This window comes from Zingiber officinale, chromosome 6A, assembly GCF_018446385.1.
Source record: "Zingiber officinale cultivar Zhangliang chromosome 6A, Zo_v1.1, whole genome shotgun sequence".
Classification (NCBI taxonomy): domain Eukaryota; kingdom Viridiplantae; phylum Streptophyta; class Magnoliopsida; order Zingiberales; family Zingiberaceae; genus Zingiber; species Zingiber officinale.
In genome coordinates, this window is record NC_055997.1 from 137567821 (window position 1) to 137639909 (window position 72089).

At 38.0% G+C, this 72089-nt stretch overlaps 2 protein-coding genes across 4 annotated transcripts; one reads left to right on the forward strand and one right to left on the reverse strand.

Moving 5' to 3' along the window:
- The first annotated feature begins 12494 nt into the window (after window positions 1-12494).
- Window positions 12495-20172, forward strand: LOC121998294 (protein HOMOLOG OF MAMMALIAN LYST-INTERACTING PROTEIN 5-like). 3 transcript variants are annotated; one of them, XM_042553146.1, is made up of 8 exons: window positions 12495-13179; window positions 13446-13621; window positions 13725-13825; window positions 18341-18450; window positions 18574-18649; window positions 18741-18881; window positions 19033-19104; window positions 19203-20172. In XM_042553146.1, the coding sequence occupies exons 2-8, from the start codon at window positions 13519-13521 to the stop codon at window positions 19944-19946; spliced, it is 1347 nt and encodes a 448-aa protein (XP_042409080.1). In that variant the 5' UTR covers window positions 12495-13179; window positions 13446-13518; the 3' UTR covers window positions 19947-20172. The 3 variants fall into 3 exon arrangements, with proteins under 3 accessions (XP_042409080.1, XP_042409081.1, XP_042409079.1); XM_042553147.1 differs by having other exon boundaries at window positions 12495-13162; XM_042553145.1 differs by having other exon boundaries at window positions 12510-13175.
- Window positions 20173-34781: 14609 nt separating this feature from the next.
- On the reverse strand, window positions 34782-35512 carry LOC121994467 (brassinosteroid-responsive RING protein 1-like). Its single transcript, XM_042548487.1, has one exon. It carries the CDS (start codon window positions 35448-35450, stop codon window positions 34944-34946), a length of 507 nt encoding a protein of 168 aa, XP_042404421.1. The 5' UTR covers window positions 35451-35512; the 3' UTR covers window positions 34782-34943.
- Window positions 35513-72089: the final 36577 nt, after the last annotated feature.

Below are 72089 nucleotides of genomic sequence, written 5' to 3' on the forward strand. Positions count from 1 at the left end.
TCATCGATCCGACCTCTCAACTATACAGGAGTCATGGTGCAGAGAGGTGGGTGGGGTGACCATCCGTGCATACGTTGTTATCGTTATATCTGCTGATGCTGTTGTTGCTACTTTTGCTGCTGTTACTAGCTTATGCTGCTGTTGTTTGTTTTTGCTGCTGGTATTAGTTTATGTGGTTGTTGCTCACTTATGTTGCTATGCTTTCTTATGTCAAGATATGCCCTCGTTGTAGGTGTTTAATCCATGGTTTACTTATTGGAAGTTTGTATATACCTTGCATATTTCCTCTGTAGTTATGAGCAGTACTGTAGCAAATTAGTACTACTTCTGACCTTCTATTACTAGCCTAGGATATGGTTTTAGATATGAGCATTTATTATAGTTTTATTTTAGTATTTGCTACTTCCCTTATGAGGTTGTATTCCTTTTGACATTATCTATTTGTTTATATATGTTCATGCACTATCTTTCCTTACCCGCTGAGTTCCAATACTCACCACCCACAAAATGGTTTTTCTTTCGCCAGGTAGCAGTAGATGATTCATGGATGCTTGGAGAGATACCGGCTGCCAGTCCTGGGTCCTAAGCTATATGGGTTTTATTTCTGCTTTACTTGTATTTTTAGTATATGGCGGTTTTAGTATTGTATGAATTGGTCTGTGTTTGGTGTTTGATTCGTGGTGTTTTGCCTCCAAGATCTTGTGGTTGTGCAAGCCTAATTGGCTAGTAAACTTTAGTTGTTGATTTTTCATATTATTTTATGTTTTCCGCTATGCATGTTTCCAGTCGTGTGGGTTGTTATTAACTGCGTGGTTATTTTCATTTTGTCCAGCCGGGTAGGCTGAGTATATTAACTATGTGGTTATGCTTATATCCAGCCGTGTGGGCTGATGTTTATATTTATATGTTGTGATGTATGTATATAAGTTTCATATTATCATCGATACAGGGGAGATGCTGCCAGATTTTTATCTGTCAGAGACTCCTCTGGGGTGTGACATGTTCGCTTCCTACGTATTTGTTAGTGTACAAACAGAAATATAATAATACAAACACAAATATGAAAGCTAATGACAAGAAAAGAAATCAAACCAAGCTACATGATCATTTAACATAGTTCAGAGATTAGGGCTCGTACTCCACGGCTGTTCGTAAGGTGGACTATCCCTATTCGTCGGTGGATTAACCCCCGATAAACTTCGGCTATCTCAAGTCTCTCCTTGTTGGTGGAGAAACTATTGATGCGGGAAGCACCAGATGATCGAACCTATATTTTGATTATGTCAAAGGGTCCAAAGTTAAGTTGTCTTGTGATCTAACAAGGTTGATTGAGCTTGTAAAAAAAGTCCTAAGTATTCTTAGGCAAAAGTCCTAGTGGATTCTAGACAGGTGGAAAACCCTAGGGGGTGATAACCCTAGGTGATGAAAATTCCTAGCTGTGGTTAGGCAGGTGGAAACCCCTAGGGGGCGGTAACCCTAGGTCCTAGGGGGAGGTAACCCTAGGTGGAAAGTCTTGGCGGGTCTAGCGCTTCGGGCAAAATCCTAGAGTTGGGAACTCTACGTTGAAATCCTGGTGGTTGCGGATCAAGTGGAAGTCTGGACGGATCGTGGAGCGGGCGTCCAGCATGAAGACCAGAAGCCTCGGGCGCTAAGCAAAAGTCTAGTCGGTCTGGAGGACCGGTCTAGCAACAGGTAACTTCTCCTGAGAGAAGTAGGTGAGGACGCGTTCCCCGAAGAGGGAACAGTAGGCGTCGGTTCAACCAAGAGTTTCGACGAAACTCAAAGTCAAAATCGGGCAGTCAGAGGCTGTAATTTCAGTTTAGATATATTATTTTTGCTTGGACTAACTTTATTTTGCAGAAAATAAGGGACTGGAAAAAGCTGATCCCGACGCCCGAAATTGGTCCGGGCGCCCGGAGCCGGTCCAGGCGCCTGGAGTCGGTCCAGGCGTCCGGAACTCAAAAGTTATCATCAAGCTGATGTGGAGCTCTTGGAGTGGCCAAGCCACGTGGTCTAGGTGCCTGGAATAGCCTATAAAAGCAGTTTTGACCAAGATCTTGAGAACAATATATACAACAAACGACTTCCGCTACTTCGAGTTGCTCAGAAAATGCTTCTACGACGCTCGAAAGCTCCGACGACGATTCTACTGAAGATTTTCTTATACAAAATCATCGGTATTCTTTAAATTTCTAATTACTTATAAAACTCTATTTGTAATCTTTCCGATTGATTAGTGATTGCCCATCGAAAGCACTCTCACGTGCGGGCCTTGGAGTAGGAGTTGCCACAGGCTCTGAACCAAGTAAATTCTTGGTATTGGAGTTGTCTATCTTTGTTTTCCACTGCGTATTTACTCAAAATGAATGAATTAGCCACGAGCGCTATTCACTCCACCCCCCTAGCGCTTTACGATCCTATAATTGGTATCAGAACGAGGCCGCTCTGAATTGACGAAACCACCAATTGAGTAAGGGGGTTCATTTTTGAAAGGCCGCTTTACGCCTTTCGTTTTTTCCCTCCAAAACTATTTTTAAAAAATTCATTTTCATCTCCTCACCATTTATTAGTATTGACAAAATATCGCATTTAATAAAATTTGAAATAATATTTTTTATTAATATTTTATTATTTTTTTCGAAATGAGTGAATTGCTATTTTTATTTTTCTCCCGCACTACTAATCCAAGACCAAATTTTAGAACATTTGTTATTTTTTTTTGTGTGCGAGATTCCTCTTTAATGACCCACCAAAAAGGGTATAGCACTGCACGCCCTCCCCTCTTCTCCGGCGAAGACTTCGACTACTGGAAGAGCCGAATAGAGTACCACCTCAAGACGCAAGTCAAGATGTGGATAATCATCAAACTGGTCTCGAACTCCCACTCGACGGCGCTAGAAAGCCAGTATCATGCCAGAACTGGGACACAACCTTGATGAAGAAAATTGAGGTCGACGCCAAAGCAACATGTACTCTTCAATGCGGCCTAACTAAAGAAGAATTGAATCGGGTTGGCCTCTTTAAAAGCACGAAAGAACTATGGGAGAAGTTGATCGAGTTGCACGAGGGAACTTCGGACACGAAGGTAAGCACACATGATTTAATTTTAAATAAACTGTATAACATAAAAATATAGGAAGGTAAGTTGGCAAGCCAACTTCACGCGTGGATTCAGGACCTGTTGAACGACCTTTATGCAATCGGTCAGAAGGTGGAAAACCGCAATATAATTATGTATGCACTCAATGCATTTCCAAGGAACACTTTGTGGGCATCCATGGTAAATGCTTACAAAGTATCCAAGGACCTCTAAATAAAATTAGATGAATTATTTTCTGAATTTGAGCTTCATGAACAAACTAATACTACTCGGACCGAGAAAGGTATTGCTTTGATTGTAGGAACAAGCAGGATGCAGGAATCAAAAGCAAAGTACAGAATCACACCCGAGTTCGAAGATGAATCAGACTTAGAAGACGGTGACGAGAAAATTACAACCAAGCTCGTAACTGGTACAAAAAATGTGCAAAAAGAAGAAGGTGACTCAATTGAACACGAAGGCCAAGTCTGGAGTTACCTGCTATAGCCGCAACAGAAGGGACACTACAAGCCGGAGTGTCAGAACCATAAGCAAAGAAGAAGGAAGGCCTTGAAAACAACGTGGTCCAAGTCCTCTGAAGATTCCGATGAAGAACACGAGCAAGCAAGCTTCCCTGCTCTACTAGTACAAGCATACGTTGCTGAAACAGAGTCCGAATCAAAAATCGAAGTTGAATCAGAAATCGAGTCCGAAAGAAGATATGGATCCCTATCCGTTTCTGAAGGGCCAAACAATATTGTAAGTTCCCTAATTTCTGGTACTACAATTGATGATTTACAAAATTTAGTTTCATATTTGTTAAGAAAGTTGGCAAAATCCAACTTCCGAGTCAAGTCACTCCAAAAGGAGGTAACAATCCTTAAGGATGAGACTAACCTAAGTCCTTTGACTGAGCTAGTTCAAAATGAAAGTTCAACCTAAGTCCAACAACTTGAGGAAGAAAATTCCAATTTGAAAACTCAAGTTAAAAGACTTAAGGACACGTTGGAACGGTTCATTTTGGGTTCCAAGAATCTTGAACTGATTCTTGGAAAACAAAGAGCAGTTTACAACCGATCCGGACTTGGATTTAAGGCTAAACAAAAATACAGATTTTACTTATCACTTGTAAATAGAACAAATAGAAAATTAGTCCAAGTATGGGTCCCCAAGTCAAACTTGATTAATTAAGTTGGACTTGGTCAATATTGGGTCCCCAAGGATCAAATCTACTACCTTGATAGATCTTATCGAGGCTATGATCCAGGGGGAGCCAATAGAAAGACTATTTTTTATTGATAGATAGATTTGTTTGATACTTGCTTTACTTCTTTCACTATACATGCTTAGACTAGGGTAGATAAGGACCTAGGCTTGATTCACACCTGACTAGTTAGACCGAAGAATTTCAAAAAGAAAATTAAATATCCAATTTCTTGAAAGGCTTTGTCTAGAAGTGGTGAATGATCCCATATCCAAGAAGGTTTAGTGTCTTGCTACAGCTTGGAAGTCAATTATTGAAATAGATATTTAATTAACTGACTGTTGAACTTTAGTCTAACTGAAATGTTGATCAATCCTTAGATTAGAATTTAAATTGAAGTTTAAATTAACCATCTCACAAAACTATTAAGGTTCCTTGATTGAAAATCTAGAAAAGGACGAGATGAACCTAGGTTTAAAGTAGTTAACCAAACCTAAATTAATTAAATTAAAACTAATTCAATTAAAATTTATAATTAATTATAAAATCATAATTAATTTCAAAATCTAATTAATTATAAAATTTTAATTAATTCTAAAATCTAATTAATTACAAAATCATGATTAATTTTAAAATTTTAATTAATCTTCAAAAGTTTAAATCTAATTAAACTTATATTTTAAAATTAGAAATTCAAACTTATATTCTAAAAATTTAAAATTATTCCAAAATTTGAAATTCAAACTTATATTTTAAAATCTCAATTTCAATATTTTTGAGTATTGATAAAATTAAAATAAACTTAACTCCATCTCACACAAACTAATAAGCTGAATATGTTTGATAGCCAAGAAAAGATGAGATGGAAAATCAAGAAAATAAATAATAATTTTTATATTTATTTTACATGCTTAGACTCTAGGACCCTAAAACTTAAAAAAAAAATTGGCATTAATTAAGGGGGAGTAAAAGGAAGTTTAAGGCATTAAGTTTTTTTTTAAAAATATTATTTGTCAAGATTTCAAAGTTTTTTTTAAAAACAAAGGAGTTAAGTATTCTTTCTCAAAATTTCAAAGTTATTTTTTTTTTTAAAAAAAATTCAAAATATTTTTGAAAAAGGAAGTTTAGTAAACCTTATTTGAAAAAGCAAGTTCAAATACTTTTGAAAAAGTTTTAAGTTTGTGGAAAAGTACTTAACTGTGCTTTTTATCTAAAAACTTTTTTTTAAGGCTAAGTTTTCATCAAACTAAGTTTTTTTTTTAAGATAAGTATTTTTCAAGCTAAATACTTAACTAAGCTTTTATCAAAATCTTTTTTAAGCTAAGTACTTAACTAAGCTTTTTATCAATTTTTTTTTTAAAATTAAGTACTTAACTAAGTTTTGATAAAGCTAAGTATTTGATAAAATTTCTTTTTAAAAGAATTCATCTTCTTAGCTAAGTATTTTTACAAGGAATTCATTTTAAAGTTAAATATTTTATCAAAATCTTTTTCAAACCTAAGTGTTTATCAAAATCCTGTTAGAGCTAAGTTTTTCTCTAACTCTTTTTCAAAAGAAATTATTTTCAAAGCTTAAGTTCAGCTAAGTTTTTGTTGAAAAAGCTAAGTATTTTCAAAGCATTTCTAATTTATCTAGGTATTTTTTCAAAGCAATTATTTTCAAAAGCTAAGTTTAGCTAAATTTTTTTTTCAAAAGCTAAGTCATTTTCAACTCTTAAAAATTAGCTAAGTTTCTTTTTGCTATCTTTCAGGGGGAGCTTAAAGTTAAACAGAGTAAATTTTTTACTATCTTTATATATTAAACAAACTTTCTCTCTACTTATTTTATTTTTAATTTATGTTAAAGAGGGAGAGAGAAGTTAAAAGTTAAGAGTTAAACATAATTTTTATGAAAGGAGGAGTATTAGGAATTTTTTTTACAAATTATTATTTTTATGCTCATGCTAAAATTCCTTTAATTATCGTTATGTTTTACTTAACTTTGAATCATGTTGTCATAATCAAAAAGGGGGAGATTGTTGGTGTGGGATGCACCAGACGATCGAACCTATATTTTGATTATGTCAAAGGGTTCAAAATTAAGTTGTCTTGTGATTTAACAAGGTTGATTGAGCTTGCAAGAAAAGTCCTAAGTGTTCTTAGGCAAAAGTCCTAGTGGATTCTAGGCAGGTGGAAAATCATAGGGGATGGTAACCTTAGGTCCTAGGGGATAGTAACCCTAGGTGATGAAAAATCCTAGCTACGGTTAGGCAAGTGGAAAACCGTAGGGGGTGGTAACCCTAGGTCCTAGGGGGAGGTAACCCTAAGCGGAAAGTCTTTGTGGGTCGAGCGCTTTGGGCAAAATCCTAGAGTCGGGGACTCTAGGTTGAAATCCTGGAGGTCGCAGACCGGGTGGAAGTCTGGACGGGTTGTGGAGCGGACGTCCAGCATGAAGACTAGAAGCCTCGGGCACTGAGCAAAAGTCCAGTCGGTCTGGAGAACTGGTCTGGCAACAAGTAACTTCTCCTGAGAGGAGTAGGTGAGGACGCGTTCTCCGAAGAGGGAACAGTAGGCATTGTTGGTGCAACCTTAGGTCAAGGTTGACCTGGTTGACCTGACTCGAGTTTGTTTTGATGTTTGACGATGTTTGACGAGAAGAGAGTTGTATTCTTGATGTTTGACAAGAATAGGTGTTTGGGAGATTGTAGGTGCAACCTTAGGTCAAGGTTGACCTGGTTGACCTGATTCGGGAAAAGTCCAAGCAGGAAGCTTGGCACGCAAAAAGTCCAAGTACGGAGACTTGGCACGGGGAAAAGTCCAAGCAGGTAGCTTGGCACGCGGAAAGTCCAAGTATGAAGACTTGGCACGGGGAAAGTCCAAACAGGGAGTTTGGCACGGGGAAAAGTCCTGGTGAGTGAAGCCAGGCAGTCGGAGAAGTCCTGGTGAGTGAAGCCAGGCAGTCGGGAAATCCTGGTGAGTGAAGCCAGGTGAAAATCCTAGTGAGTGAAGCTAGGTGAAAGGGAAAACCCTGGTGAGTGAAGCCAGGTAAAAGTCCTAGTGAGTGAAGCTAGGCAGTTTGAAAGTCCTGGTGAGTTAAGCCGGGCAAGGGAAAATCCAGATGGATCAAGGGTGATCGAACATCTGGTGTTGGGAAGTCCAAGTAGATCAAGGGAGTGATCGGATACTTGGCACGAAGAGGAAAGTCCAAGTGGGTCAAAGGGATTGACCGGACACTTGGTGGGGAGTCTTAGCAGGTCAAGGGAGTGACCGGATGCTAAGCATGATGTACCAATAGGTCAAGGTTGATCGGATATTGGTTTGGAAGGTTTGGGACTTGGTTTGGGCAAAAACCAAGCTCTGGATCGGTCTGCAGACCGATCCAGTGATACGCTTGTGTATTTGATCGGTCTGCTGACCGATCAGATGACAAACAGAAGGCACGCATCGATTCTGTGAGCTTACTGATCGGTCTGGGGACCGATCAGCATGGAGCCTGATCGGTCTGCAGACCGATCAGGCGATATCCTGATCGGTCTGCCGACCGATCAGGTGACGATCTTGAAGAGTGCGAGGAACCGCACTCAATAAGCCCTGATCGGTCAGCGGACCGATCAGGCCATACCCTGATCGGTCAGCGGACCGATCAGGCCATACCCTGATCGGTCCCCACGACCGATCAGAGCACGATCAGTAGCTAGCGGAGTCCGGGAGAAAGCGCTGATCGATCTGTGGACCGATCAGGGCACTAGCCGTTGCGACGCAACGGCTATATTCCTTCGTGTTTTTCTTCGCAGGTATAAAAGAAGCTACAGGGCTTCGTTGCTGTTACTGCTTCCTCCTTAGAACTTCTGTTCTTGTGCTCTAGAGCTTCTGCTCTTACCTGCCATCAGAGCTTTGCTGAGCTCCTCGCAGCTGAAGCTTCGCGTGAGCTTCTCGACTGGATTCTCGTCAGCTGCTGCTGGTGTGAAGCTGCTGCTTCATCACTCCAGTCAACAAGAAAGGCAAGCAAGTGTTTCATATTGTCTTTTGCTTTCTTGTATCTGTTGTACTCCTATCTTGCTTGTGCAAGAAACATTGTGGCGAGGTTTCTCCACCCAGAAGGAGTATATTGTATTAGCCGGTTCTCTGGGGACTCATCCACCGACGGATTGGTAGGCTTCGTCCACCTTACGGACACGCTGAGGAGTAGGAGTTCATCTCCGAACCTCGTTACATCGGTTTGTTTGAGGTTTGTCTTCTTTTCCTTCGTTTCTATGTGTTATTTTCCGCTGCGCTAACCCTAGTGTGTAGAAACGCGAAGATTTGGGGTCGGCTATTCACACCCCCCTCTCTAGCCTCCGTACGAAGGATCCTAACAGGCATCGATGCGACCTAGAGTTTCAATGAAACTCAAAGTCAGAATTGGACAGTCAGAGGCTATTAAATTTCAGTTTAGATATATTGTTTTTGTTGCTGCAGCGGGGCCGACAAGAGGGAAGGGGTGAATTGCCTGCAGTAAGAAAATACTCTCCTCGATCTTTCAATTCTAAAATAGCAATAATAAAATAATAACAAATAAAATAAAAGAAACAGAAAATAAGAGACTCAATAATTTGACTTGGTTACAACTTAGATGGTTGTTAATCCAAGGTGGTTGAACAGCGCGCTAAGAATCTCCTTCTCTGAAGGTGTAGAAACCTTTTACACACTTAGAGAGCTCAAGAGTTTCTAGGAAATTGAATACTGAGTTGAATGAATAAATCCTAGCTCCAGGAGCCTTTATATAGCTCTTGGAAATCCTATCTCAGGTCTTGAAGGTGACTCCAAAGGGGTTGAGGGCGCTTCCAATGGGATAAGTGAATAAAACTTTATCCGCGCGCAAACAGGTGAATTCACCCAGTCGAGGGCGCCCTCAATGCTGTTGAGGGCGCCCTCAATGCTGTTGAGGGCACCCTCAAGCTAAGAGGGCAGAGGCGCCTCCAACGATTGTTGAGAGCTCCTCCAGCTGCTTTTCTAGAATTTCTTCATCTTCTCTTTAGCTTCTGAAGTTTCGATTACTTGGGTGATTGTGGCCAACCGAAATAGGGGTCACCCGAACCCAATTTCTGGCCTTCTCCTCGAGCAGACTTTCGCCCCAGCTTCTCGTCCCTCGAACGTCGCACATGTGTTTTTTCGTCCACCGGTGTACTCTTCCGCAGCTCTTTCGTCCTTCGGACGCATCGAGCCCGTTGGCTCCCTTCCCGTGTCGTTCTTCTCGCTAGCTGCGTCTTCCGTTCGACTTCCTACGCTCCTAAGCTCCTGCACACTTAGACATAGGGATCAAAATCAAAATAGGACATAACCTAACTTGGTTGATTACATCAAAACAACCACGGGGACCAATAGTTTTTGCCTGAACTAACTTTATTTTGCAGAAAAGAAGGGGCTAGAAAAAGCTGATCCGGGGGCTCGAAACTCAAAAGTTATCGCCAAGCTGACGTGGAGCTCGCAGAGTGGCCGAGCCACATGGTCCAGGCGCCTGGAGGGGTTCCGGGCGCCACGACCAGCTTATAAAAGCAGCTTCGACCAGACTTCCACTTCTTTGAGTTGCTCAGAAAACGCTTCTACGACGCTCGAAAGCTCCGACGATGATTCTACTAAAGATTTTCTTATATAAAGTTATCGGTAGTCTTTAAATTTCTAATTACTTGTAAAACTCTATTTGTAATCTTTCCGATTGATTAGTGATTGTCCATCGAAAGCACTTTCACGTACGGGCCTTGGAGTAGGAGTCGCTGCAAGCTCCGAACCAAATAAATTCTTGATGTTTGCATTGTCTATCTTTGTTTTCCGCTGCGTATTTGCTCAAAACGAATGAATTAGCCACGAGCGCTATTCACCCCCTCTAGCGTTTTACGATCCTACAGAAACCTCATCATAAAACTCACCAAGACCTCTTGGATTACACAAGCACTTGAGGACTAGTAAACTACTAATTAGATTTTAACCAAGTCCAATTTCGTCGCCTTGACCAGCCATCCCAGACCCTGTTGTTTTACCGTTACCAGTCGACTGGTGGTAACCCAACGACTTTCTCAACAACTCTCTACCAGTCGATTGGTCTATGGACCAGTCGACTGATCCCAGCTATTTCAGGCACAGAAGCTCTTTGTGCTCACCCCCAGTCGACTAATCCCAGTACCAATCGACTGGTACAACCTTAAACCTAGGGTTCCCTTTCCCGAGTATATTTCTCTCGCACTCGGACCCTCACAACTCACTTGACTCTTCTTCTTCATAGCTTTAACCTCTTGCTTTCAAACTTACTTCCTTTAGCTCTCATCCCTCTAATACATCCAAGCCCACGACTCATCCTAATGTCATCCTTTGTGTATGCCTCGAAGTGCGCTTCCCTTGGCTCTTGTTCTTGCCACCTTGTTCATGGTCCCTCAAATGCTCCATCTTTCACTGGACCTAAAGCTATCAAGCTGAGTCGTATATGTATCCTGCAAACCTGCATACTCACATACACATATCAAATACGAGGATAATCCTAACTTAACCCTTTACCCAAACACCAAAACACATGATCGCACAGACCATTGGAATTGCTCCAACACATTCATCCACCAAAGTTCAAGGGGGACTTTGCCATATGGAAGAATAAAATGAAGGTATTTTTAAAATTGATTTTGAAATTTTATTAACAATCAAATATGGTTTTGTAACATCCAAAGATTAGCATGGTGACGAAAAAGAAGAGCACTTGTGGAGCAAGAAGGAGCAAGCAGACTTCGTGGTAAACGCAAAAGCAGAGTTCCATCTGTTGAATGTACTGCCGCCACAAGAAGTCAACGGGGCCGGTGCTTATGAATCAACCAAAGAACTCTAGCAGAAGTTCCTGAACTTATACGAAGGAACCTTGATGGCCAAACTCGCAAGAAGATATCTTCTTCGGAACCAACTCAACAACCTCCGACTTGAAGAAGGAGAAACAGTTGCTCAGCTATACACCAGACTCAAAGAACTGATCACCAGAATCACCAACCTCGGAGAGATGGTAACCAATCAAGATTCTCTCTAATACGCTCTCAATGCCTTCTCAAGAACCCTAGACTGAATATCCATAGTAGATTCTTTTTATATCTCTAAGGATCTTGAGGTAAGTACCTTAGAAAGTATATTTTCAACTTTAGAATTACACGAAACTCAATGTGCATGTCTAAGAAATAAAAAGGAGCAAACTCGGAACCTAACTTTCAAAGCTAAGAAGATCGAGCAAGAATCAGACTTTTCACTCGACACAGATTAAGAAGCGTATATGGTAAGAAAAATCTAAGAGGTAAAAGAAAGATTAGATGCTGCAATTGTGATGAAGAGAGGCACATCAAAGATGATTGCCCAAAGATGAAAAGGAAGGAGAAAAACAAAGGGTCAAACAAATCGAAACACAAGAATCTGAAGGTAACATGGGACGAGTTATTATCAAAGCCCGAACTAGAGGAGTATACCATATTAGCACTAATGTTAAGTCATCAAGAGGAGAACATCGATGAAGGAGGAACTACATCTGAAGAAAGCAACAATGAATAGGAAGAATCCAACTTCAGATCGGATTTGATAAGTAAGGTATATCTTCTACCTCCTGATTAGTTATATTCTGGTATAACTTTAATGTCTAAATCCATGTGCAAACTCAAGTATAAGAATAATAAATTGAAAAAGAAAAATATAAATTTGAAAACTATCTTAGCCAAAGCATGTTGATAACGCATATTTTGATGTATTATTTTGACTCTTATACTTAACATGTTTTACCTTCTCGTATGCTTAATTTCATATTTATATTATGTTTTACGAGTAGGAACCTATTCTAGACTTAATTGTAAATTTTCTATAATTATGAAATTTAATCTCATGTTTTTATTATGATTTTGTAGGAAATTCAAAGACTCATGAATTAAGGTCGGATCGGATTGAACATGACTTAATTTGGAGGTCAAATAGAGGAGATCAAATTAAATTAATATGAACAATTGATCCAAGACTAAAGAGATCTTATTCCATCTAAACCATTCAGTCCCCATCCAATTTGAAACTATGTGGATCGTCAGATCTAAAGAGCATATCAACTTTAATTTAATCTCAAGAGATCCTAACCGCTCATCTCAAAATTGGACGTTCAGATCTTCATCCATCTCCCTCGTAAAGATGGACGGATCAGATCAATGGAGGAAAACTCTTTATTTCCTTTCATTCACGCGGAGGAACAGTATGCTAAATTTCTAATTCGGCTCGGGTCTGTGTTTTTCGCATTTTCTTCTCCCGACGCCGCAGCCCCCAATTCTCCTCTTCCGCGATTTCTCCAACGGCGACGGACGGCGACGACTCCGACAACCTCAGCGAGCAGCAACATCCTCATCCTAGGGTCATCTCCGGCGGAGTGGTTCTGCTCTACGCGGCGAGGCTCCATTCAATTTGCTCCAGGCGGCGGTGGTTTTATCTCAGATCTAGGGTTTTCGCCGGAGTGGTTCTGCTCCGGCGATTCCCTTCTATCTTCTTCCCTACCTCAGAAGTTCCTCTGCCAACGGCGTTCCGAAAGCAGAAGATTCCAAGGAAGAAGCCGACTGTGCCCTTCTTCTCCGGCTGTTCTTTCTTCCTCTCCATTCCTACATCTGAAGATTTCTTTTCCGACGGTGTTGCGAACACAAGGAATTCAATAGAGGAAGAGGACGGCGGAGCAGTGAGCACCTTCTTCTCAATTCCAGCTGGTCGTTTCTTCTTCTTCTCCGGCGAGTTTCCTCTCTTTCCAGCACTGAGCTCTGCGGAGGGATTCTCCTGTAGACGGCGTTGCGAAAGCAGGAGTATATCCAGAGATTTCAGTATTTTCAGTCCTTTTCCGGCAGAAGCAAGCTCAAGCATCACAATTCCGGCTGCTTGCGGTGTGGTTGCGCTGTTGGTAGTTATTTTATAATTATTTAGAATATAAGAAATTTTAATTAGTTAAAGGGTGGAGAGGGAGATTGATGGATTTTTTTTAAAGTAAAAATTTAAAAATAAAGATTATTTTAAAAAAAATCATTTAGAAATGATACTCGGATTTTTTTTAATTACAAACTTTGCCTATTTAGGGAGGTGATAATTGTCATCTGGGGAAGCTTTGGGCCTTCTTTTCTTCCTTCCCGTCGAAGGAAGCCTGACTTGTTCTTCGTTGGTTATCTGCAGAGAGAAGCGCCGATCCTCACACCCGAAGGAGTCATCTCGGACGGGGAGAAACGCAGAAGGAGATACCTGTTTGATGTCCGGTATGGGGAGCGAGGGTGAGCCGGCGAAGCTCCTCCTGCCCTACCTCCAAAGGGCCGACGAGCTCCAGAAGCACGAACCGCTCGTCGCCTATTACTGTACTTCGATAGACTCCTCTTTTACTTTTTCTGGGAGCAATTCTCATCGCTTCTAACCCTAGGTTTGCCCCTCTTTTACTTTTAATCGATGGGTTTGTTGCAGGTCGATTGTACGCGATGGAGCGAGGACTGAAGATCCCACAGAAGGACCGCACGACGACCACCAATTCCCTTCTGCTTTCCCTCATGAAGCAACTTGAGAAGGTACTTATTTATACTTCTTTCGATCTTTCTGCTTGAATTATGATCGTATAAAGCTTGTTAGTGATGCCTGTTGGTTATCCTGAAAAGCGTTTGTTCTTATGTTGAAATTCGGGATTTTGATTGTCTGAGGAAGATGGAAGAATTTCACTGAATGCTATATTTTTTTCTCTCATCTTGTCGCGCTGATCAATCACTCCTTCAATTCTATAAGAAAAATGGGTTGTCCTTTAGGAACCTTTGGAGACTTTCGATCTATGATTTTCATCATTGTGAATCCCAGAATTGACTCTCACGATCTTTTTCAGTTAGAAAAAACTGGTAAGAGTTAATCAAATTACTATAATACTTACTCTATCCCTGTTTATACTTACGCTTTGGACCACGCCCAAGGACCAAAGTTTGAGAAAAGTAGGCTTACCTTCTTTGGCTGTGGACAAAATTCATCAGTAGAATAAGAATTTCCAATTTTTTGTTGATCAGGCAACACTAGAATTTGAACTGGGGATAATGGAGTTATTGGTCCCTACATTACTGCTTTGCTATGTCACCAAATTCGTCCAAATTTTAAAAGGATTTTGACCATTGAATAAAAATTTAGTGCAAATTGGAACCGTTATTATTTTTAATTAGTAAAATTTCGTCAATTTGTATCTCAGTTGTTGCCTTACCTTGCTGGCATCATGAGAAGTTTTGATCCATGACTAATTGGTACCAATCTTTTTATATTTCAATTCAATTACAATAATATACATGATATGTGTATATATAAACCCACATAGCCAAAACAAAAACTATTACATATATTTTGGGACAAGTCTTTTTTATGTGTGTATCCCATATCATTTTAGGGAATTGTTGTGCTTTTTATTTTATCTTCTATAATTCAATAAAGATTTTATTTCATTTTGAATCCATTTATTCTTTTGGTACCCAATTAATGGGATCTTGTTATCATAATAATAGATAGAAGTTTGGTAAATTTTAATATTTTATATAAGACTGCATAAATGTAAGTGAGGAAATTTTATAGGAATATTTTATAAATTCATTTCTGTTCATGCCTATTGTGAATTTGATCATGTGTTGAAAATGTCCATTCCGTTGTCTCATTTCTGTTCATACCTATGAAATACATTTATTGGGCTGGCTAAAATTTCTTATGATTAAGTAGGCAAAATGTTCGTTCCATCATTGTGAAATTGCTTCATTTGGTTTGATCAATATGAGCTAAGATTTTTTGATAAAGGGTATACTTAAATTTATGATGCTCTAGAATGATGAAATGAGGGAATGTCTAAAATACCTTAATTTAGTCATATATAATTTGAGACATTTTGTAGGCTGGTTAATGAGGGCTTGAAGAATTTCGTAAGTTTTATAAATTGAAGACAAATCAAGATATTGAATTTAAATTGCTTGTAGAACTATATCAATTGATAGTTCCCTCGATAAACAAAAGCCTAGATTAACTAAAAAAATGTTATGTATAATCACTTATATATTCTTCTGAATTATAAGCACCTGTGGAATTAATTTGCAAAGCAAGTTGAGATATGCAAGAGAAAATATTTTTTATTAGAAAAATTCTTATAATGAATTCCCTGGAACTAAATGGAATATACCATGATTTGAAATATCATTCTATGCACTGAATAGTATTGCTGAAACGCATAAATGACAACTGGTGCATGAATCTTATGTCAATGCGGGGTCCTAGGAAGGGTCGGACCATATTGGGTCTATTGTCAAAACGTATCATTATGGTAAATTATCAAAATCCAATACTAATCAACATAGGCAATTTCTATATATCAAACGTGCAGATGAGTTTATTGTAGTTTGTTTCACTAAATTTTCCATTATTATTTAATTATTGCAAAATTATTTTTACAAGTCAATAAGTTAAATGGAAGAAGATTGAAGTAGAATTTATATGAATATTTCAATAAAAATTGAAGAAATAATAATTTTAATTCAATTCAATTCAATTAGTTCTAATTGATATAGTCCTACTGAAAATAAGTAAAAAATCTAAGTGAAAAAGATTACAATGGGTAAAACTTCTCTAATTTTATCTCAACATGCGTTAATACATGACAAAACATTGGTGGCAAAAAGGCGAATACGCTCGCCCCCAGCGCCCCCGCCAACCCGTCCTAGGGCTAACACGGAGGAGGTAAATCACGAATACATGACAAAACATGTAGAGTATAAACATAGTATAATCTGACAAAATTAAATTCAATTTCCTATCAAATTGTTATAAACATACTTTTTTAATAAATAAACAAAGTGAAAAGGCATTAAAGGAATATAAGCTCATCTTAGCATACTTTAATGTATATGCCAAGGTGTGTTGACTGTTAGCACAACATGGTGCCATTAATGATTCAGATCAAAACTTCAACATGAAATGATACTATAAATCTGTCCCTCCTCTCGTTGTATAGCTTCCTTCTTTTTCTTTTTCTTCATCTCCTTCCTCCCTCCATCTCTAATTCGTTAGTAACACCATATGTTGACACTCTACAATCTACTAAAATTGTTCAAGTTAAAACCAACATGACTTGAGATTTTAAACTTGTAATAAAAAATTATGATCAATCAAATATTACAAAGTCTTGGTGTTTACTATTGTTCAACATATGGCCTTAATGGAATTTTTGTCTTTACTTACACCATAATATTGAATTGGGGGATGGGTAGGAAAATCAATATTAGAGATAGAGATAGGGATATGGAACTGTGTGAGTTAGAAAACAACCATACAAGTTTATAACCTCTAATTTTTCTCCTCAATATATATTAAGCAGGACACACAATCAATTTAGTATATCTGAAAGTCAATTTTCTTATAGTACAATTAACAGTGATTGGTTCCATATGATTCTTTAAAGAATTTGTGATCATCTAGGAAGACTTCAATCTCAACCGGGCTATAAGGAAGCAATATAACAAGTTATTTCTTCTCTTTTCCTTCTCTTCTCACATCCTCTCCCTTGTCACTCTTATCACTATACATCTCTATCTATATATATCCTCTTGGCTTCTCTTTCTCTACTAGTGATCATGATTCCTTATCCTCAATGATTGTAACAATTGGTATTAGAGCTAACTATGAGATATGATTTTTGTGAGTTCCCAAATAGTTGATAAAAGATTTTGCACAAGGATATATTGAGTAAAAAAGATGATTTCAGAGATTAGAACACTGATCAAAATGAAAGTCATTTTAGCTGTCCCACAAGTGATGGGTTATGAAGAGAATTACAGCGGTAGTGTTTACCCTCCTTCCTTGTTACAAGTACCAACTGTCCTTCCTTCCTTCCTATGCGTCCCTATTTTGCAATGAGGCAATAATGCGAATTTTTTTCTGCTCACATCACCCATCTTTTCTCTCTACCTCTTTATCTCCTGCTGTTGTTTTATCTTTCTCCTTCCTCTACTACCACCCATGGTTGCTTATTCTTGATGATTGACTGATTGTAATAAAACACTCTTATTTCATTTCATGTGGTATTGATATGTTTCTCATAAATTTGGCACCACACCAGTATGCCATCTTCTATCTTCTCTTTATCTTGGACTTAGGCATAATGGTGCTATATATCTTCAAATACTGTCTCGCATGTTTCTACTTTATGTGGAAGGATAGAATATGCAATGAAACTGAACTAAAAGGTTAAAATCACAAGACAATTGAGAGTTCGTGACTTTACAAATTACATGAAAATCTACAGCTTTATGGCCTACAATTTATGACCTTTGTGATAAGAATGTTGAGATGGGTGCTTCATTTACTAGAAGAAACAAGTACAAAGGATGTATTCAGACAAAAATAGAGATAGTATTGGAGATGAAATAGGAAGAACCATGAATATTGCTGTTGACATCAGAGACTGAGAAGGGAAAATGTAGAAATGAGATCTATAATGCATTATTTGAAAAGATAATAGATCAAAGAAGATTAACATCTGGGTATTTGTGATGGAACTTGTTAAGACGTCAAAGTACATAGGCTAACATATATAATGTACATCAAATATATTACTGTTCTTATTACTATAATAAAGAAAATATTATGTTTTTGTTGGATCTAGATCTGCTTGTGCACTTTGCAATTTAATTTAGCATTGATTTCTTAAGTTAGAAAATAATTTGCAATTCATATTGATGACGATAAGAATTATCATTTGAACATTGTTGAGTATTATTGGAGAGAAATGCCACCTCATAGTTTTGTCTTATTAATCTTTGTTGTCTATCATTATATATATATATATATATATACATTTATATATAATTGAGGACTAGGGAGAGAAATGTGCATAATACTGTAAAATTGTAGGATCCAACTTATCTGGTGACTCCTAACTGACAATTAATAATTTACTTTTACAATCATGTTTTTCTAATATCTGAAGAGAATCACCATTGAATTTCGTTTTAATACTCTTTTTATATTTTGGATGATAATTTGCTTCATTTTGATTCAGATTCTGTGATTTTGCACAGGACAAAAAGTCATTGCAATTAGGGCCTGAGGACAACCTTTATGTGGAGGGTTTTGCATCAAATCTTTTTGCAAAGGCAGATAAGCAAGATCGTGCTGGTCGTGCAGATCTGTATGTGAAGGAACATGTTTCTTTATCATATTGTTATCTATCTATGCATATCTATTAAGACATTTCACTGGTTTTTCTTAGTCTCACAATGGTTGGGAAATTAAGTAACTAGTAATATTACAGGAATACTGCAAAAACTTTTTATGCTGCAAGTATCTTTTTTGAGATACTATATCAATTTGGTGAACTTCAGCCTGAAGTAAGTTTTGCACTTTGCCATTTTATAAAGAACTATTTTTTTGGTTCAATATGAGCAAGCAGACTAATTCTGATCATACTCTACTTTCCAGATTGAGCAAAAACAGAAGTATGCAGTTTGGAAAGCTGCAGATATAAGGAAAGCTCTTAAAGAAGGCCGGAAACCTGAACCAGGTCCTCCAGGCGGTGATCCTGATCAATCAATTTCCTCAGGCCTCTCAAGCTACACTTATGTATGCTCTATCACCTGTATTTCATAGCCAAATAAAAAAAAAATACAGAATGTTTCCTTTTTATGAACCATAACATAATGTTGTGGGGAGGCTTTTCTTTTGCTTGGTTGGCCTAATAGTGTCATCCTTTTTTTTTTTTATCTTTTGTCAGGGCATACAACCAAGCGATGGATTGCCATCTAGTCAGCAATTTGACAATGCATCGCCTCAGCATATACACAAGGTCAATTTGAATGTGTAATTTGTGCATCGCTTGCTACATATTTCTTGCCACAGAATTGTTGAACCTCATCTATTATGCTTTTTTCTTTTCCTGCACAGAATTCAGGAGGAAGTGAGCATTTTGTGGATAATTATAGAAATGCTGATTTACCCCCAAAGAATGCTGGTGAGCCACAGGGTTTTAGTCAGGCACCATCCTCGTACCCAGGTCATGAATATCCTAATGATATTCACCATGTTCAACCAACTAGCCAGCCTGAGTATCCTGATTACCCTAAAAAATATGAGCATCACTCCTATGGAAACGAGTACCAACACATCCCTCAAAATTCGGAAGAAAATCTAAACCCTACTTTTTCATATCCCAATTTTCAGTCTTATCCAAGCTTCCATGATAGCACCTTCCCTGCGGCCCCTACTCATCAGTCTTCTTACAACCATGACCACGATAGCACCTTCCCTTCTGCTCCTACTCATCAGCCTTCGTACAACCATGATCACGATGCTACCTTCCCTTCTCCTCCGACTCATCAGCCTACTTACAACCGCCCCCAAGATCCTGCAGTTTACTCTCACCAATCTGCTCCTGTTCAACATTATGCACCACCTGTGCAGTACACTTCTAGCAGTGACCACCTCAATCATGGGGTACAAACTGTTCCATCCTCTGAGAGGTACAAGTACGATAGCAATTATGAACCGTCTGCTGCGAAAATTGCGGAAGCTCACAAAGCAGCAAGGTTTGCAGTTGGAGCACTTGCATTTGATGACGTGACTGTTGCAGTGGATCACCTGCGTCGATCGCTTGAACTTTTGACCAATCCTTCGGCTGAAACTCATTAGTTTGTGTCTGTTAGGGTTGCTTATACTAAGATCTCAGTACTGTTCTGATTGTTGCTTCGTTTGCTACTTGAGATCTTTTGCCACCTCTTCATATTTCCTGCCCTTTTATATGTGTGAAATGGCTTTTTAAATACCATAACGGCTTCTGAAATAGTATTATTAAATCTGGCTATATGCCCGTGTATTTAATCTGACCTAAATATATTGTGGGATTGGTTGCAATCTATACGTTTTGTACTTTTGTTTTCTAGAAGCAGATGGCTATGGCCAAATTACTAATTTGATGATATCTCAATTCTCCTAAAGGACGCCATTCTTCCAGTAGTTCTAAGACAATCGGCAAATGTGCTAAACGATGGGCAAAGTATCAAAACCCTCTAATTCTCGAAACTACCACACTGTTTGAACTGAGTCTATCGGATTCTTCCCTGGGGTGCTTTGTTTTCAGCTGTTCTTTTATTTCTTTCTCTTTTGACTAATTTTTTTTTGACTAAGTCGACTGATTTAACTAAGTCGGTTAGTCGTGATTATTGATTCCCTCTTGCCTTTGCAACTCAAAGGCCCATTTTTAACTCAAAAATTCTTTCATGTAGGTGTTCTTAGATGCTCTCTTGCTCGGTAACTTTTGTTTATGATCTTTGAAGCTTTTTTGATATCTCGAATGGTGTCGTTTACTTGTAGTCGCAACCCTTTTTTCTTGAACACCTTTCAAGATACTTGGATAAGCATGATGGAGGAAGTGCTCTTTTGAGTCAGAATTAAAATTTAAATCCCAATCTACAAACCCAAAGTTAAGTTATATAACTTGGCAACCCGAGTCGCTTGAAAATTGCAGGATTTTGTAGTATCAAAATCAATGGAGCCATTCAATAGGCTTAGCTAATATCTTCTAAAGCTAATAATATCACTACGTTCAAGATTGAAATCATTTATGATGAAACTTTTCAAGCGTGCTTCTATGAACAATTCCACATATCTCAACATTCCACATATCTCAACATTGTCTATTGTAGAATGAATTTTGAGATCATCCACCTGATCATGGTAGATGGGTTGGTTGTCTGCTGTCCCCTCGGGGCGGTGCAATGGTTAAAACATGGGGTGTTATCACATGAAGTCTTGGGGTCGAAACTCGGCGTGACCGAGCATAACCTCCCCCATGTCTTGGCCATTTGCAATAATGACTAGTAGTCACCCGTGATTTACCTCCTCCGAGTTAGCCTAGGGACGGATTGACAGGGGTGCTGGGGGTGAACGAATTACCTTTTTACCACATGGGTTGGTTGCCACATGCCACATGCCACATGCCACATGGGTTGGTTGAAAACCTCCATAGCCAATACATTGTTTGTATTTGTAATTATATTAATGTGAACATTTGGTCAAGTTAATCTATGTAACTAATAATTTTTATAATATTATAGATCATTCAAGACCACGAAGTTTTCACAAAAGAAAAGCATTAGGCAAAAATAAAATTAATTAGTATGTTTTCCCAAAAATATAAAAGTTTTTTTCCCTACAATATTAAAATGACGCCCTACTTAGATTGCTCTGCAAGAAATAATCTAACTTCAACTTCACATCTAAGCAAATTTATATAGTAATTTGGTCGAAATAATAATAATAATAATAAAAGTGATGAATATTGTTAATTATAGTTTTTTTAAAAAATCTATATGAACTATAAATTTAAAAAATATTAAAAATATTTTTAAAAAGATATAAATAAATTATATAATAGTTTTGGTTAAATTATTTTTGTATTTAAATTTTAAATCTGAATATATAGATGCACTCTAACTAAGAGAACATCAAGTTCGTTTATATTATCAAATTGATCGAATGAGTTAAAAATAATTATGTAATAGTTTAGTAGTTTATATAACTTTTTTATATTGAAAATTTGAATATGAATATAGATACAATTTATGAGACCATTGGAGTCCAATCATTTTTGAGTCATTTAATCACCATACAGACATAGTTGGACTCCAATAGTTTCTTATAGTACATCTATTTTTCATATACAAATTCGGAGCATAAAATGATCGTGTAATAATTTTGATTAGTGTCCCTAAATCGAACTTCATAAAAAGGGTCCCTTATATCATCTTACTATTATATTAACTTAAAAAAAATCAAACCTACACTTTAAAATATGATACTTCTTTCAACGTGCGATCAAAAAGATGAATTGCCGATGCTTACAATTATATTATAATTGTAACTGCTGTTCAGATGCTAAGTTTGAGGAAATTGTACCGTTTAATATGATAAGAATATCAAGAAATATTTTTGCAAAATGTTAATCAAAATTTTTAGGATTCAACATGTAAAATACCAAAAATAATTATATGGATTAAAATGATTAATATCAGACATAATCAAATTTATTTAGAAAAATAAATTTAATTTGGCGAGGAATTAAGAAGGAAATAGATAGATTTATATGAATTTATAAAATTTTCTGGATTTTGTTTTTTAGAATTTTAAAGTGAATAGTTAGATTTTATGGGGATAAATAGATTATTTTTATTTTTTTATTTTTTTTGTCTAAAGCCTGTTTTGAACAGGAGTTAGATTAATATTAAACTTAGGTTTATTAAATGATTTCCTCCGTCGTTGCCTCTCTCGCACACGGTGCTGTGCTGTGCGCTCACCATGATGCGATGCGCTCGACCGTCGCCACCTTCTCGCCGACCAACAACAACCTCCAATGTCCTCAAGTGGAGCTCCGGCAGCCCACTCTCACCCCTTCTAACCTCCTGTCGGGCCAACAGTCAGGTTTCTCTCGGCAATCAAGAGCAACGCGCCTCTTGCGGCCGAGGCTTGTTGTCGCTATACTAGCCGTTGTCTGCTTTGGAGAATGTTAGATTATATATTTATTTGTTTATAGTTTTTAGGGCAATTTGGACTTTTTTCTTTTTTTATACAGTTTAGGGGTTTTTAATTAACTATATATGATCTTATACTCTGTATTAATTTTAAAATCTAATAATATGGTTAGTTTTTTTTTTAATTTTTACATGGTATCAGAGCGGCTCTCTTTCTTTGACCTAATTTTTTTTTATCGCTCCCTGTTATTGCTTCCTGTTGCCGCTGCCGTCTCCTACTGCTGCTATTGATTTTGGTGGCGACATTTATTTTTTGTCCTGCTGCTGTTGATTTCAGCATCGACATCTATTTTCCGTCTATTTCTGCGCCGATGTCCTATCCTACCGATTTCGGCGCCAACATTATTTTCTGGATTTTGGCGCTGATGCTATTTTCTACCGATTTCGACACCGACGTCCTGTGCTGTCAATTTCGACGCCGACGCTCTTTTCTACCGATTTTGGTGCCGAAGCCCTATGTTGCCGATTTCGACATTACCATCCTTTTCTACTGATTTTGACATCGATACCCTGTGCTACTGATTTCTATATTTGACATCCTTTTCTGCCTCATATTCTTTGTGTGACCATGGGTCGTTCTGACATCAATTTTTGTGGATCATACAAATATATATCCTTACAGTTTGGTTATTCTGAGAATTATTCGTTCTGTCATCATACCTGATCGTGCAAATGCTTCATGGAAATCTGATTCATATATGTTTGAGCAGTTTCAACAGTTTCTTGTTTCACAGTCCTCTACCATGTCAGCTTCCTCTCATATAGACTTATTGTCGTATGGTATTTCAGGTATATCTTCATCCTTGTGGATTTTGGACTCTGGTGCCTCCCATCATATGTCATCCAATTTGTTATTTTTTATTTTTTTTTTCTCCCAGTTCATCTATATCTATTGTAACTATTGTTGATACTCCTATTGAGACTAATGCTCGATATTCTCCATCTGATGACTCACCTTTGCCAGATCCCAGTTTGTATAGAACTATTGTTGAAAGCTTGGTTTATTTCACCGTGACTCGTCCAAATATTGCGTATGCTGTTCATGTGGTTAGTCAATTTGTCGCTGCACCAACTACAGTTCATTGGGTTGATGTTCTTCGTATTCTCAGGTATCTTCAGGGCACTCAATTTCAAAAGCCTTTTATTTCCTTCTACTTCATCTCTTGAGCCGCTCGCATACTCTGATACGGATTGGGCTGGTGATCATACGGATCACAAATCTACCACTAGCTTCTGCATTTTTCTTGGTGATTCTCTCATTTCTAAAAATAGTAAAAAATAATATGTTATTTCTAGATCTTCCATAGAAGTCAAGTATCTTGTCATGGCCTCAACTACTTGTGATATAGTTTGGTTGCGTTGGTTGCTTGTGGATATGGTGTCTCTCTTCATCAACCTACACTGTTATATTGTGATAATCAGAGTGCTATTCAAATTACACGCAGTTCAGTTTTTCATGAGCAGACGAAACATATTGAAATTGATTGTCACATTACTCGCCACCATCTTCAGATTGAAACCTTCACATTACCTTTTGTTCCTTCAAAATACAGATTGTTGCTGATATGTTTACCAAGACACATTCCGCTTCACGTTTTCATTTCTTATCTGACAAACTCTCAATGCTTTTAACTGTAGCATCGTGAGTTTGAGGGGGGATGTTAGATTATATATTTATTTGTTTATAGCTTTTAGGACAATTTGAACTTTTTTCCTTTTTTATAGAGTTTAGAGTTTCTTAACTTAACTATATAAGACCTTATACTCTGTATCAATTTTAAGATCCAATAATATGGTTAGTTTTTTTTCTTTCTCAATTTCTATAGGGACGTTGGAAATCGCCGCCAGCCACCACGAGCAGATGTCCTGTGGTCCTCGCGTGCTCACGTCGAAGTTGCCTCATTGCCGTTGTGCTCCACCTTTGTGGAGTATTGTTGTGCTCACTGCTGCGTACCTCCTCCGGCACCGGTGATGTGCACCTCCTCCGACACAACGCCTCGCCGTTCTTGACCTCCCTCCGCGAGCCATCGACCATCGTCCTGTCCTCCGCCACCGAAGAAGAAAGAAAAAGAAATGAAAATAGGTAACAGTGTTTTTAATTGGAATGTTTGGTTTAATAGTAATTGAGATATGATTATATTAGTTGATAATTAGGTTGCTTATTTAATCAAATTATTAATTGAAGAATTAATATTGATTAATTGTTTAACTGAACATGATTAATAGATGAATTGATTGATGTTATTAGATAGTTACACGAAATTTTAAGTTAATTTGAGTATTAATTGATTTGATAATTGAATAAGGAGTAATTATCAAATGGACACGTGATTAAATATCAATTTAGAGTTAACCGGTATAGTTAATTAACTTAGTAGTTAATTGCATTTCTAATCAGATTAGTGATTAACTAATGAATTAATAAATGGATTAATATTGGTGAATTAATGATTAAGATATGAGTAATCAATAGGTTGATAAATTGATTTAACTGTATTACTAGGATTACTCTGATATTTAGATTGCCTTCATATCTTGTACTGGTAGGATTTGAGTTTGATATAGATCACTGATTTGAAGACGGTTAGGATATTCTATAGTTGAGGTGGGTAGATCCTACTTATCTTCTTGATAACTTTGATTATAGCGCATGATGGTTTACTGTCATGTTTTGATTAGGTCACATATACTCGTTTATTGTAACTCTATGCTATATTGCTCCTAAGTTTGATACCTTATTATTTGTCCTTATAGGTTGACCTATTATTGATAGCTATGCAGTTATATTTATTATTCATGATTGTATTTATATATGTGCATAATATTACCATATCATAGTGTAGGACGTTGGATATTCTGCAAGATCTCTTGGTTGATGATTTGAATTTGTAGTTATTGGTAGGACGAACATACCATAATATAGGATATTGAGTATCTTGCTAAACCTTTGTTTGTTATTTCATACCGTAGTGTAGGATAAATATCCTAATAGACCCTTGTTGTTATTTAGACCCATGCCTATATGCTAGTGAGGTTAGACCAAGGTGTGACTATAAAGTGTTATGTCGGATGTGACTATACATTTTCTGCTTATCGTTATGTTGTTATATCCTAACGACCATTGTCTCTCATTCGTGGTTGAGAGGGTCGTTAGTGACTGTTAGTATATCCTGTCGACTATTATCTCCCATTCGTGGTTGAGAGATTCGTCAGCGATCATGATACATAGGACTGCCCACTAAACCAGATAGTGGTAGCATGTATTGTCGCCCACAGTCCATAGCTAGATAGTTATACGTCCTACTTGCCCACTAGACAAGGTAGTGGTAGCATGTATTGTCGCCCGCAAATAATGACATTTATATGCTCTGACTGCCCACTGGACCAGTTGGTGGTAGCGTGTATTGCCACCTGCAATCAGTAGCTGAGGAGCTAGATATCTACCTCATCCTATCTGCCCACTGGATTAGATGGTGGTAGCATGCATTGTTGCCCGTAGATAGTAGATACCCTGACTGCCTACGAGACCCATTCATGATAACATGTTTTGCGTGTAGTCAGGATTTGTTATATGTTTATAATGTGCTGAATTTATGTAGGTGGCTCTTGGATGTACTATATGTACTATCGATTTATTAGTTATACCTGGTGGAGCTGGTTAGTGAAGGGTTACGTTGTTGGTTAGAATTGGTTTAGTAGATGACTTTAAGTCAATACTCTTAATGTTGTAATAAGTATTTATTACTTGAGACTGCACCCTTTGATCTCCTGACAGTATATTATTCATACACTATTTTCTTATATCCACTGAGTATTTTATACTCACTATCCATTATTTTCTTTGATCCTCCAGGTTAATAGATAGAGGATGTGTGTCGCTCAAAGATCTTGGCTGCCAGTCCTATTCGAGTTGTTTTATTTTTCTGTTCCACTGTCGCTATTTATTACTTTATTTCTTTCGTTGAATCGATGAGTTTTTGTAATAATGTTCACATGTTCATGCATACATACACACATTGACATTTGTACTTGGTCGATTTTATGTTGCATCGGTGTTGTATTGGCTTATAATGATGTGATATCAGTTATTTCGTGAATTGTCACTAGGGGATACCGTCCGATTTGACGGACAAGTATATCCTTGGGGTGTGACACAACAAATAGCATGTTATGGAATTATAATACAGATATTTTGCCCTCAAGAAACACAAACTTTTCTTTTTTTTTGTTTCTCAGATTTCACTGTTGGCGACTCGCACTCCCGTCTCTACTCACAACGCTACCCGATCGTCGGCCGTTGCCGTCTTTGGCCAAGAGCAAGAAAACGACGCCGTGCATAATATGATAGTTGCATATAAGCGATATACAATCAGTAAACTTGTTACCTATTGCTATAGCTAAGAATGACTTGTTGGGCAAAGTCAAGGTTATTCTTATCTATGATGGATATCAATCCACTTGGAGAAAACCTACCATCCCCCAAATTCAAAATAAGGGTATTTGCATTTGATAAATAAGTGAGCTTTTATTACATGTAAATTGTTTACACAAATAAAATTATGTCTCTCATACATTCTCATTTTTTGTATTTTTACGTTAATCATTTAATTGTGACTTCTGTTAATCTACGTTCGATTTTAAACTTTAGCAAACTGACTGGGCCAAACTTCTTGGACTAGTTTTGAAGTTTGAGAATTGTTGTTAAAGTTGAGAAGCTAGCTTATGTCCTTGATGAACCTCTTCTCGTAACTTTTGATGTCAATGCAACTGCATATCAATTAATGGTCCATCAGAAACATATGGATAATTCTGTACTTACAAGTTGCATCATGTTAGCCGCTATGACTCTAGAACTACAAAAATAGTATGAGCATTAGGATGCTTATTGTAGGTCCCTTTGGAGGCCGGCAAGAGGGGAGGGGTGAATTGCCCTACAAATTAAAACACGAACCTTTCTCGGATTTCAACTATAAAATGAACACTTGTAATAAATAAATAAAAGAGACTGAGTAAAGAAAAACAGACACCAGAGTTTTACTTGGTTTGCAATCAGGGGATTGCTAATCCAAGGAATGTAAGCGCACTATCTGATTCTCCTCTGGGCGGAGTAGCCTCTTACAGCGTTGAACGTACAAGAAGAAAAGTAAAGCACACAGAAGTTGATTACAAGTTCGTCGTTCTGATTAATTGATTTGCTTCTGGACCAAGGCTATATTTATAGCCTTGGTCGGGGCGCCTGGAAGGGTTCCGGGCGCCCTGGGGGGATAAAACTTTATCCCCCAACGTTCAGATCGAGTTTGACTCGATCTGGTCAAAACCCTCATTCCGGGCGCCCCGGATGGTTCCGGGCGCCCCGGACCCCAAAAGTCAACTCTGGTTGACTTTTTCCGTCTGGTCGCTCCGCTTCGGTCCAGGTCTTCTTCGGCTCCACTAGCTTGGGTGATCTCGCCATCCGGAATAGGGCTCACCGAACCCATGTTCCGCCTTCTCCTCGAGCCTTCCTTCCTCGTCCCTCGAACGCCGCGCACGTTCTTCTCGTCCACCGGTGTACTCTTCCGCGGACACCTCGTCCCTCGGACGCACCGAGCCCGTCGGCTCTCTCCCGTGTCGTCCTTCTCGCTAGCCGCGTCTTCCGCTCGACTTCCTGTGTTCCTAAGTTCCTGCACACTTAGACACAAGGGTTAAACAACGCAGGACCTAACTTAACTTGTTTGATCACATCAAAACACCTCGGGGTTCCAACACTTATGATATTGTCTATTATCTTCATGAGTTGTTTGATGAGAAAGCTATATCCGAAAGGTTTAAGGTCTCTAAGTTTCTCTTTTGCTCAAAGATGCAGGAGGGTTCGTTTACAGTACAATTTGTACTAAAGATGAACAACTACATAGAGCGTTTAGTATCGCTCAGTTTTTCGATGGATCATGAGTTAAGTATTGACTTAATTGTATATAGTTTGCTGAAAAGTCATTCATAATTTGTGATGAACTATCAGATGAACAATTTGGAATCGACCATCTCCAAGATGATTAATATCCTCAAGACTGTGAAGCCTTTTGTTAAAGGTAAACAGAAAACTATGATGTTAGTAGACTCCTCCAAGAAAGGTTCTAAGAAGAAGCTAAAATATCAGGCTAAGGGGAAGAGCAAAATGACCCATGTCATCATTGTGTCAAGATGAGATATTGGCAAAGAAATTGCAAGATATATCTTGAGTTCATGAAGAAGAATACGACATCCGATGTCGCATCCTCTTCAGGTATTTTCATTATTGATTATCATGCTATTTCCTCAGACACTTGGATATTGGATACTAGGTATGACTCACATATATATAATGACATACAGAGATTAAGAAATGACAAAAGACTCGTCAAGAGAGAATCAAGTCTGTGAGTTGAGAATGGAGCAAAGGTTACCGCAGTCGCTATTGGAACATATTTGTTAAAGCTTCCTAGTGGACTTGTCTTAGAACTAGATAATTGTTATTTTGTTCCTATATTAATAAAGAACATTGTTTCTATTTCTTGCTTAAACAGAAAAAGTTCCATTTGACTTTTAGTAACAATTGTTATTATATAACTTTGAATGACGTTCTTTATGGCATCTACACATTAGATATATTTGGTGACGTATTCAATATCAAAATGAGTAATAAACACGCTTGAATATATAATCAACTAACCTCTTACTCGTGGCATTGTCGCCTTGACCATATAAATAAGAAACATATGTTTGAATTGTAAAAGATTGCAGTTCTCGAATCATTTGAATTAGATACATTTGAGACATGTGATTCATGTTTAAAAGGCAAGATGATAAAGTTATCTTTTTCTAGAAAGGGTGAACGAGTTGATAGTTACTTGGGCTCATACATACCGATGTATGTGAACTAATGTCAACTCACGCACTAGGAGGTTATAACTATTTCATTACTTTCATTGATGATCACTCTTATTATGAGTATATATATCTAATGAAACACAAGTATGAAGCCTTTGAAAAATTTAGAGAATTCAGAAATGAAGTAGAGAAACAACTTAGTAAAAGTATTAAGATATTTCGATCCAATCAAGGTGGTAAGTATTTAAGCCAAGAATTTCAGGATTATCTAAGGGACAATGGTATATTTTTTCAATGGACTATACCTTATACTTCACAACATAATGATGTATCAGAAAGGTGTAACCGAATCCTGTTGGACATGGTTAGGTCAATGATGAATCGTGTAAATCTTCCCAAAACTTTTTCAGTTTATGCACTCATGACAACTGTTTATTTGCTAAATAGAGTCCCTACGAAGGCAATCTCAACTACTCCATATAAGGTATGGACTAGTAAGAAACTCCTCATATCTTATTTGAAGATATAGAGATGTCGTGCTTATGTGAAGAGGATTGTATCAGACAAGTTGAAGTCTGATAAATGTTTATTTATTGAATACCCTAAGAAAACTAAGGGTTACCAATTCTATCAACTCATAGAACAAAAGGTGTTTATTTCAAGGCATGCTATATTTCTAGAAAAAGAGTTTTTCTTGCAGGAAGCAAGTGGGTGTATAGTTGAACTTGATGAAGTTCAAGAGGCTCTAATAAACACTAATGAGATGCTTAGTCGAGAACCACAATCAACTATGATACAACCTTCTCATAGATCAGGTAGAACACATAATATTTCTGAGAGATATGGATCACTTGTAAGAGAATCAAATAACGTGTTACTCATTAAGGATAAGGAACCTACTAATTACGAAGAAGCTCTCAATAGTTCAGAGAAGGACAAATGACTTATAGTCATGAAGTCTGAAATGGATTTCATGTATGAAAATCAAGTTTCAAATTTGGTGGACCCATCTGAAGGCATTACACCTATGGGGTGCAAGCGGATTTTCAAGAAGAAAACTGACATGGACGATAATGTAATTACCTACAAGGCAAGGTTGGTGGCGAAAGACTATCGTAAAAAATAAGGTATTGACTATGACGAAACCTTCTTACTTGTAGCTATGCTTAAATCCATTCAGATACAACTGTCATACCAACTCATCATGATTTTGAGATATAGTAAATGGATGTAAAAATAGTTTTTCTTAATGTAAACTTGCTCGAGGGCGTGTATATGATACAACCCCAAAGTTTCACATATGTTAACAAGAATAAAGAATACAAACTTCAACGTTCTATTTATGAACTAAAACGAGTATTCAGGAGTTGGAATATTTATTTTGATGAGGCGATCAAAGAGTTTGATTTCTCACAAAATCCAGACGAACTTTGTGTGTAACAAAAAGTTAGTGGGAGTATGGTCATATTCCTAATATTATGTGTTGATGACATATTGCTTATAAGAAATGATATGTCAGTTCCACAGTCTGTTAAAGTTTAGTTGTCCACGACATTCTCCATGAAAGATATGAGAGAACCAACTTACATCCTAGGGATGAAGATCTATAAAGATAGATCGACAAGGTCGCTTGGTCTTTCACAGTTAACATATATAGACAGAGAACGATTTAATATGTCTGAATCCAAGAAAGGTTTCATACCTATGAGGCATGAAATTTACCTTTCAAAGTCTATGTGCCCACGCACAAAAGACGAGAGGATTTGCATGGATAAGATACTTTATGCGTCCGCAATAGGATCTCTTATATATGTTATGTTATGTATAAGGCCCGATATATCGTATGCTCTGAATGTTACGGGTAGATAACAGTTAGATTCTGTTATGCTCCCGTAAGTGCACAGTTACATCGTCAATAATACAAAAGATATTGAACCTATAGGGACTGGTTATAATCACTAGTGATCTCTCACGTAGAATTAGCTAAACAATTGATTGAGACAAGTTACGTGTTAAGTAAGAGAAATGAGACTAAGGAAGAGAGAGAGAGAGAGACTTGGTCTGGGGAATATTCTAGGGGTTCTATTTCATTTTGATGTTTATCAACATAACATGGTTTACCAATTGCTTATCCTCAATTCACATGCACTTGTAGGAAGTTACCGACTCTTCCCTGCAGTGGACAAGTCGACATGATATTTAATGGCAAGTTAACATCACTTGCCATTAAATATGAATGATTCCTATGAACTCCATTAACGAGTTACTTCTATCACTAGGACCCCTCAGTCATACATCATAAGAATACACTCATACTCAATAACCATAGAGATGAAGATGACCATTACACAAAACTATCTACTTCCTTGTGGGGAGTCACTTCTCTTTTTAAGGTAATACCCTAGACGTCCGTTAATGGGTTACTCCTATCACTAGGGCTTATCGATCATACAATCTAAGGAATCCCCTTATGGGATCAATAATTCTACACAATCATTTAATCAAATATGAGACTTAAGCTAAATCACATGCATTCACATAAGATCAAATATATACAAGGCATGATAATGTCATCTAGATAGGAAATTGGTGTATCCATGAGTTCTTACATCAATCCATTCTACAATTACTCCTTTAATCCTAGAACAATAGATCTACTCTATGACAAGAAGAAAGAGATCCAAAGACATAAGAATTACAAGCATTCGAAACCCAATATGAGAGAGAAGGGAAGAGAAGCTTATCCAATGTCGTAAAGTGATCTTCGGAACCAATCCCAAGCTTTCAAAGTCGATGCGGTGATGGAAACAGATTCAAATCGTTGAATGGAGACTAGAGAAGATGGAGATTAGCACCAAGATGGAACTCCCAAAAGGGAGAACCTTCCTCCCTTGGAAAGGGGAAGAAATCCCTTTTTATAATGCAGGGCACGGGCCTGGCACAACCCGTGCCATAACCGTGTGGAATCCACATGGCCAGCTCCTTCTTGGCCTCGACTCACACGACTATGTCTTGCTTGCTCTTTGAATGAGTGGTACGACCGTGTGGGATCACACAACTGTGTGGCTTCACACGGCCGTGGCCATTCTCCCTTCTGCTTCTTTGACACGATCATGTGAGATCACACAATCAGTGTCAATTGCCTTCGTATGCTCTTCGAATCGTCAATGAACGTCGTTTTCGCTCCAAAAGTGACTCATGTTAACAGAAAAATGCACAAAGAGCAGATCTCTAACAACGAAGCCTAATTATGCTGAAAGTAAGCAAGAGATGCAAAAAAACACAAATCAAGCATAAGTAAAGGAACAAATCTTATTGGTCATGGTTTGTTTCACAATGAGTTATAGGATCCTTCCCTTAATATATGTAGGGGATACACACTTCAAATTGTGATACACATTTTGAACAATGTTCCCTCAAAGTCTATGAAATAAACCATATATGAGATACGATAGAATAAAAGAAACTAAATCTTCTTATCTTATGGCTTGAGTTTGGGTTGCATATGCTAAACTTTTAAATACTGATAAGTTTCAAACTAAAGCAAACAAGTGCTAAATTGTAGGATACCCTAAGGAATTTTAGGGATATTACTTTTACTAATCACAAGAGAACAAAGTTTTTATTTCTCGATAGACAACATTCCTCGAGTAGGAATACATAGATATGAGACATTGAAAATAAGATTAAGCTTAAAGAGGTTCAAGCCGAGCCACATGCAAAAGCACAATTTAAGGAACTGATTCAGGTTCAATCACAGAAGGGGAGTATTTCATATTGAAGAGACGTACAAGATTGTGTAGCCCTCCCCCAACTCTTGGAACTTCTTACATATTGAAGAGACACACATTGCTCAAGCTTCAAGAGACATATCACGCCTCCAGGACGTAGGGATTTGGGGCACCTTAGATTTGACTCGGGCAAGTTAGGATTGATCAATTTGATCAAGTCATCAAATTGGGCTGAGTCTAATCGATCAGCTGATCGATTAAGTACAATGCTACGACAAACAACATCCCAATCGATCAGCTGATTGATTGGGAAGAAATGTCGCGAGCACAGAATGGTCCTCAATCGATAAGTCGATCGATTGGACACTGCTAATTGATCACCCGATTGATTGGGCACCGTCATTCGATCAGCCGATCGATTGGGGGCTGAAAATCGCGTGTGACGCGAGAGAGCTGAATTGATCGGACGATCGATTCATGCCATTTTCCAGAGAGCATAGAAGAAAGCTTAATCGATCAGTCGATCGATTCAGCCTCCCCAATCGATCGACCGATCGATCGGGAGACAACCATTGTGCAAGATAAAGCCGTTGGCGAACGTCTTCTTCTACAGTTCTTCCTCTTCACTTGTTGCGATCTCTCTCATAAATTCACGCCAGTTCTTGAAGCAAAGTGTTGTTGTACTTCCAAGGTCAAGAGACATTCTACAAGAAGATGAAGCAAATTAGAGTTTCATATTGTAAATCTTGTAAGATTTCACTTGTATGTTGCATTTCTTTCTTCTTATTGTATTGAGAGTTTGTATAAGACTTCTCCATCTTCGGTAGTTACCAAGAAGGAGTGTTTTTTTAGTGGAGAGTGCATTGTGTATGAATCCTTGGATTAGTCACCTCTTCTTGAGGTGAATACCAAGTAAATCATAACGTTAGCGTTGTGAGTATACTTTGTGTGTATTTCCGCTATATATCATCATCATCAAAGCAAGACAACGAAGCACGATAAACTATTCATCCCCTCTAATTACAAATTGACCTTAACACTTACATATATCTCTCTCCATATTTATAAGATTGACATATCATTAATATAACATATCTATATTTTAAAAGTCATATACATGTTCTTGAATTATGAATCAAGGAGAGATTTGGGTCACAGTCGATTATTTGCTTTCTGTTGAAATCTTCCCTAATTGGCCAGTTCAGTCCCGGGAAACAGGGTCAACGGGTCCGGGGCCGGGTCAGACCTTTAGTCAACTTCATTTGGAATGGGCTTATGTCAAGCTTGAAAATTAATTAACCTTTAGTCAACTTCATTTGGAATGGGCTTCTGTCAAGCTTGAAAAATAATTAATAAGAATCATGTTGTATTCGAAATTAATGCTCATTGTCGGCAATTGACGTTGATTGAATACTCCACCAAAACAACTTTCACCAAATCAACTTAAAGGAAAAGAATATCAATTTCCAAATAATTAATCCGCCATTAGGTCTTCGATCTGCATAATTAACTAATTAATTAACGCCCTACCAAACGCGGCGGAGGAATCTTCGCCACTTCCCGTCCTTCCCCACGGCGGCGCCTTCGGCGGGTGGCAGCAAGCTGGCCCGGCACAGCGGGCACCTCACCTGGCCGCCGTCCACCCACCTATCAATGCACTCCACGTGGAAGCCATGGCCGCAGTTGCCGAGCTCCCTCACCCTGTGCCGCGCCTCCAGCTGGCCCAAGCAGATAACGCACGTCGGGTCGTCGTCCACGTGGCACCCCCGCTGCCGCAGGGCGTCGAACTCCACCACTCTCAGCCGCTTCTTGAAGGAGGAAGGATCCGGCGGTGGCGGTGGCGCCGAGGAACCGGCGGCGTCAGGGAAGTAGAACTCGTGCTCCTCCCAGGGGGAGACGAGCGGCTCCTCCGCGGCGTGGAGCCCGATGTAGCGGAGGAGCACCCACACAGCGTATTTGACGTAGGCGAGGAAGAGGAAGAAAAGCACCACCGGCGTCGGCACCACCGCGTAGTCGTCAGGAGGAAAGCCCATGGGTCCCTCCCCTCCTCCGTAGCGATAGGTAGCTCTTCAGGTACAAATGCGACGGTCGGTGGTGGTCGTCATTTATAGATGGAAAAATAAACGGCATCACCGAACCACCGTGACCATTTCTCACTTATCCAAATTTTATTATTATTTTTTTAAAAAAATCACGTATGTTTCCGATTATACCCCTTCCGTACTTCCACTTTAATCTATCCATTCAAAACTTCTTTATCCTCAATTTATATTGTCAAATTTAAATCTTACAACATAAATATAATTAAAGTGATCTACAAGAGTATATTAATTATAATTGGAGCGATTCAAAATTCTTTAAATCCATTTCAGACTATTTAATTTATTTATATATTCATATCTGGATTTGACATTTTAAATTAAATTTGAAAGATTTATTATAAGCTCATTATAAAATCTAGGATAATAATATTGATTAACCAATACTACCCATGAGTTCTTAGGACTCTTCAGATTAATAAATATTAACTTTTAATTTTTTGAATAATATAGATGATCAATTTATCTAAATTTGATTGATGAATCTAAAGAATTTTAAATTTTTTTCAAATTAAAATTAATATATTTTTGAAAGCTTCCTTAATACATTCCATTTGTTCACTTTGAATTTAATAAAGTAAATTGAGAATGATAAATTTGTAGGAGGGTTGAGAAAATTTTAAATATGGAAAAAAGGAGAGATATGACTGAAAAATGTTACGTATTTTTAGAATTTTAAAATCGGGGTATTTGAAATGATGAAACTAAAATAAAAACCGAAGTAGTTTGAGAATTATATTTAAACGGGCAGTTAAATTAAATAATGTGATACGATGGTTTCTTGCATCAGAAACTAATCGCTCACAAACACAATGGATTTTTTTTTTTTTAAAAAAAACATTTAAGAGTTTAAACTTTTTAGGGAACCTACCTAATGACATTTGTATACTTATTTTTACCAATTAGCTAAAAAAGGGCATTAAATATGTCCAAATGGTACGAAATTTATTTATTTATTTTACACATAAAATTTGGATTTAAATTGTAGAATAATAATAATAATAATAATAATAATAATAATAATAATTAACTTTATTATCACGAATTTAAGGTGTTAGTTCTTATATGTTGGCATAATTGGTTCATATAAAGTAGATGGTTATTAATAGATTTGGGATCGGTTTATAGTGGATGATAAATGAAATTTTTCATGATTTATTTTCCTTTTAAATAATAAGGGACTATTTCGGAGGCACAGTTGTAAAATTAATTTTGATGACTAATAAAGAAAAGATGACTATTTCGTCGGTAGACCGTCGTAAATTAATTTTTTCGAGTGAATAAGAAATTAATGTCTAATGAAGAAGGGTTGATCTGATATGATCGGATGGAAGTTTGACTTGCATACGAGTTGGATTCATGAATGAACACTAACTTGAGTATGTGGAACGAATTATAGGGGATAGTATGGTCGGCTAGAAGAGGGGTTGAATAGGCATTGACCCCAAGTTGATTGCTTCCTACGTATTCGTTAATGTACAGTGAAAAACAAATAAATACAAATATAAATACAAATATGAAAGCTAAAGGCAAGACAAGAAAGCAAACCAAGATACACGATCGTTTACGTAATTCGGAGATAACTTGCTCCTACTCCATGGTTGTCCGTAAGGTGGATGATACCTCAATCCTTCGGCGGATTAGCTCCCGGCAAACTCCAGCTATCTCAAGTATCCTTTTCGATGGAGAAACCTCACCACAACTCCAACCAAGATCTCTTGGACACAAAGAAAACCTTGAGCACTTAGTAATTACTAATTAGGGTTAACCACCTCTAATTTCGTCATCTTGGTCAGTCATCCCAAGCTCCATTTTATAGAGCTTAGGAAGAAACAACCTTGTTGTTTTACCATTAGCACTCGACTGGTCTTTACACTAGTCGACTGGTGTCACCCTAACAGTACTCTACAGAATTCGCGATTCTACCAACGGCTCTTTACTAGTCGACTGCTACAGTGCACCAGTCGACTGCTACAGTACCATTGGCTGCTACAGTATCTGTTGACTGCTACAACCCCCCTTGTTGACTGCAATAGTAACCTCTGGGATTTTACTCTGAGTACAATCTCTCATGCACTTATGCCCTCACGACTCACTTGACTCTTCTTTACAGCCTTGACCTCTTGCCTTCAAGCCTTTTTTCCTTTGGCTCTCGTCCCTCGGATACATTTAAGCCCGCAACTTGTCCCAATGTCATCCTTCGTGTATGCCTCGAAGTGTGCTTCCCTCGGCTCTTGTCCTTGCTACTTTATCCATGGTCCCTCGGATGCTTCATCGTTCACCGGACCCAAAGTCATCAAGCTGAGTCATATGTATATCCTACAAACCTACACACTTACATACACATATTAAATACAAGGATAAACCTAACTAAACTCTTTGCCCAAACATCAAAACATATGGTCACACGGACCATCGGAATTACTCCAACATGAATGAGGGGTATGAAATTATAATTAATTTTATTAATTAATTTATTGATTGGTTAAAGATTAATTATTATGATATTAATTAATTAATATTTATAATAAATTAAGTAAATATTTAATCATATTAATCAATTAAATTAAAAAGGTTTAAAGGAAAAGACACATCCCGTATCTTTTCACATCTTGGAAGAAGCATTTCACCTCTTGAGAGTAACACCTCATCCCTATAAAACAAATCCCATTTATTCCACTTAACTCACTCAATCTCAAGTTGTGAATTCTCATCTTGAGTTTTCTTATTTCGCTTCTCTTTTAAGAGTTTCAAGGCTTTGAAAGTTCGACAAGGCTCAAAATTTGGAGTGCTCCTATTTCAAGATACAAGTCGTTGTATCCTGGGAGACAATAGCCAATAAACCATAAGCACTTAGGCAGGACAATATCGTCTTAAGGAAAGAAGGTCTAGCCTTCACTTCGACCTTAATACTTTTATCCTTAAGGATAAGTTTACTCAAAGGGGTTGTGTTGATATCCGAATGGATAACTCGATGACCGACGAGATTAAGTCAGTAGCGAGGATACCAAGAATGGTATGTTTCTTACCTGAAGAGGTACTTCAATAACTGAAAGGGGATGTTGAGAGTATAAATAGGACAAGGTCCAAATCGCTATACTGAGCCCCACCGGTTAGAATCATCGACAAATCGTTGGGATGATTAATTGGGTCCAACTGTTGGATCTCAACACTGAAGATCCATATACCGACAGCTAAAAATACCAATAATCATAAAATGATATTCGCGGTTATGGAGACTATGGTTCCCACTCCTACCGGAGAAAAATTGGAGAAATTATCTGTAATCGTCTTCAAGCGCGATAACAGTAAAAGATACTGTATTACTTGAAAAAAAATGTACCTTGTAAGGTTACTATCAAAATATGTCTTAGCACATCTAAAAGTAAACCTCAAGCGTTGGGAGAATTACTTGCAAGGAAGAATAGAATTTTCCTATTTGAGAATCATACCTTAAAAGGATGGACAACAAAATTATGCCATGAGTATAATGTAACAGTGATGGTCAAGGTTTTGTGGGGGTCATTTGACTAAAGTCAGAAAGTTGAGGATAGTGAGTTTAAACTATCTAAAAAGAGTTCTAATGAAAGTCTTCAGATAGAAGATCAAGCTCACTTAGTAAAAAGTTAGACTTGAGCCCAACTCAATAAAACTTAAGTGGAGGTCAAAACAGATGAGTTAGAAGGATTGCATCACTGTGTTACAAGTGACTAAGAAATTGAGTCAAGTATCTCTCGAAGAGTAATACAATCCTAGTCAGTACTCTAATTAGACGACCACAGCTTTGGCTCAATGAGATTGGAAGACTAAGGGATGTATACTTCTTGTGTCAAGTATCTCTCGAAAAGTAATACAATTCTGGTCAGTACTCCAATCAGACGAACACAGTTTGGCTCAATGAGATTGGAAGACCAAGGGATGTCTACTTCTTAAGTTGAGTATTTCTCGAAGAGCAATACAATCCTAGTTAGCACTCTTGGTATTCCATGGGATGGCTATAAATATCATTTGGATGATATTTTTCATAAGATTTTTATTACTTGAGAAGGTGAAAGGTCTCTTTGCTTCTTCTTCTTCCTCCTTTCCTTGCTTGGCCAAACACACCCTTGAAGGTTGCTAGCACAACCTTGTGTGTTCTTCTCCATCTTGTTGAGTTTTTGAGACAAACGAAGGCAAGGCTTGCTCGTGTGGATACCGTAGAGGCGCGAACGCTTGATCGTGCTGTGATCCGAGCTGTCGGGAGATCGTGAGCACGCTTCAAAGGTATAACTCTATCATGTCTTTAGATCTAACTTAGTAGAAGATTATGTTTCCCTTCGCATGGATCTTCTGGAGGAAATAGGTTTTTCCGCTGCGCGTTTGTGTGTTTAGCAACCTATTCCCTTACAAGCACTCTAATCAAATGACCGTAGCTTTAGCTCGATGAGATTGGAAGATCAAGGGATGTATACTTTTTGAGTCGAATATCTCTCGAAGAGTAATACAATCCTAGTCGGCACTCCAATCAGACGATCGTAGTTTTCGCTTGATAAGATTGGAAGACCAAGGGATGTATACTTCTTGAGTCGAGTATCTCTTGAAGAGTAATACAATCTTAGTTAGCACTCCAATCAGACAACCGCAATTTGACTCGATAAGATTGGAAGACTAAGGGATGTATACTTTTTGAGTCGAGTATCTATTGAAGAGTAATACAATCTTGGTCTGCACTCCAATTAGACAGCTGCAGCTTTAGCTTGATGAGATTGGAAGACCAAGGGATATATACTTCTTGAGTCGAGTATCTCTCTAAGAGTAATACAATCCTTGTCAACACTCCAATTAGATGATCATAGCTCTAGTTCAGTAAAATTGGAAGAGCAAGTGATGCATACTTTCTAGATTGAACACCTTTTTTGACAACAAATATAATGGTAATTATCATCCTGATTAGACAACCGTAGTTTAACTCGGTGAAATCAGAATGTTGGAGCTATAGAGACTTGCTTTAAGCAAGATTGAGGCCCTTGAAGTGTTTTATAAAACACTAGAAATGTGGTTATAAAAATCAACTAAGCAAGATCATCCATAATGATTGAGGGAGAGAATGCAGGATATTGCTCAAGGAATATTTCTTAAGGAAGAGCAACATTTAAATAATTGACTTATCACATTCACCAGTGATGGCTTAAACATTGAGAAGATGATAAAAGTTATATTGATAAGTTTTGGATTTATCTTGAAAATTATGGGGGAAATTATCCTCTCGGTAAACCACAAGCCCTAGTGAGATAGAAATGAAAATATCTCTATAAGGCATTGAAAGGTCACAAACATTCTAATGAAGCCTATAAATGTGGGGGTTAACTATTGTGTCAATATATATGATAAATTATGATATCTAAGAAATTATGAGAAGGACACTAGTATAAAATGGTAAGATTTTAATGACTTAATGCCATTAAAGCAGTAAATCTCTAGTGGTAAAATCTCCATTGAATATGGAGAATTGTGCGGATCCGCTGGGCCTACCAAGAGATCAATTATACTACATGTCTAGGGGAATAAGTCTAAAACTCACCATTTAAATCGAGTAGTGGTAACCCAACCATGTTGACTGGAGATCCCATGATCATGGTTCAAAAGGGACAACTAATATATAAGATTAGAGGCACATAGGAGTAATTACTCCAACTCATTCCTGGAGCCAAAAGATGTAACATGTAAAATGAGTAAAGAATGAACAAAAATTCTTAATGGTTCCTATATTAAATCGTAAAAAGTATAATAGGATATTGCAGGATACTCTTAATAGGAGATCACATATATAAGTGTGAAGACGGGTCGTTTCAATGAAACAATTATGAATCCTAAGCTTTGTCCATGGCCAAAAAGGATACGATAGAGAATTGGTAAAAGTCTAGGAGCTATTATGTCGATATGATTGTTTTAGTTTACACCAATGACTGAATAATTCAAGACATAGTTCATTGGGTAGCCAAGTAAATTCGATCGTATTCCACTACGAAATGTTCAAAGTCACAAGCTACCTCTTCTGATGCAATAGTCTTCCAATGGAACTCTTGTTTAAGACTTGAAACTTATCCATAATTTCTATTCATGTGGGGAATTGTTGAAAAAATTGATTTTGGTGAGCAATGGGGATAAGACGGCTATTTTGTGAGTAGATCATCGTAAACTAATTTCTTGAGTAAATGAGAAATTAATGTCTAATGAAGGGTTGGTTCAACATGATCGGACAAAAGTTTGACTTTCATACAAGTTAGATTCATGGATAAACGCTAACTCGAGTATGTGGAACCAATGCGGAATATGAAATTATAATTAATTTCATTGATTAATTTATTAATTGATTAAAAGATTAATCATTGTGATATTAATTAATTAATTAAGTAAGTAAATAGTTAATCATATTAATCAATTAAATTAATTAACCCTAATGAAAAGATTTAAATGAAAAAGTTTAAGGGAAAAGACATATCTCATATCCTCTCACTTCTTGAAAGAAACCTTTCACATCTTGGGAATAACCTTTCATCCATATAAAACAAACCTCATTTCTTCTACTCAACTCGCTCAATTCTCAAGTTCTGAATTCTCTTCTTGAGTTCTCTTTTCTCTCTCCTCTCTTAAGAGTTTCAAGGCTTTGAAAGTTCGACAGGGCTCAAAATTTGGAGTGCTCCTATTTTAAAACATAAGTCGTTGTATCTTGGGAGATAATTGTCAAGAAATCGTAAGCATATGAGTGGAGCAATATCGTCTTAAGGAAAGAAAACCTAGTATTCACCTCGACCTTAATACTCTTATCTTTAGGGATAAGTTTACCTAAAGAGGTTATGTCGATATCCGAAGGGATAACTCGACGACCGACGAGATTATGTCAGTAGCGACAATACCAAGAAGAGTATGTCTCTTACCTGAAAAGGTACTTCGATAACTGAAAAGGGATATCAAGAATATAAATAGGACAAGATTCATATTACCATACCAAATTCTACCGGTTAAAGTCATTGACTCATCATTAATATAACTAATCAGACCCAATTATTAGATCTAAATACTAAAAATCCATATACCACATTTAAAAATACCAACAAGAACCACACTATTTCATCTTGCACAAGTTGCATCATGTGCAACATGTGATCATTGCTCTCCCATTTGAGCATGAGTCCAAACACAACTGGTCCCCTCGGATGAGTCTAGTGACTAGCGCATGAGGTGTTGTCACAATGAGATATGAGGTTCGAATCTCGACAAAATCGAGGTAAATACCTTTCTTATGTGCTAGTCATTATTCCAAAGACTAGTAGCCGTCCGCAATTTATCTCCTCCGTGTTAACCTTGAGAAGAGTTGACGGGATGCTGGGGGCAAATGTATTCACCTTTTTACTACAATGAGTCAAAACACAACTTGAACAATGATGTGATACATAAGGCAAATATGACCTTAAATTATATTTATTTTTATGAAAAAAATCTTTTAAGTATGACCGTATGGTAAATAAGAGTGATTCCATCCATCTCTAAATTAATAAAAAAAAATAAATTACCAATAATTACTAACCATTAGTATAACTAATTAAGACATATCTAGATGATAATTGCGTTTAATTTAAATTATCATGTATAATCTTAGTTATATGATTATCAAATATTCACATAATCAAGGTTATGAGGAATAAAATATAACTAAATAATATTTGGTTCAACGTAAGTCTCAAAAATTTATTTGTTTGAAGATTTTAATGAATAACCTAATTTAATATTTTACTGTATTACCCTTAGTTACAAAATCAATCATACATTATTATTACTAGTGATCGTGCACACGCGTCGCATGTGTAATATAATACATTGAAATCATATTGACCCTTTATAATGAAATTATATAATTAAAGTAATTAAAGGATTAAAAATACTAAAGTAGAGTCATTAGTAGTACCTAACTTTTGGAAATCTGAATTATTTGGATCTTTGAAAATCTGAATTGTTTAGATTTTCGAGTATCATCCTTACGTTTAGAATCAAGAATTAATTATTTAGATAAGATTCGTTAGACCCATGCAATAGTACAATAATGCAAGGGTGACGCTAGAGAATCCCATCAAGGGCTTTCTTATGAAAAAAATTAATTTAATTTAATATTATACTTATCTTAGTAAAAAAAACTAAGAAAAGTTTATTTTTTAACATTATAGGCCTAAAATATTTATAGAAACTTCTTTGATCATAGTGTTGTCAATTCTAAGATGTAGAACTAAAGAGAACTATATTTTTTTATATAAAACAACCAGAGAAAATTAATGATGAGAAAAATTCATAATAATATGTCGCAGCTGAGTCTCAAATTCTAGATCACTGATTGTTTCGCTTGTGGAATTACTAATAAATTTTGGAATTATTTTTAGTGTGAATAGAAAAAATGATAATAACGTAAATTCATTTTAGGCTTAGTTAGTAAAGGAGAGAGATTTTTAATAAAATAGTAAGATAGTAAGATTATTATTATTATTTAAATTCTACATTTTCTTTTTTTGTTTTTTATTTATTTTTTTATTTTTTAAATTTCTTTTAGGTTTTTAACTTTCTTTTTAATTTTTATATTTTTTATTCTTTTTATGTTTTTATGTTTTTACTTTTTATTTATTTATTTTTATTTTTTATGTTTTTATTTTTTATTTTTATGTTTTTTTATTTTTAAAATTTTTATTTTTTTTATGTTTTTTATTTTTTATTTTTTTTTACATTTTTTTTTTTACTTTTTTACATTTTTTTTCAATTTTTATTTTTTATATTTTTTTACGTCTGTTTTTTCTTTATTAAAATTTTTGAATTTTATTTTTATTTTTTTTACATTTTTATTTATTTTTTCTATATATTTTTATTAGAGAGTATTTTTGGAAAAAAAATTCGTTAATCTTGGAATAATTTTTTTTAATTTTCTATATTTTTCTGATTCCGAATTAGATATTTTTTTACGTGTTGAATATAAAAAATTATTCAAAAATTATAAATTATCTAAATTAAATAATTTTTTTTGATAATTTTAAATGAATAATTAAAATTATCAAGATAGATAATCATTGGGTAAAGTAGAGAAAAATCCCTAATCACAATCACAATTTTGCATGCGACTACCCAATCACAAAAAACTTTGTTTCCACTCCCTGCATGCAAAGTAATACTTGTTTCAACTCCCTCATGCAAATATTGTTACCTAAATTACCCCTCAACTTTTTAGGTATAAAAAGTCTAAAAATGAGTATGTAGGGAGTTAAATTCAACACTTTACACTAAAATCCAGTACTTTATACTAGAATTGAGTATATTTTCTATCAAAATTACCCCTCATATTTTTTCGGTACAAATAGTCTAAAAATAAATATAATTCTTATCAAATTCAGCACATTAAACTAGAATTGAGTATATTTTCTATTAAATTGAGCACGATTTTTTTCTTGTTTAATATAATTCCTCGTAAATTCAGCACTATTTATCATTTTAAAAAAATCTAGTATATTTTTCATCAAATTGAGTATCATTTAAAGAAAATCTAGTATATTTTTCATCCAATTAAGGTGAAAAAAGAATCGTATTCAATTTGATAGAAAATATACTAAATTCTAATTTAATATATTAAATTTAAAAGGAAATATATTGATTTTTAGATTTTTTATATCGAAAAGTATCATGGATAATTAGATAAATATATTTGACTAGAGAATAGAAATAAAAATTTTTATGAATAAAAATTATATGTAAAAATAAATTTATGATTAGGAATTGTATACAAATTTATCCATAATACAAATTTATCCATAATCATTACATGGCACGAGGAGATATCTTTTAAGTACGATTAGTTTCCGGACGTGGTTGTCGTGTCAGACAAGCGCGTGTTTATCTGATATCAGATTCCGGTATTTTATAAAGGGTGCATTTAAAATTTGGGATTATTTAAAAACGCTCAAAATTTTAAAAATGCTCAAAGTCGCATCTTTTTTCGTTTTATTTATTTATTTTTCAAAACTAATTTTTTACTCCATTTTCTCTCTCCGTTGTTAGCAATAACATTTCTTTATTCTCTTTCTTTAAAATTAAATAAAACTTTTCAATCTCCTTAATATGCAGATAGGTTATTCATTTTTAAAAATTAATATTACAATTTAATTATATAAACACCGTTATGGTATACCACAACTGTGTTGATTTCTAAAATTCAATATCATAATAATACTAGTTTCTAAAACTAATAGTGTTGATTTTAAAAACAATAAAAAAAAAAGGATGTATTTGCACTCTCAGAGTACTATATAAATCCAAAGTAGTTGGAAGTCCAATCGAAGTTCTTTAAATCTATTAATAAATTTTGACCTAAATTCATTAATAAATTTAAGATATTTGAATTTAAGAAAATTTGACATATAATGAAAGAGGATAACACAATGAAAATATGTATGACGTCTATGTTTAGTTTTTGATATTCTTATGATAAATTATGTACATGAATATGTCAATTGCTTGCTTCTAAAAGTCATAACTTTTGAAGTGGGTATCACAACAAGGCACAATTTTTTAAATTGAAACTCATTTAGAGATCTATATTTATTACTGAGTGAAATCCGTAATAGGCCAGTTTCAAATCTAAAAAATATTATTTAAAGCCTTTTTGGGTCCATCAATGAGTTTCAGTCAAAACATATTAATGGATCTAAAGAGCTCTGATTAGATCTATTCCAAGTGCTATAGTTTGTGAAGTGTCCCAAAGTTATTAACTTTAAGCATAAAGATGGGGTCTGATAAAGCTAGGCAGTCAGAAGTAAAGGAGGCATGACAGTTAGAAGTCAAGAGAACGTGACAGTCAGAAGTCAAGGGGGCATAACAGTCAAAAATTAGGAAAAAAGAGTTAAACCGCTTGACGTCATCAACCGCATAATTCCCGATCGGGTATTGACAGATCAGGATCCCAGATTAGAGACATGAGATGCAGCCTGGAGTAAGGCCTGACCTTCCCCGACTGGTTTGGTTTCCTCAACCTGATCTGCATAGACATGCCTAGTACTTTCAGTAAGGCAACTCCCAGTTGGCCCTTTAGTACTCCAAGTGTGAAAGATAGGACCCTCCCGCAACTCGTCTCCCTCATTAAGACTCGGGCTAGGAGCCACACCCTAACAGTCAGCCCAAACTATCCGTTACTCAACTTGGGCTGGACAGAAGGCACTAGGCGACAACAATGTCAAGGAATCGTAACCGCCTGTTAAGGAATAACTGTCATATGTCAGGGAATATTCCAGTGGTCTGCTGTCATCTGCGAATAGAACCTTCTCTCAATCCATAAGAGGGTGCCACGTGTCCTTCATCACTCGACATGCCCTGACATCTGAGATTCTCTAACAGCGGTCAAGTTCCAGAGGTACGTAGTGTCATATAAAAAGGGAGGTCCTTTCCCTTGTACAGGACTCTCTCTAGCACATTCATACTCGTCTCTTACATTTCATTTTTCCTTCGTACATTGTTCTTCTAGGGAAAAAGTACCTGACTTGAGCGTCGAAGGGCCTGTGCCAAAGACTTTTTCCCTGGTTTCGGGTCGCTAACGTTCCATGTGCCTATCTGAGTGTGCGCAGAGCCTAAGTACAGCCGGTTAGGTCATCGCCATCCTTCAGTCCCACGTGGGGGTCTGTTTTCCGATGCATATACGCCAGGTGTATTCGAGTCGCCCTTCCGTCAACACCGACGACACCTTAGCTGACCTCCGGCTGACTCAGATTCTAGACAGGATCAATTTGGCGTCGTCTGTGGGAATCTTCTCCACCTGTTTTGGAACGTGAAGATGGATGACGTCGAGAGGTTCTCTGCCATTATCACAATCTTGGAGGATCCTGATAAACATATTAGCTTCTACCCTCACTCCACGAGTATTCGAGAGTCGAGGGATTGAGTTAGAGCTTCAGCTGACCGACAGGTTAGTTTTTTCATTATATTTTTCCCTGACTCCATGGGTATTCAGGAGTCAAGGGACTGAGACAAACCCTCAGCCAGTTGGCACAACTCCTTGATCAGGTATGTTACGGGGTTTGCTCCCTTTTTACGGTTATAGGATCTGCTATAGCTCCCTGATAAGAGAGTAAGATTCTAGTTCCTCGATCAAAGACTAGGGCTTTTGATCTATGATCAGACACTAGGGGCCCAACTCCCCGATTAGACATTAGGGGTATAACTCCCCGATCAGACACTAGGGACATAGCTTCCCGATTACTGACTCGCAGTACAACTTTTTGATCAGGATCTAGAGACCTCACTCTTTGATTTTAGGCTAGGGGCCTTACTCTTGATCAGGGAGTAAGGGACCAACTCCCCAGTTAGATGTGTTATAGGCTCTGCACCCTTTACATGGGACTCTGCATCCTCTTACTACTATAGACTCTGCACTCTATTACAATTATATGCTCTACATCCTCCACCTGTTTTACATCCTCTTACGCCTGCAGGCTCTGCTCCCTTCACCCATGGTGCTCTGCTTCCTTCTATTGCTATGGACTCTGCTCACTTATATTGCTATGAGTTTCACTCCCTTTGACGATCAGGGCTTAAATTATTCTCTCCCTGACTCCGTGGACATTTGAGAATCAAGGGATCAACACTATTTCTCTCCCCGACTTCACGGGCATTTCGGAGTCGAGGGATCAAGTTAGATCCTCAGCTGGTCGACACCACTTCGTGATCAGGTATGAAAAAGTCTCTTCTCCCTCATATTGCTACGGGCTCCGCTTCTATGAACTTTAGGATTTCACCTCCCCCATTCAAGGTTGAGCAATCGCTACTGGTCTCGGATTGAAGTATCTCCACTGGTCCTGGACCAGAATATCACCACCGGTCATGGACCAAAGTATCACCAATGACCTCTTGGTCGGCTTTCCAGACTCTCACCCCAGTGTGAGTTATAAGAGAGCATGCTCTCATGTTCCAATGACCTCTCAGTCAGAATTTCAGACTCTCGCCCCAGAGCGAGTTATAAGCGAGCATGCTCTCATGCCACAACGACCTTTCGGTCGATATTCCAGACTCTTACCCTAGTGCGAATTATAAGCAAGCATGCTCTCGCGACCAACGACCTCTCGGTCGGGTTCCAGACTCTTGCCCCAGTGCGAGTTATAAGTGAGCATATTCTCATGACCAACGACCTTTAGGTTGAGATTCCAGACTCTCACCCCAGCGCGATTTATAAGCGAGCATGCTCTCTCAACCAATAACCTCCCGATCGGGTTCCAAACTCTCGCCCAAGTGCGAGTTATAAACGAGCATGCTCTCGCGACCAATGACATCTCGGTAAGATTCTAGACTCTCGCCCTAGTGCGAGTTATAAGTGAGCATGCTCTCATGCCTCCAGACTCTCGCCCCAATGCGTGTTATAAGCGAGCATGCTCTCACGACCAATGACCTTCTGGTCGGGACTCCAGACTTTCACCCTAGTGCGAGTTATAAATGAGCATGCTCTCACGTCCAACGACCTCTCGGTCAGGATTCCAGACTCTCGTCTCAAAGTGAGTTATAAGTGAGCATGCTCTCACGACCAACGACCTCCTGGTCAAGCTCCAGACTCTAGCCCCAGTGCGAGTTATAAGTGATCATGCTCTCATGACCAACGACCTCCCGGGCAGGCTCTAGACTCTCGCCCCAGCGCGAGTTATAAGTGAGCATGCTCTCATATCCAACGACCTCTCAGTCGAGATTCTAGACTCTCGCTCGAGAGTGAGTTATAAGTGAGCATGCTCTCACGACCAACAACCTCCCGGTCGGGCTCCTGACTCTCGCCCCAGCGCGAGTTATAAGTTAGCATGCTCTTATGACCAACAACCTCCCGGTCGGGCTCCTGACTCTCGCCCCAGCGCGAATTATAAGTTAGCATGCTCTCACGACCAATGACCTTTCGATCAGGATTCTAGACTCTCACCCCATAGAGAGTTATAAGCAAGCATACTCTCGCGCTCCAACGGCCTCTCGGTCGAGATTTCAGATTCTCGCCCCAGCACGAGTTATAAGCGAGCATGCTCTCACGCCCCAACGACCTCTCTATCAAGATTCCAGACTCTCGCCCCAGTGTAAGTTATAAGTGAGCATGCTCTCAAGCCTCCAGACTCTCACCCGAGCATGAGTTATAAGTGAGCATACTCTTACGTCCAATGACCTCTCGGTAGAGATTCCAGACTCTCGCCCCAACACAAGTTATAAGTGACTATGCTCCCATGCCCAAAAACCTCTCGGTCGAGATTCCAGACTCTCTCCCCAACGCGAGTTATAAGTGAGCATGCTCTCATGCCTAATGACCTCTCGGTTGGGATTCCAGACTCTCGCCCCAATGCGAGTTATAAGTGAGCATACTCTTGCGCTCAACGACCCATTGGTCAGCTTTCTACACGCTCACCCCCGCGCATGTTATCAGCAAGTAGAGCCTTCACTAACTACCTCTCAGGGTTTGCATAAAGTAAGAAAGTGCCAAAGGGGAAAGGAAGAAAGAGACACGAATAAAGACTAAAACTCAATCAGATCTACATTTACTTGATAAAATACAGGGGCACTCCTCAAAATCTCATTTTTACATTTGTAAAAGTATAAAGGACATCTAAGAGATCAGAGTTCTCTTCTAGTACGAGCCTCAGGTCGGCACATCGGGCAAAAGTGTTCCGCTTGACCAGCCTACTCCAGATGGATTTGAGCCTGTGATAACTCTACCTGAGTCAACTAAATGATGCGTCACTGTTAAGCGATGGTTTCATCTTTAATCCGGGCTTCTTCCTTAAGAAGGGATATGGAAGAGGCGTATTTCTCTTTCAAATAGATCAAGAATTGGGCTTAGCTCTCCAGCTCTGAATAAGCTCTCTGTTTCAGTGCTACCTCAGCTCAGGCCCACAATTTAGCAGTTAGCCAAAGTTCTTCCATTTCCCAACGAAGGGAAGACTAAAGGTCTCTCTCTTGCGTTATCTTAGCTAATGTCGTATTCTTCTGGGTAAGTAGTTGAGTCACATGATCCAACTGTTGACAGAGGTGTTGCAGTTCATCCAACTCGAATTCAAATCCATGATTCAGGGAAATCAGTTGAAAGAAAGTACATCTCTATGGCTAGAGATCAACCCCTTTTTAAAGAGGAGGGGGGGTGGGGGAGAGAAGTCAACCTCTGTAGAGATTAAAGTGGCTCTCCCCCGGAGATTGATTGAGCAATTAAATAGGTTACAATACCGAGGGTCTGGGAAAAGGAGCAACATTTATAGTCATAAGGGTGAAGTAAATGAAACCAGGATTTGAGTCTAGTCAATCGAACCTGAGCCTCCTTCGATTAGACTTGGAAGGGAGGCTTGTGATATAATGCATAAAGGTGGGATCCGATAAGGCTAGACAGTCAGAAGTAAAGGGGACATGGAAGTCAAAAGTCAAGGGGACGTGACAGTCAGAAGTCAAGGGGACGTGACAGTCAGAAGTTAGGGAGAAGGAGTTAGACTGTCTTACGTCATCAGTCACATAATTCCCAATCGGATATTGATAGATCAGGATCCCAAATCAGAGACATGAGATGTGACCTAGAGTAAGGCCTGACCTTCCTCGACTGATCTAGTTTCCTCAACCCGATCTGCATAGATAGGCTTGATACTTTCAGTAAGACAACTCCCGGTAGGCCCTTCAGTACTCCAAGCGTGAAGATGGGACCCTTGTCGCAGCTTATCTCCCTCATCAAGATTTGGGCCAGGTGCCACACCCTAACGATCACCTCGAACTGCCCGTAACTCAACCCGGGCAAGACATAAAGCACTAGGTGACAACAATATCAAGGAATCATAACCTCCTGTTAGGAAATAGTTGCCATATGTCAGGGAACATTCCAGTAGTCTACTGTCATATGTGAATAGAACCTTCTGTCAATCCATAGAGGGCGCCACGTGTCCTCCATCACCCGACATACCCTGACATCCAACATTCTTTGACAGCGGTCAAGTTCTAGAGGTACGTAGTGTCATATGAAAAGGGAGGTTCTCTCTCTTGTACAGGGAGGTTCTCTCTCTTGTACAGGGACGCTCTATCAAACATTCATACTCATCTCCTACATTTCTTTTTTCCTTCATACACTGTTCTTCTAGGGAAAAGTACCTGACTTGAGCGTCGAAGGGCCTACGCCGGGGACGTTTTTCCTAGTTTCAGGTCTCTAACGTTCCATGTGCCTATCTGAGTGTGCGTAGAGTCTAAGTACCGCCAGTCAGCTCATCGTCATCCTTCAGTCCCACATGGGAGTCTGTTTTGCAGTGCACATATGCCAGGTGTACCTGAGTTGCCTCTTCATCAACACTGACGATACCTTAGCCGGCCTTCATCTGACTCAGATTTTGTACAAGATCAATTTGGCGCCGTCTGTGGAAATCTTCTCCACCTGTTATGGAACGTGAAGATAGATGGCGTTGGGAGGTTCTCTACCATTATCACAGTCTTGGAGGATCCTGACGAACATATTATCTTCTACCCTCACTCCACGGGTATTCAGGAGTCGAGGGACCGAGATAAACTCTCAGCCGGTTGGCACTGCTCCTCAATCAGGTATGTTACGGGCTCTGCTCCCTTTATACATTTATAGGATCTGCTATAGCTCCCTGATAAGAGAGTAAGATCCTAGTTCCTTGATCAAAGACTAGGGCCTTTGATCTTTGATCGGACACTAGGGGCCCAGCTCCCCGATCAGACATTAGGGGCACAACTCTCCGATCAGACACTAGGGACACAACTTCCCGATTAATGACTCGCAGTACAACTTCTTAATCAGAATCTAGGGGTCTCACTCTTTGATTACAGGCTAAAGGTCATACTCTCCTATCAAGGACTATGGGCCCAACACCCCGGTCTGGTGTGTTAGAGGCTCTGCACCCTTTACCATGGGGCTCTGCATCCTCTTACTGCTATAGGCTCTTCACTCTATTACTTCTATATGCTCTACATCCTCCACCTATTTTGCATCCTCTTACATCTATAGGCTCTTCTCCCTTCACCCACGGTGCTCTGCTCCCTTCTATTGCTATGGACTCTGTGTTGGATCGAGAAGCGCTAGAGGGGGGGGGTGAATAGCGCTCGTGGCTATTTCGTTCGATTATCGGAAAACTATCGGAGTAATTAAACGTAGCGGAATAAAAATTAACACAGAGACACACAGGGATTTACTTCGTTCGGAGCCTAAGGCGACTCCTACTCGAAGACCCGCGATCCTTGATCGCTTCCGGTGGGCAACAACTATAAGCTCGATAAGAATTACAAACTAATTACAATGAAAGTATTATAACAACTTTAAACCGACAACTTAAAGAAGAAGAAACCAGAGCTCCGGGTCATCAAAATTTTGTAGCAACACTTCGGAATGGTTTTGTTAGCAGCACGTTGAAGAAAGACAGCCTGGAACTTGATGATCTGAAGTGCTGGTCGAAACCCCCTTATAAAGTGTGTTCAAGGCGCCTTGAAGGCTGTTTAAGGCGCCTCCATGCTGCCGAGTCCTCCGTGTGGATCAAGCTTGAACTGGTTGAACTTTATCTGCTTAAGGCGCCTTACACCCTGCTCAAGGCGCCTTCTAAGGCGCCTTATAATCCCTTCAAGGCGCCTCCATGGATGCTTCGCAGCCAGGTCAGCTTTTGCACCCGAGGCGCCTCCAAGCTCCATGGAGGCGCCTCAGACACTGTTCATCCGAGGAAAAGCTTCGTTATTTTGTACCTGCAAGACATGTTAGTCCCAAACGATATCCTGCAATACAAAGTTAGCACATAAAACGTAATAGAAGAAATAATAAAGACAGTCTCCGGACTGTCCGAATCTGACTTCGGATTTCCAACCGGAAACCCTAGGTCGACCCGACACCTACTGTTCCCTCTACGGGGAACGCGTCCTCACCTACTCCACTCAGGAGATTTACCTGTTGCCAGCACGATCCTCCAGATCGACTGGACTTTTGCTCAGCACTCGACGCTTCCGGACTTTCTGCTGGACATCCGCTTCCCGGCTAGTCCAGTCTTTCACCTGGTTCGCGACACCAGGACTTTCCACCTAGGGTTACCACCCCCTAAGACTTTTGCCTGAAGCCATCTACCTGCCAAGATTTTCCGCATAGGGTTACCACCCCCTATGACCTAGGGTTACCACCCCCTAGGGTTTTCCCTTTGCCTAACCGCAGCTAGGACTTTCCTCCACCTAGGGTTACCGCCCCCTAGGACCTAGGGTTACCACCCTCTAGGGTTTTCACCTTTGCCTAATCGCAGTTAGGACTTTCCTGAAACACTCATTCAACATGTTAGATAACAATAAGACTTAACTTTGAACCCTTTGCCATTATCAAAACTTGGGTTCGATCGTCGGATGCTTCCCGCACCAACAATCTTCCCCTTTTTGATTATGACAACCCAAATTCAAAGTTAAGTAAAACAAATGCATAAGTATATTAAAAAGTTTTAAGTGAGCAAGCTTAAGTATATAAATTCAAATGAACGCCTAACTTAAGCTAACACTTAAACTTTTGTGAAGCTCCCTCTTAATACAGGTTTTTTACTTTTGAATTTCCTACTCTCCCCCTTTGCCATTTATCAAAAAAATAAGCCAATTGAAAATTCTTTTCAATTTTTCTTTTTGAAAAGTAAATTAGGCTATGAAAAAAAAAATCGAGATAAGTGCTAAGTTGAAAAATAAATTTTCACCTAAAATTTTGAAAGCACTGAGTTAAAATTTTACAAAACTATCTGAAAGGTAACTTAGAAAATATCTTAGCAAGAATTTATAAAGTTAGGTTTCAAGGTTGGCTAAGTTTGAAAAAAAGTTAGAAAGTTGCTCTATGAATCACTTAGCTAAGCCTTTTGCAAACATTGACTTTTGAAAATATAGCTTAAGTGAAAAAGGGACTTAGCTTAATTTTGAATAAAATAATACTTATTTTTGAAAAAGAACATGTTAATTTTTAGGTTGAAGAGAGAGAGTAGCTGAAATTTAAATTTAGGTTATTTATTCAGTTGGTCCTTAAGTCCAAGCATGAGTCAAGATAAATAGCTTTCAAAGTCTTGATCAGGTATCAGAGCCCTAAAGTACAAGCATGCTTAATCTTAATATTTCCATTTCCTTTAGTTTGAGAGATACTTTTAGCTGAGATAAGGTTATTTTTGTCGTTAACAAGTAACTAAGCAAATTTTTGTGATATCACAACACTTTAAAGTATTAGTTTTTAAAGAGGGAGTTAAAAAAAATTGATCAAGACTTAGTTTAGCTAAGATTTTTACTTGTAAAATACTTTTATCAAAGACTTAGCTAAACTTATGAAGATAATAGTTTTGTTAAGTATTTAACCTTAAAAATACTTAATTTTTTTAAAAAAATTGTTTTGATGAAATTTTGAGAATGCTTTGGAAAATACTTAGCATTTTAGCAAAACTTAGCATTTGAAAACAATTGCTTTGAGAGACACTTAGTTAAATTCCCTTTTTGTTTTTTTTTTAAAAAGAACTTTTAAAAAGTACTTAGCTAAATTTGAAAACTTAGCTATATATTCAGCTTAAAAATGATTGCCTTGAGAAAACTTCTTGCCAAATAGCTAAGTTTAGAGTATAGTCTAACTAAGCTTAGTTAAAGAAGACTTAAGTAAGTACTTAGCTTAAAGAATTTTTACATAGAGGCTTAGCTTTGAAAACATTCTAGAAGAGTTGTAATTTAAAATTCAGGTTATAAATAATTTTAATTTTAAAGTTAAGTTAAAAATAACTTGAATTTTTGAAGATAAGTAAAAATAGTTTTTAATTTTGAGGTCAAGTCAAAATTTTATTTTAAAGAAAAACTAATTTTAAAACCAACTCAAAATCACTCCCCCTTAATTAATGCCTTAATAAATTCTTTGAGTTCAGGAGTCCAAGCATGAGAGGTTAAAAAATTATTTTCCTATCTTTCCATCTCACTCATTCTAGATTAACAAGCATGTTTAGCATATGAGTGAGCGTGAGATGGAGTTGTCTTTGCAGTTGATATAAAACATAAGTTTTGAATTTCAAATAATTTGAAATTAAGTTTGAAAAGATTTTTAAATAATTTTGAAATTAAGTTTGAAAAGATTTTTAAATAATTTTGAAATTGAGTTTGAAAATATTTTTAAATAATTTTGAAATTGAGTTTTTAAAAATAATTTTGAAATTAAGTTTGAAAAGATTTTAATTGTGAAATTGATTTTGAAAATATTTTTAAATAATTTTGAAATTAATTTTGAAAATACTTTTAAATAATTTTGAAATTGAGTTTGAAAATATTTTTAAATAATTTTGAAATTCATTTTGAAAAGATGAAATTGAGTTTGAAAATATTTTTAAATAATTTTGAAATTAATTTTGAAAATATTTTTAAATAATTTTTGAAAGGATTTTAAAAGAATTTTTTAAAAGAATATTTTTAAAAGAATTTTTTTTAAAAGAATTTTAAAAGGATTTTTCAAAAGGATTTTTAAAAGAATTTTTTTTAAAAGAATTTTAAAAGGATTTTTAAAAGGATTTTTAAAAGGATTTTAAAATATTTTTTTTAAAAAAAATGATTAATTGATTATAGAATTTGAATTTTAAATTCCTTAGTCATCTCACCCAATCTAAATTTTCAAATCAGGGAATCCTATAATTGTTGTGAGATGAATTGAGGTTCAATTTAAGGGTTTGGTTTAACTTTATGTTAGATTCAGGTTTAGCTTTGGGTTCAACAAGTACGCATTCTTTGGATAAACTTCTAGGCTATGGTGAGTGACAAAGAACTCATTAAAGTAACCATGCCTTCGAGGTTTTCCAAATAGTCCTACCCATTGAACTTAATACTAAACTTTGGTCTAACTGGTTAGGATCCGTTTAAGGGTAGCTTCGGTCAGTTTCACTTGGCCAAATGCACCAGGTCGAATCCATATCTTCCTAGACATGCGATGCCCAAGTTTCCATAACGTACTATCATCCAAAAACTTCACCAGTACCGTGGGTCAAGTTAAATCTAGCCTATTTTTTCTAACCTTAATTACCCTGCCGAGTTGTCTACTCTTGTTTACCGATTTCGGATAGATTAAGTTCAGTTACCCAGTCGGGTAGTTTAGTTAAGGGTGTCAGCTATTCTGGATCCTCCTTCTAAATTTTTATTTGATTTAAATTGAGTTGAATTTTGATTTAAGTTCGAATTTTTAATTTAATTTTGAATTTTTATTTTTAATTTAATTTCAAATTTCAAATTTTAATTTAATTTCAAATTTCAAATTTTAATTTAATTTCATTTCGAATTTTTAATTTAATTTTGAATTTTAAAATTTTAATTTAATTTCAAATTTCAAATTTTAAATTTTAATTTAATTTCGAATTTTTTATTTTGAATTTTGAATTTTTAATTTAATTTCGAATTTTTAATTTAATTTTGAATTTTAAATTTAATTTCAAATTTTTAATTTTTAATTTTTAATTTAATTTCGAATTTTGAATTTAAATTTTAATTTAATTTTGAATTTTTAATTTAATTTCGAATTTTTAATTTTGAATTTTGAATTTTAAATTTAATTTCAAATTTTGAATTTTAATTTAATTTAATTTCGAATTTTTAATTTAATTTTGAATTTTGAATTTTTAATTTAATTTCGAATTTTGAATTTTAAATTTTAATTTAATTTCGAATTTTTAATTTTTAATTTTTAATTTTTAATTTAATTTCAAATTTTTAATTTTTAATTTTAATTTAATTTCGAATTTTAAATTTTAAGTTTTAATTTAATTTTGAATTTTGAATTTTAAATTTTAAATTTTGAATTTAATTTTGAATTTTGAATTTTAAATTTTAATGATTTTTCTGTTAACTCCCCCTAGATCATAGCCTCGATATGGTCTATCGAGGTAGTAGACTTGATCCTTGGAGACCCAATATTGACCAAGTCCAACTTGATTGACCAAGTTGGACTTAGGTACCCATGCTTGGACTACCTTTCTATTATTTCTATTTACTAAAGTCAGATATGATTTATATTTTGTTTTGGTCTTAAATCCAAGTCCGGATTTATTGTAACTGGCTCGCTGTTTTCCAAGAATTAGATCCAAATTCTTGGAACCCAAGGTGAACCGTTCCAATGTGTCCTTGAGTTCTTTAATTTGAGTTTTCAAATTGGAATTTTCTTCCTCAAGTTGTTGGACTTGAGTCGAACTTCCAATTTGAACTGGCTTAGTTAAAGCACTCAAATCAGTCGCTTCCTTAAGGGTTGTTACCTCCTTTTGGAGCGACTTGACCCGGATGTTGGATTTAGCCAACTTCTTTAATAAGTAAGGAATTAAATTTTCTGAATCATCTAAGCTAATACTAGAAAGTAGAGCACTTACAGTGGTTTTGGGTCCTTCAGAAACGGATACGGATCCGTGGCTTCGCTTGGACTCGGTGTCTGACTCGCTCTCGGTTTCTGAATCGGGCTCGAACTCGGACTCGGTTTCAACAACATGTGCTAGTACTGGTAGAGCGAGAAGGCTCGCTTGCTCTTCTTCGTCCGATTTGGAGTCATCTAATGACTCGGACCAAGTTGCCTTCAGTGCTTTCTTCGTCTTGCTTGTTCCTGCAAATAACGCAACACCTTCCTCGGCCAGAATAGCATTAGTCTGCTCAAATAATTTGTTTATTAAAACATGCTTGCCTGTTTTCGTATCAGGAATGCCTTCATGTAGCTCAATCAGATTCTCGCACAGCTCCTTGGCGCTTGAGAATGGGCCGGCGCGATTCAGCTCCTTATTCGTTAAGCCACACTGAAGTGTATACGTTGCTTTTGCGTTTGCTTCTACCTTTTTGATAAGGTTCGCATCCCAGTTCTCGTATGGTAGTGGCTTGCCGGCGCTGTCAGTTGGTAGTTGAAGCCCGATTTTGACGATCATCCAGACTTCAAAGTGAGTCTGGAGATAAGCCTCCATCCGACCCTTCCAATCGCTGAAATCATCTCCGGAGAAGAGCGGTGGGCGAGCAGTGTTGTAACCTTCTTGATCGGCCATTTTAGAAAGACAATCTTGCAAAATAAACACAATAAAACTTGTTCCAAGACTTAGTCTTGGATTAGTAGTGCGGGAGAGAAAAAAATAGAAATTCAGGAATTTTAAAAAAATATTATTAAAATATTATTAAAATAATATTAAAAAAAATATTACTACAAATTTTTGAAAACGCAATATTTCGCTAATTCCAACCAATGGTGAAAAGATGAAAATTAATTTTTCAAAAGAAGTTTTGGAGGGAAAAAACGAAAGGCATAAGGTTTTATTTTTAACCTATACAAACAACAAAGCCACGAAAAATGCTTGAATGGTGGTTGCACCAATTCAAAGCGACCCCGCTCTGATACCAATTGTTGGATCGAGAAGCGCTAGAGGGGGTGAATAGTACTCATGGCTATTTCATTCGATTATCGGAAAACTATAGGAGTAATTAAAACGCAGCGGAATAAAAATTAACACAGAGACACACAGGGATTTACTTCGTTCGGAGCCTAAGGCGACTCCTACTCGAAGGCCTGCGATCCTTGATCGCTTCCGGTGGGCAACAACTATAAGCTCGATAAGAATTACAAACTAATTACAATGAAAGTATTATAACAACTTTATACCGACAACTTAAAGAAGAAGAAACCAGAGCTCCGGGTCGTTGGAATTTTGTAGCAGCACTTCGGAATGGTTTTGTTAGTAGCACGTTGAAGAAAGACAGCCTGGAACTTGATGATCTGAAGTGCTGGTCGAAACCCCCTTATAAAGGGTGTTCAAGGCGCCTTGAAGGCTGTTTAAGGCGCCTCCATGCTGCCGAGTCCTCCGCATGGATCAAGCTTGAACTGGTAGAACTTCATCTGCTTAAGGCGCCTTATACCCTGCTCAAGGCGCCTTCCAAGGCACCTTATAATCCCTTCAAGGCGCCTCCATGGATGCTTCGCAGCCAGGTCAGCTTTTGCACCCGAGGCGCCTCCAAGCTCCATGGAGGCGCCTCGGACACTGTTCATCCGAGGAAAAGCTTCGTTATTTTGTACCTGCAAGACATGTTAGTCCCAAACGATATCCTGCAACACAAAGTTAGCACATAAAACATAATAGAAGAAATAATAAAGACAGTCTCCGGACTGTCCGAGTCTGACTTCGGATTTCCAACCGGAAATCCTAGGTCGACCCGACGCCTACTGTTCCTTCTACGGGGAACGCGTCCTCACCTACTCCACTCAGGAGATTTATCTGTTGCCAGTACGATCCTCCAGATCGACTGGACTTTTGCTCAGCACTCGACGCTTCCGGACTTTCTGCTGGACATCCGCTTCCCGGCTAGTCCAGTCTTTCACCTGGTTCGCGACACCAGGACTTTCCACCTAGGGTTACCACCCCCTAGGACTTTTGCCTGAAGCCATCGACCTGCCAAGATTTTCCGCACAGGGTTACCACCCCCTATGACCTAGGGTTACCACCCCCTAGGGTTTTCCCTTTGCCTAACCGCAGCTAGGACTTTCCTCCACCTAGGGTTACCGCCCCCTAGGACCTAGGGTTACCACCCCCTAGGGTTTTCACCTTTGCCTAATCGCAGTTAGGACTTTCCTGAAACACTCATTTAACATGTTAGATAACAACAAGACTTAACTTTGAACCCTTTGCCATTATCAAAACTTGGGTTCGATTGTCGGATGCTTCCCGCACCAACACTCTGCTCCCTTATATTGCTATGAGATTCACTCCTTTTGACAACCAAGGCTCAGATTATTCTCTCCTTGACTCTACGGACATTTGGGAGTCAAGGGATCGACACTATTTCTCTCCCCAACTTCACGGGCATTTTGGAGTCGAGGGATCAAGTCAGATACTCAGCTGGTCGACACCATTTCGCTATCAGGTATGAAAAATTCTCTACTCCCTCATATTGCTACGGGCTGCGCTTCTATGGACTTCAAGGCTTCACATCCCCCGTTTGGTGTTGAGTTATCAGCACTGGTCTCGGATCGGAGTATCTCCACTAGTCCTGGACCAGAATTTCGCCACCGGTCTCAGACCGGAGTATCACCAACAACCACTGGATCAACTTTCTAGACTCTCACCCTAGCGCGAGTTACAAGAGAGCATGCTCTCGCGCTCCAACGACCTCTCGGTCAGCTTTCCAGACTCTCGTCCCAGCACGAGTTATAAGCGAGCATACTCTAATGCCCCAATGACTTCTCGGTCGAGATTCTAGACTCTCGCCCGAGGGCGAGTTTAAGTGAGCATGCTCTCGCGAGCAATGACCTCTCGATTATGTTCTAGACTCTTGCCCGAGTGCGAGTTATAAGTGAGCATGCTCTCACAACCAACGACCATTCGGTCAGGATTCCAGACTCTCGCCCCAGCGCGAGTTATAAGCGAGCATGCTCTCGCGACCAACGACCTCCCAGTTGAGTTCTAGACTCTCACCCTAGTGCAAGTTATAACCGAGCATGCTCTCACGACCAACGACCTTTCGGTCAGATTCCAGACTCTCGTCCCAGTGCGAGTTATAAGTGAGCATGCTTTCACACCTCCAGAGTCTTGCCCCAGTATGAGTTATAAGCGAGTATGCTCTCGTGACCAATGACCTCCCGGTCGGGACTCCAGACTCTTTCCCCAGTGCGATTTATAAGTGAACATGCTCTCACGCCCAACGACCTCTTGGTCGGGATTCCAGACTCTCAACCCAGAGCAAGTTATAAGTGAGCATGCTCTAGTGACCAACGACCTCCCGGTCGGGCTCCATATTCTCGCCCCAGAGCGAGTTATAAGTGAGCATACTCTCACGACCAACGACCTCCCAGGCGGGCTCCATACTTTGGCCCCAGCGTGAGTTATAAGTGAGCATGCTCTCATGTCCAACGACCTCCCGGGCAGGCTTCAGACTCTCGTCCCATCTCGAGTTATAAGTGAACATACTCTCATGTCCAACAACCTCTCGGTCAGGATTCCAGACTTCGCCTAGAGAGAGTTATAAGTGAGCATACTCTCATGACCAACGACCTCTCGGTCGGGCACCAGACTCTCACCCCAGCATGAATTATAAGTGAACATGCTCTCACGACCAACGACCTCTCGGATGGGCTCCAGACTCTCGCCCCAGTGCGAGTTATAAGTGGGCATGCTCTCACGCCCAACGACCTCTCGGTCGGGATTCCAGACTCTCGCTCCATCGCGAGTTACAAGCGAGTATGCTCTCGTGCCCCAACGACTTCTCGGTTGAGATTCCAGACTCTCGTCCCAGAGCGAGTTATAAGTGAGCATACTTTCATGCCTCCAGACTCTCATCCCAGCGCGAGTCATAAGTGAGCATGCTCTCACGCCCAATGACCTCTCGGTTGAGATTCTAGACTCTCCCCCAGTGCGAGATATAAGTGAGCATGCTCTCACATCCAACGACCTCTTGGTTGAGATTCTAGACTCTCACCCCAACACGAGTTATAAGTAAGCATACTCTCACGCCCAACGATATCTCGGTCGGGATCCCAGACTCTCGCTCTAGTGCGAGTTATAAGCGAGCATACTCTCACACTCAATGACCCATTGGTCATCTTTCTATACCCTCTCCCCTGCGCAGGTTATCAACAAGGAGAGTCTTCACAAACTACCTCTCGGGGTCTGCATAAAGTAAGAAAGTGCCAGAGGGGAAAGCAAGAAAGAGACACGAATAAAGACTGAAACCCAATCAGATCTACATTTACTTGATAAAATACAGGGGGCACTCCTCAAAATCTCATTTTTACATCTGTAAAGGCATAAAGTACATCTAAGCGATCAGAGTTCTCTTCCAGTGCCAGCCGCCAGTTGACACCTCGGGCAAAAGTGTTTCGCTTAACCTGCCTGCTCCAGATGAATTTGAGCCTGTGATAACTCTGCCTGAGTCGACTAAATGATGCGTCGTTGTTGAGCGATTGTTTCATCTTTAATCTGGGCTTCTTCTTGAAGAAGGGATATGAAAGAGGCGTGTTTCTCTTTTAAATAGATCAGGAATTGAGCTTGGCTCTCCAGGTCTAAATAAGCTTTCTATTTTAGCGCTACCTCAGCCTAGGCCCGTAATTTAGCAGTTAGCCACTTCCATTAAACTACGAAGGGATGACTGAAGGTCTCTCTCTTGCGTTATCTCAGGTAATGTCGTATTCTTCTGGGTAAGCAGTTGAGTCACATGATCTAACTGTTGACGGAGGTGTTGCAGTTTATCCAACTCAGAATTCGAATCGATGATTCAGGGATGCCAATTGAAAGAAAGTACATCTCTATGGCTAGAGATCAACCCCCTTTTAAAGAGGAGGGGGGAGAGAAGTCAACCTCTATAGAGAGTAAAGTGGTTCTTCCCCCTGTTGGTGCCCCAAACTTGTTTTGATGTGATCAAACAAGTTAGGTTAGGTCGTATTGTGTTTAATCCTGTGTCTAAATGTGAAGGAACTTAGAAGCACAGTATATTGCGCAAAAGATGCAGCTAGCTAGAAGGATGACACAGAAGAGAGCCGACGGGATCGGTGCGTCTAAGGGACGAGATCCTGCGGAAGAGTATGCGGATGGACGAGAAGGAGGCGCGTGATGTTTCTGAGGGATGAGAAGCCAGGAACGGAAGCTTGCTCGAGAAGGTCGGAAGTTGGGTTCGGGTGAGCCCTATTCCAGATGGCTGAGATCACCCAATAAAGAGGAACCAGAGAGAAAGACCCGGACCGAGACGAGTGAAACCAGAGTGGAAGGCTCGGACTTAAAAAGTCAACTTGGTTGACTTTCCTGGTCTGGGCACCCGGAATCAAATTTTATCTAGATCGCATTTGACCGCGATCCGTTGCGAAGGGGATAAAATTTTATCCCCCTCTAGGTGCCTGGAACCCTTCCAGGCGCCCTGAGCAAGGCTATATAAGCAGCCTTGCTTCTAAAACTAAATAAAAAAAACAATGTGAAATGTAAAGAAACAACACTTGTGTGTTTTAGTTTTTATTTAGCTTCTTTTCTGTGCGTTCATTGCTGTAAGAGACTTATCCGTCTGAAGGAGATTCTTAGTGTGATTCAACTTCCTTGGATTAACAACCTCTTCGATTGTAATCAAGTAAATCTATGAGCCTTGTCTTTTTAATTTATCTCTTATTTTGTTTATGCAAGTGTTTGTTTTATTTAAGTTATAAGTCCGAGGAAGGTATTTTTGTTTGTTTTTGTGCAGGGGTTATTCACCCCCTCTAGCCGGCCGCCGAGGGTCCTAACAAGTGGTATTAGAGCAAGGACGCTTCAGGAGGACTAACCGCCGATCGAAGCACCGAATCAATGGCCGGACCGAGCATATACCTATCGAAGTTCGAGGGGGAGTTCGCGAGCTGAAAAAAGATAATGGAGGTATTCTTTAAAACTGACTTTGAATTACTTTTAATAATGAAATTCAGTTTTGTAGCACCCGAAGGAAAGGAAGAATACTAGTGGACGAAGAAGGAGCAGACTAATTTCGTGGCAAGCGACAAAGCAGAGTTCCATTTGCTGAGCGTCCTACCACCACAAGAAGTCAACCAGATTAGTGCCTACGACTCAACATAGGAGCTTTGAGAGAAGTTCCTTGAGCTACACGAAGGGACGCCCGAAGCCAAGCTCGCGAGATGGGATCGACTAAGGATTCAGTTAAGCAACATAAAACTGGAAGCAGAAGAAATCGTTGCACATTTTCACTCGAGAATGAAAGAACTAATCACCAGACTCACGAATCTCGGAGAAAAGGTAAGCAACCGAGGTTCACTAAGGTACGCGCTTAATGCATTTCCTAGATCTACTGAGTGGGCATTATTAGTAGATGCTTACTATATTTCTAAATATTTAGATTCTATTATCTTAGAAGAAATGTTTTCAACATTTGAAGTCCATGAAACAAGATATGTAGATCCGAAGAAGGAGCCGAAGCATAACGTTGCCTTTAAGGCAAGGATGGATGAACAAGATTCAGAATCCTCTCTGGACGACGACGAAACGGTAATGATGGTAAGATAATTTAAAAAATTATTTAAATCTAGAAAAACTAACCATCTGTAGGGTAGAAAGAAAAGAACAATCAGATGCTACCACTACAACGAAGAAGGGCGCGTTAAAGACAATTGTCCCAAGTTAAAGATCAAGGATAAGGACAAAGGGAAGAACAAGAAGCCTATCCAATCCAACAAGTACAAGATGCTAAAGGTGACGTGGGACAAAACATCATCCGAATCAGAAGTTGAAGTTGTTGTCAGACTTGCGTTAATGGCAAGTTATCAAGACGACGGAAATGAAGCAAGCTCGTCCGAAATGAGCATTGAGAGCATCGATGAAGGAGGAGCAATATCAGAAGAAAACAATAGTTCAGGGGGAGCTACAAATAACGAGATCGACAAGGTAAGTCAGGTACGATCTCTTCCTCCCAATAAGTTGTTTAAATTTATTAAGTTATTATCTAAAGACTGTTACAAATTAAAAAAAAATAAAGAATTAAAATTAATTCTAGTCAAATCTTACTTATTAGAAGATTTTGAAAAGTTAAAATTGGAAAATGATGAACTAAAGACGCAAGTAGAAAACTTGAAAAATCATACACGTTTAACTGTTCAAACTCAAAATTTTAAAAGACTAAGCTGGTATCTTAGATTTCACAGGGGTCAAATTAGAAAAATTCTCAAAAGTTATGTGCCCCCAAAATTTCTGATTAATCATGTAGGAAGGAATCTATATTGGGTTCTAAAAACTTATATAAATTAAAAAGTTTAATTGGACTTGGGCTTTCAGCGAGAAAATTAAATGTTTGAATTTCCTTAAGAAGCTTTGTCTAGAAAGTGATTGTTGCTTCAATAACCAAGAAAGTCTAGTGTCTCGCCACAGCCTGGAAGTCAATTAATAAAATAAAATATTTAATTAACTAATTGATAAAACATTTAATTGTAATTAAATAATACTTTAAATAGTTACTCAAATATTTTTTTAGATGTTTTTAACTTAAAACCTTTTTAAAAGACTTAAACTTTTTTTTAGAAGTATCAACTTTACTTTACCAATATTATTTCTACAAAATTAGTTTTTATAAATTTATTTAACTTAGAAAATTATTGATGTTTTTTTGATGATATCAAAAATATTTTTTTACTTAGAACTTTTTCTAAAATTATTGTAATTTTTTTAAGTGTAATCAAAATTATTTTCAAATTTTTCAAAAACTTAATAAGTTTTTCAAAATGTTGAAAATCAATTTTTTTTAACTAAAAGCTTTCCTATTTTTTGAAAAATTTATCCTTAGATTTTTTTTTGGTACCCCATTTTTTTATGTGATCAAAGAGGGAGAAGGGAAGATTAAGTCTAGGGGGAGATAGTTTAACTGTTTTCAATTTTTTGTACTTTTATTGCAAAATTTATCTCTGTTACTTTATGTTAGTTTACCCTAACTTAACTTAGGTTGCTCACATCAAAAGGGGAAGATTATTGGTACCTCAAGGTTGTTTTGATGTGATCAAACAAGTTAGGTTAGGTCCTGTTGTGTTTAATCCTGTGTCTAAGTGTGTAGGAACTTAGGAGCACCGGATATTGAGCAAAAGACGTAGCTAGAGATGACGACACGGGAGAGAGCCGACAAACTCGGTGCGTCTGAGGGATGAGGTGCTGCGGAAGAGTACGCGGGTGGACGAGAAGGAGACGCGTGATGTTTCCGAGGGACGAGAAGCCAGGAGCGGAAGCTTGCTCGAGAAGGCCGGAAATTGGGTTTGGATGAGCCCTATTTCGGATGGCTGAGATCACCCAAGCAAGAGGAACCGGAGTGGAAGACCCGGACTGAGACGAGCGAAACTGGAGTGGAAGGCCCGAACTAAAAAAGTCAACTTGGTTGACTTTCTTGGTCTGGACGCTCGGAACCCTTCCGAGCGCCTGAAATCAAATTTTATCCGGATCACGCTTGATCGCGATCCATTGCGAAGGGGATAAATTTTTATCCCCCTCCAGACACCTGAAACCCTTCCAGGCATCCCGAGGAAGGCTATATAAGCAGCCTTTCTCCCAAAGCTAAAAAAAACAACGTGAAATACAAAGAAACAACACTTGTGCACTTTAGTTTTTGTTTAGCTTCTTTTCTGTGCGTTCATTGTTGTAAGAGACTTCTCCGTCTGAAAGAGATTCTTAGTACGATTCAACTTCCTTGGATTAACAACCTCTCCGGTTGTAACCAAGTAAATCTGTAAGCCTCATCTTTTTAGTTTTTCTCTTATTTTGTTTATGCAAGTGTTCATTTTATTTAAGTTATAAGTCCGAGGAAAGTATTTTTGTTTGTTTTTGTGCAGGGGCTATTCACCTCCCCTTTATCCGACCACTGAGGGTCCTAACACCCCCGAGATTGATTGCGCAATTAAACAGGTTACAATACCGAGGGTCTGGGAAAAGGAGCAGCATTTATAGTCATAAGGGCGAAGTAAATGAAGCCAAGGTTTAGGTCTAGTCAGTCGTGTTGGATCGTTGGCGGCCGACTTGAAGGGAGGTTGGATAGCATGCAAACACAAATTACAAAAACCAACCCTTCTCGAACTCTCAACAAAACACTTGCATAAATAAATTAAACAAATAAACTAAAAGTAAGAGACACGAGGTTTACTTGGTTACAACCAGGGAGGTTATTAATCCAAGGAAAATGAAGCACACTAGAATATCTCCTTCAGGCGGAGAAGCCTCTTACAACGTTTAAGCACAGAAACAGAAGCTCAACTATAAACTTAAAGCACACAAGCGTTGGAATTAAAATTCTTGAGTTCGTTGAAAAGCTTCTGGACCAAGGTTATATTTATAGCCTTGGTCGGGGCGCCCTGAAGGGTTCCGGGCGCCTTGGGGGAATAAACTTTATCCCCCAACGTTCAGATCAAGTCAAAACTCGATCTGGTCAAAAGTTAACTCCGGGCGCCCCGGTACGGTCCAGGCGCCCCGGTACGCTCCGGGCGCCCCGAGCAGGAAAGTCAACCTCGTTGACTTTTTTCAGCCTGGGTCTTCTGCTCTGGTTCCGTTCGCCTCAGACCGAGTCTTTCGCTCGCTTGGGTGATCTCTGCCATCCGGAATAGGGCTCACCTGAACCCAACTTCCGGTCTTCTCGAGCAAGCTTCCGCTCCGGGTTCTCGTCCCTCGGAATCGCCGCATGGTTCCTTCTCGTCTGCCAGCGTACTCATCCATAATTTTCGTCCCTCAGTCGCACCCCGTGCCGACCTTCTCGCTAGTTGCGTCTCTTGCTCCTCGAGCAGTCTTCCGCTCCGACTTCTCGTCCCTCGGAACCACCGTACGTTTCCTTCTTGTCCGCCGATGTATTCTTTCGTAGTGCCTCGTCCCTCGGACGCACCGCGTGCCGTCCTTCTCGCTAGCTGCGTCTCCCGCTCGACTACCTGTGTTCCTAAGTTCCTGCACACTTAAACACCATGTTAAAAACACACAGGACCTAACTTAACTTGTTGATCACACCAAAATAACCTTGGGGTTCCAACAAGTCGGACCTGAGCCTCCTTCGACTAGACTTGGAAGGAAGACTTGTGATATAGTGCATAAAGGTGGGGTCCGATAAGGCCAGACAGTCAGAAGTAAAGGGGACATGACAGTCAGAAGTCAAAGGAACGTGATAGTCAGAAGTCAAGGGGATATGACAGTCAGAAGTTAGGGAGAAGGAGTTAGACCGTTTGACGCCATCAGCCGCATAATTCCCAGTCGGATATTGACAGATCAAGATCCTAGATCAGAGACATGAGATGCAGCTTGGAGTAAGGCCTGACCTTCCCCGACTGATCTAGTTTCCTCAACCCGATCTGCATAGACAGGCCTAGTCTTTCAGTAAGACAACTCCCGGTCGGCCCTTCAGTACTCCAAGCGTGAAAGATGGGAGTCTCGTCACAGCTCATCTCCCTTATCAAGACTCGGGCCAGGTGCCACACCCTAACGGTCAGCCCGAACTGCCCGTAGCTTAACCCGGGCAGGACAGAAGGCACTAGGCGACAACAATATTAGGGAATCGTAATCGCCTGTCAGGGAATAACTGTCATATGTCAAGGAATATTCTATTGGTTTGTTATCATCTGCGAATAGAACCTTCTCTCAATCCATAAGAGGGTGTCACATGTCCTCCATCACCCGACATGTCCTGACACCCGACATTCTTTGATAGCGGTCAGGTTCCAGAGGTACGCAGTGTCATATATAAAGGGAGGTCATCTCTCTTATATAGGGACGCTCTCTCACACATTTGTACTCGTCTCCTATATTTCTTTGTTCCATCATACACTGTTCTTTTAGGGAAAAAGTACCTGACTTGAGCATCGGAGGGCCTGTGCCGGGGACTTTTCCCCTAATTTCGAGTCTCTAACGTTCCGTGTGTTTGTCTGAGTGTGTGCAGAGCCTAAGTACCGCCGATTTAGTCATCGCCGTCCTTCAGTCCCACTTGGGGGTCTATTTTCTGGTGCACATACGCCAGGTGTATCCGAGTCGCCTCTTCGTCAACATGGATGACACCTCAACCGACCTCCGTTTGACTCAGATTACGGATAGGATCAATTAACATTAGTGATTAAAATGTTTTCAAAGTGTATGCATTTAAGATAATTGACACATATACATAACTTATTGTAGCGATGCCATAACTAAGCATGAACACCATAAATACATTCACTATACTATCTTCTTCTATTACATATCAATTTTTTAAAAATTCAAATTTCATAGATCCATTAATAAGTTTCGGTCAAAACTCATAGATAAATCTTAAGAGTTTCAATTGGACTCATTCTAATTTTTATGGATTTCTATGATATTCCGAAATCCAAATATATCATTTTTTTTACTATTTTTAAAAAGTCAACTCCACAATTTAATTACACAATACTGTTATAATGCTAATTTTTAAAAATCAACTCTATTGTGGTGCTGATTTTCATTGGGTTTTAAAAATCAACATTGCCATAATGTTGTGTAATTAAACTGTGATGTTAATTTTTATAATCAATACACAGTTATTATATTATTATATGTATGTAAAAAAAAGAGAAAAGTTGAACTTAATCCAAGAGAAAAGAAAAAAGAAAAAAACATCTAAGGAGAGATCAACTTTGACATAGGGGTAAAATAGAAAAAACAGAGGTGTACTTTTGGGACATTTTCAAAACTCGAGGTACCCCTTGGTAATCGCAAATATTAGATGCATTTAGAAAATTGTCATATCATATTAATTTGATGGGTCGTTTCATCAATCAATTTAAATAAATTGAATTTAAGTGTATTAACTTATTTAAAACTAATTTAAACAGATCAATCTGTGTAGGTTCCAGGTTTTGACGGCCCCACCTAGGCTTAAATTTGCTCATTGAAAAGAAAAAAATTTAAAATTTAAAATAAAAATAGAAAACTCAATAAGTTCCTAGATTGATCATCTAATCTGTAATCTTAATTCAAAATTTTTAATCTTTTTTACAATTTTTTATTTTTTTACTAGGATCATATCTGGAGTGGGTTGTCAAATCCACAATCCATCTTAAAGTGTGTTGGAGATTTTCTAGCCTGTTGTCCATCCCAATCTATGAATTTTGTATGGACTGACCGTGTGACAGCTCTACTCAGAAGCCTTAGATTTGCAGTTACATTTATAGACAATGGTAGAAAATGATATAAGTTTAGAAAAAGGTAAATGTGCACTTTAAAGGAAGACCAAGTTTAGCAGGGTGACCGTCAAGCTATTCGATATAGATACTATGGAAAGAATGTTGAAGGATAAGAAGCCAAGAAGGTGAAGTGAGTGTTTTTTTTCCTTTGGTTTGAAAGGCAAACCACTGGTCTAAAAGGCTATCCAACACGAGGAATAAACGAAATTGTTTGGGCTAAGAGGTCAAATTAAAAATTAATTTAAAAGAGTCAAATTTTCAATTTGATCCGACTATTTTTGTATGAGCTTTAACATCCAAGGGATGCAATTAGATATGAATGTCTAGTGCTAAATCGATCTTAATGGATATGATCTAAAAGACATCTTTGCCCTACGGTGCAATGGTTAGATTCTTTAAGCGGATAATTAAACTTCTAAGGTTTAAATTCTAGCTCGGCATATTACAGATTTTCTTCTTGTGGGGCGATAAACCTAAGGATGATGAGCACTTGAATGCACTACAAGGAGAACAATATTTAGCAGCCAAAGTTTTGTGTGCAAATTTCGATTGTCGACGCTATTTAGTTATCGAAATTAATTTCTATCATTAATTTACGATGAAATTTATTTTCCGACGCTAATTTTAACGATGACAATAAAATTTAGTTGCAAAATACGATGACAGAATTTAATCTCCATCGCTAATATTAACGACATAAATAATTAATCTATCGCTAAATTACGATAATTTAGCGATGGAAAAAAATTTCGTCACTAATTTTCAAAAAAATTTCAATAGCACATCTTCTCTTTTGAAGAGTTCATCTTATTTACAAGATACATCAACAATACACATCATAAACCAATACACATTCAAGCACAACGACACTAATAAATTTATAATACATTCACATGACCGGTATATGAATCTAAAGTGATAGATAGTTCAAAAACTATATAATTCAAATTCATTACATCCAAACTCAAATCTAAAAAACTAAACATCATTACATCTATTTGAAAGGCATCATTACAATTTACAGTCAATATAATATGATAAGTTATTTTAAAAAGTAAAGGCATGATTCAAACTACATTACATTTTCTATTTAAAAATAATTAAACAACGTAACTTATAAAAAAAATACAAAATCTTATTAACACAAGTTTATATTACAAAAAAAAAATACATACTATCATATATATAGGATCAAATCCAATCATTCCTTCGAGCAATCGTTTATTTACATTATTCCTCTCTCTCTATATATATATAAAATTAATAGAATCATTTTACAAATTTTATAAGTAATAAACAAAAAAAATTAATTTGAATGTCAACACACTTCAGAAGCTACTTATCAGGAGTGTTGGGATCTTGAGTCTCTTTTTGTCAAAATGATGCGGCATTGGAAAATGTTGAGTCCATCTATCTACGAATTTTTACATTTGCAACTCTACTAACGTCTTATCTTGATCATCTATCGATTATTCTATTACTGTGACTAGATCCTTCAATTATTTATGTTCTAGTTCTAACACGTCCACTTGAGTAGATGAAGAAGAACTGGGATGACCCCTAAGCCAAGGAGTCATTGCACGATCAAATGCACCTTTTGCCTGGGAACTAAGACTGTAGAAGTTCTTTTTCCTTCCACCGATAATGTCATAATATATCTCATCTAGTATACCATCTGGTGGAGTCTATAACTCATCTCTCTTTGTAGCAGACTGAGATACCTGAGTAACTCGATTAATGATTTCATCTTATGTAAATTTTTTTATTAATATCTAATATAAAATTAATAAAGTTAGTAATTGTTAAATGTGAGCGGTAATAAAATTTAAATTCTTATGTCTATAACTTTTAATAGAATGTGGCATCCTTCTTTTTTTTTTTATGTATATTGTGAAATACCTCTCAATAAGTGGGAGGTTTTTATAAAGTATTAGCCTACATAC

Coding starts and splice junctions, on each gene's coding strand:
- LOC121994467 (XM_042548487.1), bottom strand. CDS start 35,450: ATGGGCTTTCCTCCTGACGACTACGCGGTGGTGCCGACGCCGGTGGTG.
- LOC121998294 (XM_042553146.1), top strand. CDS start 13,519: ATGTCCGGTATGGGGAGCGAGGGTGAGCCGGCGAAGCTCCTCCTGCCC. Junction 13,622..13,724: donor ACCGCTCGTCGCCTATTACT/GTACTTCGATAG, acceptor GGTTTGTTGCAG/GTCGATTGTACGCGATGGAG. Junction 13,826..18,340: donor TCATGAAGCAACTTGAGAAG/GTACTTATTTAT, acceptor GATTTTGCACAG/GACAAAAAGTCATTGCAATT.